General features: G+C 36.7%; 2 protein-coding genes across 2 annotated transcripts; both read left to right on the forward strand.

The window, feature by feature from the left end:
- Positions 1-3,486: 3,486 nt before the first annotated feature.
- On the forward strand, positions 3,487-20,077 carry LOC139115974 (uncharacterized). Its single transcript, XM_070678457.1, has 3 exons — positions 3,487-3,901; positions 15,824-15,962; positions 16,812-20,077. The coding sequence occupies exons 1-3, from the start codon at positions 3,674-3,676 to the stop codon at positions 17,345-17,347; spliced, it is 903 nt and encodes a 300-aa protein (XP_070534558.1). The 5' UTR covers positions 3,487-3,673; the 3' UTR covers positions 17,348-20,077.
- A 9,086-nt stretch (positions 20,078-29,163) lies between these two features.
- On the forward strand, positions 29,164-42,755 carry LOC139147340 (uncharacterized). Its single transcript, XM_070718401.1, has 4 exons — positions 29,164-29,406; positions 40,004-40,223; positions 40,670-40,839; positions 41,325-42,755. The coding sequence occupies exons 1-4, from the start codon at positions 29,287-29,289 to the stop codon at positions 41,451-41,453; spliced, it is 639 nt and encodes a 212-aa protein (XP_070574502.1). The 5' UTR covers positions 29,164-29,286; the 3' UTR covers positions 41,454-42,755.
- The last annotated feature ends 29,334 nt before the right edge of the window (positions 42,756-72,089 follow it).

Raw genomic sequence — 72,089 nt, forward strand, 5'->3', positions numbered from 1 at the left:
TCAGTCTACATTAAAATATACCAAAGCAATAAATAATTGTCTTCAATGATATCATATCATCTTTTATCATCACACTGATAACGCGCTCACAGTTAATAAGGTTATCTATTAAAAGACATCAATTTTCAAATGTCAACTCTTGAGATACATATGCGATAAGGACTTGTCTAAACTTTTACCGACAAACACACACACAAGCTGTAGATGAAGTTGTACAAAGAAACTAATTCCTATACAGAGTGTACTATGATAAGAAGATCGATTAAAATACAATCTGTAATCTAGCCAAAGATATCGTGCAGTTTTGCGCTGGTACATCCAAAAGGCTTCACCAAAAACAGGTACTATCAAGCTAAGCTAATCAATTCCGCGTTGTGAAATGAATCCAAGAGAAATCTTATATCTATATTGATATCATGTCATCTACTTATCCCATACAGATAAAGTGCCCACACCATGTTTGCTATTTGAAAACATGTGCGTCGATGACTGTAAAAATGTCGATAGTAGAGATACCAATACAGTAACGACGTGTCTAACCTTTCACCGACAAAACATACTCAACAGGTGTACGTGCAGTTTTACATAGAAGGATGCCAAAAGACAACGACAGAAAAGAAAAGAGTGCTACAAACTGAACAGCCGTCACCCGACGACAGATAAATGTACTGTCTTCTTAGGAATCTGAATATTAATTATTTTATACTCACCTTAGGCGAGGAGGGGGATATTTTAAGTTATATAAACAGGTTTGATCAATGACAAAATGTCATTAATGTGAATGACATACAGGACTCCAACTAATGACTTCTAAAATACACTCCTGAATACTATTTAATAGTTGGTACTTCCAGCATTTAGTTCACTGGTTATAGTTGCACTTGGTCTAAGATAAAATTCTCCTGTTTTATCATTTAGCATTGAATAAAATGATGGTTCATATTCAGGTTTGAAGAGCTCTATCCTTATAGATGATGTGTTTTCGTCACTGATAGGGAAAACAACAAACCCTGATATATGCTAGACTAATTTCAATTTGTTAACATGCTACATATTGAAAAACATGTATGTCAAAAGACTTGAACTACCCGGTACGGTACCATTCAGCAAATGGTACTCCAAGCATGAGTAAATTATTTATCTCTGCACTCGGTCCACCCTTGTTTGTTTACTGTCTTTACAGTTGGCGTGATAAAAAGGTTAAGCTTTAGTACAGGTTATCGACTCAAGGAGCAAGATTTATGTGTGAAACCAACCCTATTACATGCAAAAATATTTGTTTAAGAACAGTGATAAGTTATATTGCCTGGTACGGTTCATGTGAACTTAGCACACATATAACAGGTGGCATACTTGAGGACAACACTCCCTCTCGAGTCCTAAGTCCCGAACGTGGCAGGTTGGATCGTCAATGACACTGGCATTGAGTTAACCTTCTATTGCTTCAAAGAAAATCGGCGACGCCCATGCTGACTTTAGTGTCCTGATTTTTAAATAATCTCGTTGTTTGGTATCAGTAAATATATTGAATGGAATAGGGGACAAGATCGATGCCTTTGCAAGGACCGATATGGAAACGTAATATTAGTACGCTATTTCTTGACTGAGCTTTCAACAAGTATTCACCTCATCAGGGGACATTGGTAAACACCAGAGATCATTGAAAAGTTAACTATTATGGAAGCAAAATGTCCACACTTAACAGATAGAAATTGAAAATAGTCGATATTCCTACTTGAATCTGATTAAGAAAATTAAATTTTCAGCTTAAAACTTAATTTACTTCGCAAAAAGTGCACACAAGGAGCAGAAAGGCAAATTCTTGAAGAAATATCAGAAATCAAATATTTCAACTTGAGGGACATGCCACCTTGGGAATGCATAGGTCTCGGAATGACTGCTAAAATTAAGAGATAAGGGCAGATTCATTTCTAGAACGTCGCCAGATATTATTTAAAAAGAAATGCTGTATCATGACTCAACAGAATAAGAATTCATTTTATATGCATTATATGTATGATATATCTTCGTTTGAAACACGTGTCACAATTATGCAAAAATACAAGCACTTTTTATTCATTGCTTTACATCGAACATTAAGGGGTGAATTCAACGGCAAACTTCTACAAATCAACCTCCAATTGTTCATGACTCAAGCACTTTCACCGTGAATACTTCGAATTAAAACGCCTCCCTTGTGTTATAGGGGAAAACAAAGTAGACTTAAAGGTTTCTGGCTACTGTTGTCAACCTTGTTTCACAATGAATTTCAGCCAGATACTGAAAATCAAAACTGTCCATCTCTAGACCTTTATACTGAGTAGAAATGTAAGAGTGAAGATGACGTCGGGAAAAAAAGCAATAATACATTCAAAGGTGATTAACTCTATCAAAAAATAACACAAAATCTTTGAAAATAACGCACATCACAAGAAGTTTGATTTGTCAAAGAACGAATCTTGAGATTATTTCAAACTACTTCAAAGTGGTGTTAAAGTAGTCCATGCTTTTCTCGATAAATATATTCATGTTATAATCACGAATGACCACAAGCACTGTAAGAAAAAAGAGATTAAAAACAAGCGATTAAAAGATTGGCCACAATGAGGGCGCCACACACAAAAAATTTGGTTAACGCTGTTCCTTGAAATGTCGCAGTTTTTAACATAGAAGTTTATAAGTAAAATGAGAATATCTGAATGCTGCAGTAGACCACTTCGGACACAATTTTATACTCACTGTTATATACCTGATGATATTTTTAAAATGTGTGAAAAGATCAGGTTCACTGAGATTGCGATGTTTTGTTGCACATGCTGTCAAAACACCTATAACAATATTATTCATAACATCTCTGGATATGTTCATTTTTATGGGAATTGTTATTACTGTCCACAATAGTATGTCATCTAGCTAACTCTATGGGGCAATATAGGTATTTCTTTGAGTACCTATTCGAAGGAAATAAGTTATTCAAATTCAAAGCGATATCGATTTCATATAAATTTGTCTACACGAAACTGTCATGGGCGGCATGGATACTAGGGATGTGTTCATACATCATCGCTGCAGTAAATACAGTAACGCCAAAAAAGGTATGAACTTTTTCATCGTACATTTACTCCATATTTTGGCCTCTTTACCAGTGTGCAGACAAATTTTACACAACAATACCTTTATGTTATTATTATGTGAATGATTTTAGATAGATGTCATAGAGGAGACTAGTAGTTAGACTTGTGAATGTCACAGCTTGTCACTTAAAGGGGCCCTTTATTTATGAATACTTATTACAACACATATATAAAGGTGAAAACAAATTGTTATAATTGTCTTTTCTAACAAACTGCCAAGCAAAATATGCGTTTCCTTCTATATTTATTGTTTTCTAAATTGTATAAAAATAGACAATATAGCGGGCGCAGCCATTGTGTATGTGTCGCGTGATCAAAACGTCATCAGTGCTGCTTGCCTTCAGCGGTGGCGCGCTTCTTCGAAAATGGCGACAGCAGAGCAGACAGCAGAGACTGAATGTTCGATGGGGTGAACATCAAACCAGCGATCATGCCGTATTGTATTGCAAAATTCTGTACTGTCTCAGACAGAAGGAACCCTAGAAATGCACATTTTTTCAATTTACCATCAAACCTCTTCGTAACCAGTGGTTGGCGAAATGTGGTCGTCCGGAGGGAAAGATCGTCAAGCTCGTGTCTGCAGTGAGCATTTCCGCCCCGACGACTTTTCGAACATGCTGCAATACCAATGCGGATTTGCTCATCGTCTGCTACTGAAGGATAATGCTGTGCCAAGCCTGTTTGGGAGCCCTGAGTCTGAGGAACCAGTATCTCGAGAATGCCCAACTGAGCGGGATAGTCGTATGGCCAAGCGAGAAAGGAAAGAAGTGAGTATCATTGCGTTGTGTATGAATCAATGTCAGTCCCGATCCCGTTTGCCATGGCATGGGACTCGAGCTGCAAATCCTGCAAATCGATGTATCGTACTTGCGCAAAATTTGGTGAATAAAATCGACAGTTGTTTATATACTTAAAGCGCAGTGGTCGTCGCGCTGCGCGTGCGCCATTTTTTTTGTTGACAAACATGAATTTTTATAAACATAAGTCTTCTCAACTTCAATCTGAGTGAGATGGGAGCGGTCCCACTTTGTTAACGCCTTTGTAAGACTCAACATTATGCAATAGTGAAATATTAAGATCGGAAACGAACTTCAGTGGTGTATTTCTATTTAAAAACTCATGGAAGGCTACGAACATTGATACACTACGCTCGGCACATTATGTCGCTGAGTTTACTGCACGCAGTCATAGTGAAAAATTAATGGCTTTGATCGCGCGCGGTCACGCTGGTTGTACACAATGCTATGTACAGTACATCACTAAAATACACATACATCACTAAGGGTGGACCATTTGATATCCTGGGGGGGGCTTGGAAGATTGGTGGAGAGCCATTATTTTTTTCCCACGTGCTTCACCATGAATTATTTTTTTTCTACAGGGCATATGCTGGCAACTTTTTTTTCACTTTCCTTCTTCGAGATATATATTTTTTTTACCAATTTCGGTGCAATGTTTGTTTGCTTGGTTTTTCACACCCAGTAACAAGATGCTGTTCTAACGCACACAGACTATATTCAAGAAACTAAATGAAGTTATGTAAATACATGTACATTTTTTGATTCACTTTACAAAAACATATTTGTAAAATCATGTACATTTATGGCATTTACTTGTTATTGTTGTCCTTACATTGAAAGTAGCCGGGTAATTTAAGAAAGTAGACGGGTGGACTGCGAGGGAGCGAAGCGACTGAGTCGCTAGTGAGAATAGCAAACGAGGGGGGAGAGCGTGAGATGGGGATGTCCCCCCTCTCGCAAGGCGAAAAATGAAATTTTGGAGTGGAAATGGTTTTCTCTGGTGGCATCTGAGGTGACATTTACTGACTGAAACAGTACTTTTGTTGTGTGTCTTAGACGTGGCTCACATACAACAAAACAAACAAACATGATTTTGTTTTGTTTGTATTATTTATGACACACTTATGTTTTATTTGCAGTGAAGATGTAACATTTAATCTTAAATCACCTGCTGTCTGCTCATTTCATTGCCCATTTCCCATTCTTCATTACCACATAGTAGTTTCCCCAAAACCATCAAACTCATTCAATTCTAATCAAAACACACTCGCTTTTGTTAAGAAAAACATTGGTAAGATAATTCACTATAACAGTGTTCGCATTTACGAATAAACATGCGTATATAGAAAACTCATAACAATGAAAAATGTGTAGAGAGTCGATCCAATGCGTAATAATATTACGCATTGGATTGAGTCTCTACGCATTTTTCATTGTTATGAGTTTTCTATGCGCAAACGATAATAGTAAAATGTTTGCAGGCTGTCTCTCTTCTTGTGGTATTTTGACAAAATCCTTACATTCAGATTTACACATTTCTGGAAAACACTGGTGAGCAATTTCAATTTCAGCATACTTCCTCTAATCAGAAGGTCATGTATACTGTACAATTGTTCATATTCAGTTATTGTTCCTCAAGCTTGAAACGGTTTATGCTTTATAAAACTCTAGAGCTACTGCTTGATTTTTATTGATGCTGCAGTGTGCATCGAACAATTGCCAAGATTTTTTTTTCCGAGTCGCAATGGTCCATAATTTTTTTTCCATCAGCCACCTAAAGCCAGATTTTTTTTTTTCGAGCAACTCCACCTGGCATCTTTTTTTTCCCCCAAATCTTCCAAGCCCCCCCCCCAGGATATCAAATGGTCCACCCCTAACTGCTAAATGGTCAACGTTGTATATATATATATATATATATATATATTATATATATATATATATATATATATATATATATATATATATATATATATATATATATATATATATATATATATGTAGACTAGCAACAAGCACAACGCCTAACACAAAAATTACACTCAAGAGCATGATCGGCAAGCCAGAGCAGGGCACGGGAGATGCTGTTGCTTCGATAAGGGAGACGGTCACCGCGTTGACGTACACGGATATAAGAGAATCCAGTCCCACAACCTACCGGCCCCGCGACGACTTGGTCCACGACCAACTGTTGATAACCATTTCTAACTTCTTCTAGTAATACGTGGCAAGAATAGTCAAATGACAGGACACAATAGACAAAACGAGAAGGTTTTCGCGGCATTTTGCAGGAAAATTGCACAGCTACACATAGGGACTTATCGAGAGATCCTGTGCATGGCCATGGCAGTGAGCCAACGGCTAGCTAGTGTTGGCCTACCGGTGCTACGGAAACTTCGTTGTTGTATCTCCTGATTGCCGGGTGGGTCTGAATCCCCTTTCAAATGAGATAACCCCCATATAGCTAGAAGACCTATGAAAGGTCCTTCGCTTGACTTGATACCTGTGCTCGGAATTCTCGTTTGCATCCCCCAAAGGGGTAAACTTCGTAGAAGAGTTGGATTCTCCACAGGCGATGTGTGTAGCGCGCCATTTACCCGGTTCTCTTGACACGGACGTTCATGCAGACCACGGAATATGGCGCGTAATGCATGCCAAAATTAACATCCGTTTCTTACACCACTGACCGAATTTTTCCACTAGTCATCCACATTCGGCTTGCCGATTTCTGAACCCACTCACTGAATTATTCAAGTGGTTAGCGATTTCTGAACCCACTTACTGCATCCTTCACGTGGTCAGCGTTTCTGAACCCACTCACTTACATTCAAGTGGTTAGCGATTTCTGAACCCACTCGCTGAATTCTTCATGTGGTCAGCGTTTTCTGAACCCACTCACTGAATTCTTCATGTGGTCAGCGTTTTCTGAACCCACTCACTGAATTCTTCATGTGGTCAGCGTTTTCTGAACCCACTCACTGAATCCTTCAACTGGTTAGCGATTTCTGAACCCACTCACTGAATTCTTCATGTGGTCAGCGTTTTCTGAACCCACTCGCTGAATCCTTTAACTAGTTAGCGATTTCTGAACCCACTGACCGAATCCTTCAAGTGGTCAGCGATTGCTGAACCAACTCACCGAATCCTTTGACTACTTGCCTACATTCCGCTAGGCACCCCAGCAGACTTGATATTTTTTCTATCATAATCCGGTCACTCAAAAAGAGACCCGTCAAATTCACTCACGGATTCTGAAGGTGGCTGACCATTACGCTAGGGGGTCTTTATCAAAGCTTGTAAGATGTGACCCGGAAATGAATCTTTACTGAGTAAGTAGCCTAATAGATACTGAATCGCGTGGTTCGCATGCCCAGCCCGCCTCACAAAACGTGTACAATGAACAGTAAAAGGAGTGAAAAATGACTTCTTGTCCGGACCAGAAGTCAGGCTTTCTTGACACACAAGACGAAACGTAATGACACCACCGTCAATCTACCCAAGCACAGTCCCTCTATGGATAGAGGGACTGTGACGCAAGTTTTGTTTTACTGTGGCGTCCATAGAAACCTATGCTCTTCGAAAAGGTCTGGTCAATCGAAACTGGAGACTCAGCCAAAGACGCGCAAAAGTTCGGCGAAATACTGGAAAGATATAAATATGTAACAGATTTTCCGACTATAATGAGCCGTGCAAACAAACGTTTTGAACAGCTAAAGTAACGTTGGAGGCAGTCGATTGTAAGCTTCATGCAAGGCATTGCACGTTGTGACCGACGGTACGGAGATCAAGTTTGCTGAATGAATTGAGAGAGAAAAACATATATAAATAAAAATTCAATATTTCACCATCGTAATCATTGAACTAGTCGTTTCTTCCATTATGCAGTATTATGAAAATTTCGTTGAAAATAAATGACGGGACTGCTTCTGCTCTGTCTACTCAAACGAAGTTGGTGTACGGCCGGCGGGCTACGCTGTATGTACAGGATAGGCAATACATGTAGGCCTACAGCCCATCAACTTCGCATATCGTTGCCGTAATTGAAATTGCATAGAAAGGAACAAATTATATCTTAAATACAGTATAAAAGTCTTACTTAGTAAATTTAAAAGTATTTCCAAATAATATCAAACGTAACGGGTATCTAATCCTCATAAGGACTACCGTAGTACAATTACAAGCTAGATGCGAGCACAACATTAATGGCGCTCCAGGCATGGTAGAAGTTCGAACACAAGAGAGATCCCGGCCGGCCTCACTGCAAAGTCGTCCCCGTGCACACCCGGCCCAACAGCAAACTAACCTCTTGGTTTGATTCTGTTGTTTACTTATTTTTTAAAGAATTCATGACACATATATCTGCACAATTTGCTTAGGCTGACATGTAGTCTAGAGACGTTCGGAGTGAGCTATGGCATACCGCTAAGCATGAACGTAGCCTAATATTCGGTCCATGCGTAAGGCAGGCCCCAAATAACGTTCTGGCTATCGACACGATGATCGTGTTGGTAAGCAAGAAAAAGCACCGTGACCTTATCGACACAATCATGATAACTTGCCATTAAATGCAAATTGTACACTTATGTCACCATTTTGCTGTATCAAGTGGTCTCAAATGTATGGCTTTCGTGTTGAAAGAGTTTCCACGTGTGACTAAAGTGTGTTCTCCATAATTAGCCTTAGACCCACGTGTTCAATTGACAATTGAATTGCTGACATAGCTTGCTAAAATCCTATCGCTGTTTCATAATAAACAACCAATGAAATCGTGTTCGCGATCTCAATTTTCACGTTTTCGAGACTCAAAGTGCCCCCCTAAAATGAATTCGAGAACATATACAAACAAAATTGCAGCTTCAAACAAACAACAACATGAGGTGTGTGGATTAATGCTTCCCCCCCCCTCCAGCAAGTGTGTTCGAATCCCACTCCGGATGAACAATTTTTTTCTTTTTTTCTTTCATTCTTTCCATTATTTTGTAATTTTTCTCTTCTCTCACCCTTTTTTTCCGATTTTTTCTCCTTTCTCGTTACAGTCATTGAATTTTGACAATGTCCGCTGATCTTTGATGGAGATTCAGAACTTTAAATTTACAAAGTATCATGCCTTTAGCTATAGGGAAGACAAGTGCGCGGATACACATTAAAGTAAATTTACTTGCCCAAAGTTCTGTATCCTTTGAAACACAGTAACAGTACGTTTTTGAAAAGAGGAGAACAAAATAAAATCATTCGCAGGTCATTCAGCCAGCGACCGTGGACATTTGCCCGGGCAGGGCGCGGCATGGCCCTAGGAATTTTTTGGGACTGTTGGCTGATGAGAGCCTCTTATTATACGACACTTAACTATTCTAAGGTCTTAAAATACGTTAAGAACATTTCCTTTTATCGTTTCCTAGGAACGTTCCTTGTTTTAACTTAGTTATACCACTCTCCGCCTCGTGCCCATTGTTCTAACCATGCTTTCTAATTTCCATAACCGAATATTTTATTATTACCACCTGGCTTTCTTTTGTTTAAAAAATGTCCGATTTACAAGTTCTTTTGTTTAAAAGTGTCCGATTTGCTAATAAATCGGACAGTTCTTTTGTTAAAAACTGCGGCTGACTCGCAGCGTGTTTGCAAGGTTATATCTGATTGGTCGATTGTCACTATTCACAGCAACTTAGGGAGTTCATTTGTATTGTTTTAATTATATTGGTAAGATTCAGCCAACCAATAGGATAACAGCTTCGAAATCGCTGCAAGTCGCCCCAAAATCGGACACTTTTAAACAAAAGAACTTGTAAAATGGACACTTTTTCAACAAAAGAAAGTCACGTGGCGACGAGTTAAAAAAAAACAAATGCGAGACATTATACCAGAAGAAATTTATTTCACCATCAAGTACAGAGTAAAGACACTTTAAAAGAATCACCGGACTGAATTAATTTTGCACGACTGTACATCTCAAAATCAATTACAGGTCACCGTGAAATAACGGTATTGATTGCAAATATCACTTCTGTGTTAAGGCTATTGTCATCACGATCATTCGAAGCTGAAATTTAAGACTTCAAAGTCAGTTATCAACACTGAATGTAAAGGTTTCTGTCGCCTTTGGTAAAGTTAAATCTAGCTACAGGCAGTTAAATTACGATATTCAATTACCATATTGTCGTTTTTCTGAAACCGTACGATGACGAGAGCTGTACTTCCATGCGAGCGATCACTCGTGCGAGGCATGCTGCAAGACGTATACATGTGCGTGTCAACAAACCCGCGCGGCAATCCAACTCGATCGGGCAGTATTTAGCGTTTGTATGTCACTATATACAGAAGCACAAATTTGGCTTATTTCTTCACTGAACAAGATTTCAAGATGGATGAAAGGGAATAACATGTAATTTCGAACAAAAAAGGATAAAAGTTAAAAAATAATGGGGCTTTAAGGCCTGGAAGAAAAAATAAAATAAAAATAATCCACTGACAGAGTGTGTTAGTTGACGTAAACGCACTTGTTGTCGACGTAAAACTCAGAGGTCAAAGTAAATTTCGACCCCTTAGCATTCTAGTAAAAATTGACACCACAATTTTTGTGACGACATTTGACGTAGGCATGACGCTGTGTGACGTAGGGGTCTTGTTTCGTGTCATAAGTAGAAACTAATGAAGTTGAGCTTAGGGAGTTCAGTACTTGAAGAATTCAGTGACTTGGTTCAGAAATCGCTAACCAGTTGAAGGATTCAGTGAGTGGGTTCAGAAATCGCTGACCACATGAAGAATTCAGTGAGTGGGTTCAGAAAACGCTGACCACATGAAGAATTCAGTGAGTGGGTTCAGAAATCGCTAACCACTTGAATGTAAGTGAGTGGGTTCAGAAATCGCTGACCACGTGAAGGATGCAGTAAGTGGGTTCAGAAATCGCTAACCACTTGAATAATTCAGTGAGTGGGTTCAGAAATCGGCAAGCCGAATGTGGATGACTAGTGGAAAAATTCGGTCAGTGGTGTAAGAAAACGGATGTTAATTTTGGCATGCATTACGCGCCATACACGGAACATATGCTTCTTGCTGTAGCGGGCATTGCTCCGACAGCTGTAGATTTCTGTAGCTTGCGTATCGTCAATTGTACTCCTGTTGGGCCTCTTGAAATAAAAGCTCTCGTTCTTGCTAGCGATGTCGTAGACTACAGCCCGGTCATTGATAGTCTGTTTGCATATACACGTGTACAGGTAAGTGTTTAGCTCCCGGATGCGCTATTTTGCGGGTTGCGGGCTGCGGGTTGCGGGCATGAAAAAATGTGTTTTTGGTATCATTTTCGCTAGTAGTTAGAATAAATGCTAAAATAGTATCTAGATGTATTTGTTTATGGAATAAAAGCCGTGAACTTCTTGAATAATGCCGTTATTTTAGCTTACATCTGGTAAAGCGCCACCAACGTCAGAATAGTCCATTTCCCATCCAAGCGCATTCGCCGTTGCACAGCGCATGCCGATCGAAGCTTTCGAAATGATATGACAGAACACGGATGAGTAATAGACAAGACAGATTTTACAACAACGCGCTATATTAACTTTTTATATTATGATTAGGATGGATAGTTTAAAAGTAAGTTTCGGATCGTTGACAGCACAGATGAACTGGGAGATGAACTTCAGTTCATTGAAACTCGACATGCGAATAATTTGTTACTTGTTCATAGAATGCCATGCATGCCCTTCTCACACTTCAGATTAGTTCAACCGCGGAGAAAAGCACAATTTTCAAAATCGTTTTCAATGCCGTTTAAAATAGTTTTATTGTGGTGAACACGATTATAGTCCTAGGAAACTTTTCAAAGTCACGCTGGATCAAATGCATGGAGGGGGCATGGAGCGACTATCATACTGCAGGTGCAAGTCATAGAATACGTTCATGATATTAGGAGATACATTATTGAGAGCTGCAGAACACAAACTCATCCAAAAATATTCCTATTAGATCGATTCCTGAAAATAAGTCAACGCACCGGCGTGTTTTTCCCACTGAAATTCTCGCGTAAAATGTTAGCAGAATGTCGTTCTCTGAGGTCGCGACCTCGCTTGAACCGAAACGGCAAAGTAAACTAAGTCCTTTGTTGTACGTCTTTTTCTTTTTAAAGATTTCATGAAAAATACACGGCATTTAAATACACATCACTTCTACGCTTTTTAAAGTCAAATCTTTCCTTACGCATTGCATTTAAGTAGGCATTGTTTAATTTTCTGTATGTGTTGCCCTGGAACCGAATTGTGAATGGATGCATTACAAAGAATTTACTTCCTATGGCCTACTACTGGAAATGTAACAATTTTCATTCCGCGATAAGTGGCGACATTTCCGAGGCGCGAATTTTTTTTGTCAGTCTGGTATTATGTATATTTCTCACTCACATCCATGGCAAGAAAGAAAAGTGATTTCAGATCCTAATTATTTGTGATGGCCAGGCAGCTCGGAATAAATAAATTGGTCCTCGGAATCGCCGCTTTTTAGTTTAGCAGATTTTGATTTTTTTTCAGAAATATGACGTATTTTCACCCATTTGGTTTGGTCTGTTATAGCATCTTTAGTCCAAAAAATCAAGTTTACATCATTGATGTTTTCAACAGCCTTCAAATATACTGTATTACACCATATAGTAGTGTTTCATTAATTTTAACCATCTTGACCTGATGGTGAAATATGGACTTGGCAGGAAAAGGGATACTGTACGATAGACCTGATCATGATTATTGATAATAGACACCTTCTAAAGATTTAATTTCTTATATACTAAATGCCATATTACATATATCAGAAATCTAGGCATAATTCTAAAAACCCGCAGCCCGCAACCCGCAGCCCGCACCCGCAGCCCGCACTTAAGCAGATACCTTTAGCTCCATGGCTCGACCGATAACAGTAGCCGAGCCCCATTCAACTGATTCAAGAAATCATGATCAAATGTGATCTCAATCCAGCGTGTAATTACTATATTTGGTAAGTTGGTATGTTTGTGACAGATCAGCCGCCATTTTAACAAGCGACATGCAATATCGCAAACATTAAAAATCAACCCATAACGTATAGTGCGGCATTCTAGGGTATGTTGACAACAGGGGGGACCCCCTCAGGAGCATGCGCAGCGCGACGACCACTGCGCTTTAATTCACTATGTCATGCATAGTTTCCTATCTGAACGGCCAGGTATGCCAATAGGTGACGTTTGCAACGCGAATGGTAGCCCTGAGTGTTATGTTCCCACGGCGTTCCAGTGTTGTTGGGTTATGCACATACACAGCATCAAACGCAGGGCATCGTAAATGTATGCCCTTGCGTTTATGTGAATATGGTCACAGATTATGTCTAAAATGTTCTGTATTATGTTGTATGTACATATATACTCACTGGGTGAGTGACTAAGAATGCGTATGTCCATTTCGTATATTTACAAGACTGAAAGTACATGTAATAACCAGACATTGTTTTAAAACTTGCATCGTCGTAAACCACGCCCTCTTCGGCGAGTCTTATCACCCAACGCCGAAAAGGCCGTGGTATCACTGGCCACGTTTAGCGTTCACGCATTGCTGCAAGGCTCTATGATAGTCGAGGAAAAACCTACGAGCCAATCAGATTGCCCGTTACAGAGCTGATCTTGGTGCTTACCACCACAGCGTTCACTGTCGACGAAGAGCGCGCAATGTGTAAATGTTTAATGTTTTTGGACTCAACCGCTCTATTCACACCAAAAAGACGCCATTGATAATTATTTTACAAGGAAAAGATGGGTTTCTTTGCACAAGGACCAGCGGTGGCAAGTCTGTATGCTACCAGGCATGGCCTGGCAGGCCGTCCGGCCCATCGTGTTTCACGGGCGTTATATCGAAGGGTATCGCATAACTGGAGCAGCTGGCCCCACGCCTCGCTATGCACAGTGTCCGACCAGACGTAGAACAACACCGCTGTGTAAAACCCGTTGGTCAAAACTATTGATCATAAATTTACTTTACCACAAGTTATGTATAAACGTTATGTATCGATCTCTTCATTAAGGTTCACACTGAAAGCTTTCTTATCGTGCTGTGGGTATACATGGAGCTAGAAACGTATGAATGGTATATTGGGCCCTTTCATTCGAGCTGGTGCTCCGCGATACAAATCACAAATGTACGCTAGGCTCCCGATCGTCTCAACACTGCCGAAATCACAGATCTCGGGAAATTGCGTAGTTGTTCAAGTCCGATTATGTTTCATTAATTCATCACAAAAGTTACGCTTACAACGGAATCAAATCAAGAGAGGTTTAGTCTGTTCCATGGGTTTGCAGTTCAGCGGGGTACGAACACGTATAAGCTTATGCGTACACTCGCTCAGTGTGACCTGGTGACAATTTTCGGACAGGGTATGGTGAATTTCGCCCAAAGCCGTTTCACAAATAACGAGCAGTACGAAATCTTATTACCATACCCTTCGAAACTTTATTGTGTTTATCCTAAAACTGTTAACAGGACGGAAGTGGTATTTGGGGGGTCAAAGTTGCCAAATTGTTGACTCCATAGTGAGTGCGTAGTAATCGGACGTCGTATTTGGAATGTGATTATAGGGGCTAAATATTGATATTTTGAAACTTCAAACCCTCGTTTTTCAATTTCGATGTGTTGAGAAAACTGTTTGTAAAGATTTTGTGATAAATTAGTTACGTTCAACCCATGGACGACGCAAATATATTTCGACGTGTATGGTGCTTACATCGGATATGGGCTGTCTCTGTGTGTTGCTTTAGATCGTACGGTGTGTTAACTTCGCGAAGTTTATAGCCCGAAATAGCTTCTACCGAAAAAAACTAACTATTCAAAACGGACAGCAGCGTCACCTGACTTAATATGCGGTATCATGAATTGTAAAACGCTATCAATACGGAGCAAAGTGAGTACAACGAACAGCATGTCTTTGAATGTCCGAACCGAGATCGTCCGAAAATAGTCACACTGAGTGTACGGGGACGACCTTGCAGTGGGACCGGGTAGGGTTCGTTGATGGCCGTAGTCTGTGTACCTATCGAAGCCATAGTATTCACATGGTGTCGCCGTTGCTCTCGATCATGACAGAAAAACAGTCAAAATTTTGAAAGCTGTCGGATTTAATGCAACATATATCGGAAGAGGTGCAACAGAACCAGAGGATCTCAGGCCCTGAAAGCTCGATTGTGTACACACAGACAATGAGGAGCTTACGACCCGACATGACTTTGTAAAACGTATTCGTGATTGGCTAATTCTGATGATATGTTCTCATGAATAATTAATTAACCCCCCATTCATACTTCCGCAGTTTCCCGGCGTTATATGCCAGAGCTTGATTTTTGCGAAGGTCACCGGAGCGGAAATTATCGCTCTGGCCTGCGAGAATGAAAACTTGCAACTGTTGTGTTTCCGGTATTAGACTTCAGAATATTTAAAATGCTGGCCAGTAATGCCATAACACAGATTACAGAGGTTGTAGTGGATTTATCTTTTGGACATTTCCATCTTGAACAGTGATTGGGGTGATTGTCACGATACTACTGCAGCTGTTACTATTACATGTACTGCTATTAATTTATTATTTGCAAAGGTGCTTTTTCTACTTGTAAACATGCTTCCCAACACTACAGGTATATGCGCACAGAGGGTTTGAATAAGCATCAAAATATTTTAATGTGAGACTAGACCTGGCAAACATTGTCTACACTATGGACATAGACTACATGTATGCCCGATAGATCTGTGAAAATACAGACTCCATGATGATATATGTGAGGGGACTCCATCTTTGAGGTCTTGGCTGTCACTGCTCAACCTCACAGACCCAAACATACACACCACTTTATTATTTGTACTTGTAACATGAATTTTTAAATTTTATCTCCAGCTGTTAAGAGAAATCCTGTTGCCTAGGGACACCAACCCACAAGAGCAAAAAGAAAACATAGAGATTTCCACACTTCCCCATGATGTTACTTCTCATCAGTGTTGTCACTGCAGTGGTACAGTGGTGCCTTCTGTCTCTGGTGTGTATATTTAATTTTTTTCACCTTTAAAGCCTTAGTAACTGTATCTTATCAGTGTCCTGACTGTTTTCTTGCAGAATGATTATTAATTTGCATAATTATATTGTCATTATGCAGGAACAATAAATTGTTTAATCGAGACATTGACTTGTACACAGAACAGCTCATGACATGCTCTAACGGAGAACAAATTATGTCTTCGTTGATTAATCTACAGGGTGTATGGTTCGTGTTTCCATGTTGTATGTCCATAAATTCATAAAATAATCTTTTAATACGTACTAAAACACAAGCATGTATCCAAGCGTTTCAGGTATATGATAAACCTTATGGCCCTCATTACTGCCGCCCTTGGTTGTATGGCAGGTGAGCCCTCCCTGTAATTGGGACCAATCCGCTGTACAATCTCAGGAGCCAAAATACTTATCAGGGCCATAAAGATTATACTTTTCTGTGGACTCAGTTTGTCCACATGCTAATGCTGTTTAACCCTTCCCCCTCCCCTCCCATTCCCTGTGTAGAGGGCCAACTCTACCATAGAAAACAATGGATTTTGGACAAACCATGGTGGTGAAAGGGTTAAAGAAATTAGCTTAAGTAAAAAAAGAACTAGTTATCGCAAAAAATTGCCAACTTAAGGAAGAAAATAAATTGGGCAAAAAATCAAGCAAACTTTGAAACATTCCTGGGGAAATGTGTCCACGCTCTATTTACAATCACCTTTTAAATTTGATCTCATCTGTATCAAAGGTTTCCCCATATACTTTTGTGCTATTGTTTTCTGGTTTGATGGCATCAAAACTCAATGTATTAATACTTTGTTTTTTTTTGTTTGTTTTTTTTTACCAGATGCCACAACACAAACTGATTTAGACGGCATAATTGTTGCAGTGTCTAAAGACCATGGTTATGCTACAAATCTACCAGTGACAGCTGATAGACTGAGAGGTAATTCATCTGATGGTACAACATCACAGGGTACTACTACAGATAGTGGAGGTGAAAGTCAAATGGACACAGAAGGTGATGCGCTGGACAATCATACGTGTGACACTTTTGATGATTCTGATTCTGATGCTTCAGATGAGGACATGTCAGAGGACCCAGACTTCATTCCGTATACATCATCATCTGAGACTGATTCAGAGTATAGTGACACAGAGCCAGATATTATCATTGATGATCCTGTTTCTAGTGATCCAGCAGAGCAAATGAAATTTTTAGTTTTTGAATCTTCACTAATTGAATTGTTTACAAAGTGCCAGAGAAAAGATTGTCCTGCACAAGTTATTTCCATGCAGAAATTATTATCTGGTTCAAGATTGATAATCAAAACAACATGCTCTGCTGGGTGTCACTACAGTTGGTCCTCTCAACCAACTTAAATAAATGGGAGCTGGAAATTTGTTGCTGTCTGCAGCAATTTTATTTTCAGGTAACACTTACACTAGGCTCTACGATATTGCTCATTGCCTTCACTTGCCCATTGTTGGTGAAACTCAGTTTTACAACATCCAGAAAAAGTATTTGTTTCCTGTTGTGAATGAGACATGGCTATCGATGCAGAATTTAATCATAAATGATCTTCGTGGCAGAGATAATGTTTTATGTGGTGATGGCCGTTGTGATAGTCCTGGGCATTGTGCTAAATATTGTACATATACTTTGATGGATGAGGAAACAGGGTACATTGTTGACTTCTGTGTAAACAGTGTTGCTGATCCGTCAGTTAAAAATTCAAATGCCATGGAGCCAATGGGCCTCAGGGAGTGTCTTGATTTCCTGAAGAAAATGGATGTACCTGTTTCAGTTCTTGCAAGTGACAGGCATATTACAATCAGGAAAATAATGAGATTAGAATATCCTGAGATTGAACACCAGTTTGATATTTGGCATTTGTAAAAAGTGTAATAAAAAGACTCTGCTGTTGGCAAGGTAAAGGGTAACAGTGCTCTGTTGGAATGGATCCAGTCTATCAGTAATCATTTCTGGTGGTGTGCAGAGTCATGTAGGGGTGATGTTAATGTTCTGCGAGAGAAATGGCAATCTGTGGTGTACCATACAGTTGACATTCACTCTTGGGATGACAAGGAATATTTCCATGCATGTGAGCATGAGCCCATTAGTGAAGGTAATAGGAAGGAGATATCTTGGCTTCGTGTAGGTTCCCCTCCACATGATGCACTGAGGAAGGTTGTCAATGACAAAAAACTGTTGAAGGATCTTGAACATATTACTCTGTTTTGTCACACAGGCGAATTGGAGGTTTACCATTCACTCTTGCTGAAATATACTCCAAAGCGACAGCATTTTTCACACGAGGGAATGGTGTGTCGCACACAGCTTGCAGTGATTGACCATAACTACCATGTTGCTAGGGAACAGGCTACTACTAAGTCAGGGTCACTGTGTTTCAAAGTTGTATACCCCAAGTCTCATAGTTATAACAAGAAATGGATTGCAAAGATCAGAAAGGAGCGCAAGACTTATCCATATCGTGAGAGTATGATGAAGGAAGTTGTTGCTATGCGCGTTAAGAATCAGTCTAAATTACATGCTGATATTCCAAATCTCAAGTCCAATATAGCTCCAATTGATAAGCCATGCAAACATGATGTCATAGAGAGGACTTTCCAATTCACTCGGTTTGCCTCTGAGAACTGTGAAATTGGACAGAGTGATTTTGTGTGTGCTTCAGAGGCTAGGCAAACATAATCTGAGGTTGTATTGTAAATATGGCAAAGTGTGCTCTTGGACATTCCATTTGTAGCTCTGTTGTCAGCAACACAGTTTTCAGAGTTGTGGTTAAATATGCTCATTTGTCTTTTGGGGCAATTTTTCCTGTTTTTGGTCAAAAATGATTTCTCTTAAATTGGTGGCCTAGTTTCCTTTGAAATCTGGTGTGCATATCTCTAGGAATGATATTAGTAACAAATAACCAAATTGTGCTGATATATGCAAGATTGTATTTGGGAGCAATTTGTGCAATTTTGTAATGTGTTCATTGGGTTGGAAATAATAGTTTCTATTTAAAAGGAAGGTCAGCTGTGAACTTTACATACAGTTCCTCCACTGCGTGAGTTATGCAAAATAGATAAGTGATTCATTTTAAATTAATCATTTCAAGCCTGACAACGTATCATATATATCAATAATTTTTAGCTATGATCCCAGAAAGTCAAAGATGACTTTAATATTACATGTAGGTTTATTTCCATGTCAGACTCAATTTTACTGCACATCAATCTAGCCATGAACAAAATAAGACCCCTGGCTGAAATCTGTACAAACCTCTGGCACTGTCTTGGTATCCTGGCTTGGTCAGCTCTGCCTGTTACAGACATGTAAGTTAATTGCAGAGATTTCAGTCAGGGTCAAATGAACTGACAGACACCCAGGCAGAAATAGACCCAATATTTGTTGGTCTGCTTGTACCTGTTAGTCTGAGATTCAATCTATTATGCTATGTTTTGTACAGGAAATAGTCTGACACAAGGCCTAAAACCTTCATGCAATGTTAAATCCTTTGCATGACTCTGACAGCATGACTAAAATTTACCAATCTTAAAGAAGTTAAAGTTCAATGAAATTCAAGCCTGAAAGGATTAAGGAAATCTTAATATACTTGTTTTATTGCTATATGTAGCAGCTGTGTTCTCCCAGGAATTTCTGTAACATATAGGCAGATTTGCATAATAATAACTCAATATGATAATTAGTTTCAGTTGCTTTCCTAAAAATAAAAGTTAGGGACTGATACTGTTTTAGGTATAAGAAGAATACTATTTGAAAGTATATGAAATAGAAACTGTAGTTTATTGAAATGCAGTCATTGGAGGACACAGCTCAACTAACACCAAGCACATTTACTTAACTTAGGCATATTTTACATGTATATCTTTTAAAGTACTGACAAGCACTGTCAGTATCTTGATTGCGTGTCTCCAATAAGTTTTAAATGTACAGATACATTCTGAAACAGTGTGAGCGACAGTGTGTCATTGGCGGTATTTTTATTTGTCAAACAATACATAATGTCAGAGCCCTATCAGCTGCAAGGTCACTTGTCATTGGAGATGAAGGGGGTCAACTTTTACTTCAATTTGGTGAACATTACAGCCATGACAACTGACAACTAAGCCTCAGCAAGCGGAGATGTAAAATACGAATATGGGGCCAGACAAGGGTCAAAGCTCTGTTGGAACGGACTTCGCGAGAAAGACTGTGTGGATAACAACCGATAGAGGTCGCTGTAATGTCGCTATCCGTATTCTTCTGCACTATTGCATTTCACACGCACGGTATTCAACCGTCAAGACAAGTGTACAAATGAAATTTTGAAAAGAAAAATACGATTTGTAATGTTTAATTGTAAAATAAAGTTTAAACATTACAATGGAAATCAGTTTCGTTGAATAGTGAAATACAAAGAAAGTGATTGTTTGTCATATGGTTGGTGAATATTTCCCATTTTATGTACCGATGCAAGCTGCCTGAATTGTTGAATTCTTGTTAATTAATCATAGTGTAAAGACCCACAATACAGTTGTTAACAATCGATATCACAGATATGATTTTTATATTATCTTATATCTCGAATTACTTTACGATGCCAAACTTCAGTGAAAGAAAAACATATGATGAACAGAACAAAAAGTTATAAAATAAAGAAGTTACTTCATTTAATGGCCACGATCATACCCTTCAGATCTCCCCCTCCCCCCTTCTTGGCCAAAGAATCATAGTATATCTGATGCAGACTAAAATAAAAATGTTTCAGAAAGTAACTTTGACGGATTTTTTTCCTTTTACCTAAGTGCGTCATCTGTTTTTCTCAAGTTTCTTTGGCTGATTATTTTTATTGAAATTTGTGGGGAATTTTTTTTTCGAAAATTTTCCACTCCCCAATGGTCCACCCCTTGCCGGCTAAAGGCCTCCCACCACAGCCTTGCTGACCGCCATAGGCAAAACCAACCACTGGTTGCAACGCGCAGTTTCTCCACCGAAAACAATCAGTTTTTTTTCACCCAAAATCGTGATCGATCTCCTATTTTGAGCACGCTCAACTTGTCTAGATGCACGATGAGCTAAGCTGTGCTTTTGAACTTAGACAAAGCCTATTTTCATCTCTCTATGCGATGGGACCATATCCGTATCAGATGCGCCATATAGTAAATCTCGGTCTTTCACGATAAGCCTCCCACGCACGGTGCACAATAGACAAAACTGCTGATTGCAGTCGCGCAGTTTCTTTTCCAAAAACAGCCAATTTTTAATTTATAATCGTGATCGATCCTAGTTTTCGAGCACGCTCATTTTGTTTAGATACACAATGTACAGTCCGGGTCAGCTCCAAAATTGGAGACGCTATACCATAATATTTACCCCCTCTCATTAGCCAATCAGCGGCCAGCGCGCCATCAGTAAAAATTGTATTTCCTGGCAACCTCCACATGCGTCCTTCGTTACGTACGCCATACTGTGTCGAACTCCCGCGCCGTATTCTGTCATAATGTCGAACAGTTGTGTGGCCACTCTGTCAAAACACAATTTCAAAATCGCGTACCAGTTTTATTCTGGCTAAGACAACCAAACCCCATATATCGCTGTGATTCCTAGACTCTGGCTTGAAGTCCTGCGAAATATAAATCGTGTACCTACACAGATCGTTCAGAATACCCCATTTGTATCGGAGATGGCAGTGATACAAATTCTACCGTATGGGGAACAGTTGTGTGGCCACTCTGTCAACACATTTTCAAAATCGCGTACCATTTTTAGTCTGCGTTTGACAACTACAAAACAGGTATCATTTTAAAGCTCTGACATTGCTCTTCTTTTTTGCAAAATGTTATACGCGTACCTACACAAATAACCTTTATAACAGTATTTCTAATAGAGATGACGAACATCCACAAAATGATTCTCGGTACTTGAGCGAAATCGATAAACTGGGGGTAGAAATGAATCGTCAATATTTCGAATATTTGTTCACTAATCGGACTCCTTCTTGGACAAGACCTTCTGCAGAACATGTGGATTATGTTGACTGTCGAAATTCGTCGAAATTCACAAGACAGGGGCTTAATAAGCGGCCCAAAACTGCCGATCACACTTGGTGGGTAATTTGTGACCCAGCGTGACCTGTACTTTATTAATGATGTAATCTGGTCGATGATTGGCTGAATGCCGGAATACATTATCATAATGAGTCTCCAATTTTGGAGCTGACCCGGACTGATGTACTAAGCTGCGTTTTTAGACTTGTGCAAAGTTCGCATTTCTCTCTCTGTGCGAGGGGACCATTTCGCGTCCGCCATTTTGAATCTTGTTCGATAGCCAGTAACACTGCCCTGCTCCGCAGAGCTAGCTTTAGAATGGGATGTTGAGTTGTAAAATAGGATTTGGAAGTCCATGATGTGTTGTCAAATGAAATTGGGAAGAGCATGTTGAGTTGTAAAATAGGATTTGGAAGTGCATGATGTGTTGTCAAATAGCATGTTGAGTTGTGAAATAGCATGTTGAATTGTCAAATGAAATTGGGAAGAGCATGTTGAGTTGTAAAATAGGATTGGAAGTCCATGATGTGTTGTCAAATGAAATTGGGAAGAGCATGTTGAGTTGTAAAATAGGATTTGGAAGTCCATGATGTGTTGTCAAATGAAATTGGGAAGAGCATGTTGAGTTGTAAAATAGGATTTGGAAGTGCATGATGTGTTGTCAAATAGCATGTTGAGTTGTGAAATAGCATGTTGAATTGTCAAATGAAATTGGGAAGAGCATGTTGAGTTGTAAAATAGGATTTGGAAGTCCATGATGTGTTGTCAAATGAAATTGGGAAGAGCATGTTGAGTTGTAAAATAGGATTTGAAAGTGCATGATGTGTTGTCAAATAGCATGTTGAGTTGTGAAATAGCATGTTGTGTTGTAAAATCAAAGTAGTAATTTTGGCATGGATTGGACACCATACCCGCTCGACCGGCAAAATCAATTTCCGTATTGAAGGGATCGTCTGATTCCTCCTCATCGCTGGTATCCCCATGGCCGATTGGCTTCCTTGGTTCGAACCTATACGGTTGAACTCCTTTACATGGAAGGCTAAATGTTTGCTCAAATTCTTCATCGCTAGAAACATCAACAGCGGCGGGAACAGTAGCCATGTTGATTCGCCTTGGTTTGTATACCAGATAGATGGATTACCCAACATGCTGGAGCACTTATGACGTAACCGCCATCACGTGACCACAAAGATGGCTACACGCGAGACGGGATCTGTAGTGTACTCGGCAAAATTGCCCAAAATACACGAAGGTGCATGTAAAATTGATATTTTTGCGATGATAATATAACCACGGGCATTCTGTTGTTCTTAAATGATGGTGTATAAGTGTGTAAACATGATTTCGTATTTTAGTTTCCGTTTGCCGCTGGAGAACTTACATCGTGATTTTAAAAAAACAAAAGCCTAAAAAATGAGGTATTATTGATACAAAAGAAACAGTCGCATTCTGCTTGTTCACCTAACTGATTATTCTTTCTCACTCCCCGTCTCTCTGCGCCGCGGCATGCACGGCAGAGTTCTTACCCGTGCGTATTTACCGCAATCATGAAGCGCGTAGAATGACGACGGTACGTTGCTATGACTGCCGTGTACATGAGCGCGGTGACTGGAACGTGCACGCGACGACGACAGCTATGCACGCGAGCGCCTCTGAACTGTCGTCTGCTGTCCCGGCCTCAGAGATGTATATACACAAGGGCAATCTCCACAGCAGAGTTCTTATCGGCGTGTCTTACCCACAATTCCTTGCACTGTCGCCGATAATGACTCTGCCACAGGTGTCTTGTTTACGTGGTAAATCACCACATACCGATCCGCAAACCGGAAGTAAGCTCGAAACCATGAAAGGACGGGAATTTGTTCAGAATAAAGGTGAATTAGTTTAACTAGTCATATTTAATGTGAAAGTATTGATTTTTTTTCTGAAAAAGTAAATACAGCTTAGGAATTACTTCTCTATAGCGTACTTATTCAGTAAGAAACGTGGTTTTGAACTTTGCCCTGACCCTTGACCTCAAAGCTATGGCTTCCAGTGAATCGTCTGACAACATTTCTCTTCGATAACCAGATTACAGCATCGTTTTTATTGTCATTTTTGTAGACATTTTGTCCAAGCGTGTTTCTAACAGTCAGTTAATAGTGAAGATGAAAATGCTAAGCGGTGTAGAACAGGCTTGGGTGTCGCGAGAAACTTATTTGATTTACCACTACCAGTCAGCCCTTTCACCACCACAAAACCTATTGAGTCGTTCCTACCTAATACACCTAAAATTACTGATGCCCAAGTTTAAACTTCATCCAGCCCTTGAGCACCACAACTATCATATACATGATATACCAGAATATCAGAGAGAGATGCCCGAAGACGATCTAGGGGATACGCCGTTACCCTTTCTCAAGGAAAGAGGCACATGGAATGTTGCGTATTATAAACTTGGGTCAATCAGTTCCAGTGAAGTAAATCTACTTAAAACGGCTGCTGAGACAGGTGACGTTGAGAAAATCATCAACATGTGTATGCTTGTACCTAAAGTACTGACTGGTCTGAAACGCAAAATTCTTGAAGAAATTCAATGTGCTTGCACTGATCTTGCCTCATTGAGGAGGCCATCAGTGTTGCGCAGCATGCGCCCAATTGATGCCCTAAAAGAAGGTAATCTGCCATATGAGTGTATAGAAGAAATGGATAAGAGGTATGTTAATTCTAGATCGCTTGTTTCAAACTTTAACCCTTTTCCTGTCAAGTTCATATTTCACCATCAGGTCAAGATAGAAACACAACATATTCCATATGGTGTAGTTTTAATATAATACTGTACATTTGAAAGCTGTTGAAAACATAAATACTGTAAACTTGATTTTTTTTGGACAAAAGATGCTATAGACCAAGCCAAGTGGGTGAAAATACGTAATGTTTTGGCTCAATACCGCTTTTTTGCTCACGTGTTCACACACGTGAGCATATGGTTTAGCGATGTCTGTGTGTGTCTGTGTGTCCGTGTGTCTGTATCCCCATTATCTCAAAAACGGCTGAACGTATTTCAGTCAAATTTGGTAGACATCTTCAGAATTCAAATGGCTAGAACTGAAAAGGTTTTGGTGGGCGTGGCTTGCATATTAATGAAGTTATCACAGTTTTAATTTTTCTGATACATGGTAGTCTATGGGAAGCCGGTATCTGTGGTTTGAGGGCGCTATCCCCACGTTACACTCTGGCTAGATGATGCTGAAATTAGACTCGGTTTCGGATTCAGTTTCGGATTCGGTTTCGGATTCGAGAGACTGAAAGAAATTTTATATTTTCAGCCAATTGTTACACTGTGGAATACTGGATTTTCCTTACTTTCCCTGGACCCTTTTTTGAGCTAAAATAATATCTAATCACACTAAATAAGTATATAGGGATAACTTAGCAATACAAATTTTTTGACGAAATGTCATGTGATCTCGATGACCTTTGACCTTAAATATGAGTATATGTCCATAACTCAGTAACCACAAGTGCTACACCCTTCATGTTTGGTATGATGGGAGACCTTATGGCATCACATCCTGTACCTCATTAATTATGCGCATATCTAATTCTGAGCCAGCCAATAGAGCTAGAGGTCTGATTTTTGGTATATAGAGATAACTTAGCAATACCATTTTTTTGACAAAATGTCATGCGACCTTGATGACCTTTGACCTCAAATATACATATATGGCCATAACTAAGTAACCACAAGTGCTACACCCTTCTTATTTGATATGATGGGAGACCTTATGACATCACATCCTGTACCTTATTAATTATGTGCATATCTAATTCTGAGCCAGCCAATAGAGCTAGAGGTCTGATTTTTGGTATATAGGGATAACTTAGCAATACAATTTTTTTGACAAAATGTCATGTGACCCCGATGACCTTTGACCTCAAATATACATATGTGGCCATAACTAAGTAACCCCAAGTGCTACACCCTTCATATTTGGTATGATGGGAGACCTTATGACACCACATCCTGTACCTCATTAATTATGCGCATATCTAATTCTGAGCCAGCCAATAGAGCTAGAGGTCTGATTTTGGTAAATAGAGATAATTTAGCAATACCATTTTTTTGACAAAATGTCATGTGACCTTGATGACCTTTGACCTCAATATACATATATGGCCATAACTAACCACAAGTGCTACACCCTTCATATTTGGTATGATGGGAGACCTTATGGCATCACATCCTGTACCTCATTAATTATGCGCATATCTAATTCTGAGCCAGCCAATAGAGCTAGAGGTCTGATTTTTGGTATATAGAGATAATTTAGCAATACCATTTTTTGACAAAATGTCATGCGACCTTGATGACCTTTGACCTCAAATATACATATATGGCCATAACTAAGTAACCCCAAGTGCTACACCCTTCATATTTGGTATGATGGGAGACCTTATGACACCACATCCTGTACCTCATTAATTATGTGCATATCTAATTCTGAGCCAGCCAATAGAGCTAGAGGTCTGATTTTTGGTATATAGAGATAACTTAGCAATACAATTTTTTTTGACAAAACGTCATGTGACCTTGATGACCTTTGACCTCAAATATACATATATGGCCATAACTAACCACAAGTGCTACACCCTTCATATAGTATGATGGGAGATCTTATGACATCACATCCTGTACCTAATTAATTATGCACATATCTAATTCTGAGCCAGCCAATAGAGCTAGAGGTCTGATTTTTGGTATATAGGGATAACTTAGCAATACAATTTTTTTGACAAAATGTCATGTGACCCCGATGACCTTTGACCTCAAATATACATATATGGCCATAACTAAGTAACCACAAGTGCTACACCCTTCATATTTGGTATGATGGGAGACCTTATGACATCACATCCTGTACCTCATTAATTATGCACATATCTAATTCTGAGCCAGCCAATAGAGCTAGAGGTCTGATTTTTGGTATATAGGGATAACTTAGCAACACAATTTAACTTGATTTAGTCATTGAAACTTGCTATATACATCAAAGATACTGTGATATAACATTATTGAAAGTCAAAAGACATTTTTACTTCAGCCAATTCCTCATTTGCATATTAAATGAATTTCATACTTAGGGATATTCATCTGAATTGACTTGATCAAAATTGATGTAACTTGCTATGTACATTTCAGACACTGTAATACAATATTACTGAAAGTCATTAAACATTTTCTCTTCAGCAAATTCCTAATTTGCATGTTTAATGAACTTTCCTAATTAAAGATATATATCTGAATTGACTTGACCAAAGTTGACAAAACTTGCTACATATATTGCAGATACCATGATACAACATTATTGAGCATTTTTACTTAAGTCAATTCCTAATTTACATATTTAATGAACTTTGCTTTTTAGGGATATATACTGGGATTTACTTGATCAAAGTTGGCAAAACATGACAACATTGATGATTATACCTGGTTAAAACAATATCGAAAGTCATTTCACATTTTCATGTCAGCTAATTTACAATTTGCATATCTAATGAGCTTTCACAGCTCGGCATATATGGCTTGAAGGACTTGGCCAACGGTAATTACACTTGCTATATAAAATGGTGATACAATGACAGCAGTCAAAGAACTTTAATATTTTTATTTCAGCTAATTACATATTTGTATACTTCATGACCTTTGAGAATTAATCGGCGGTGATTATTGTTCATTATGTTGATCATAATACTTTCAATGAAGTTGCAAACATGTGGCAAAGGTTCAAATTTACACATAACTGTATGAAACACGTGAGCATTTTCAGTTCATATCTGGTTACTGACTTGGCTGATGGGGAAGTGATACTGTCTGGCAGGAAAAGGGTTAAAGACATACTATCCTTGGTTGCTGATTGAAGATATAAATGATATTACACATTCTTCTACCAGATCATTTTGTAATATCTGTAATATGTCTATATGCTGTTTTGCTTTTATGTTCCTATTATGATGTTTACCAGTACCATATATCCAGCTGTAGCAGCCCTTTGATCTGATTTGGGTATATTGTCAGTCTGTGCATGTATTTCTCTTAATACCAGTATGAATATGACTCAATGAGCTGAAGCATGACTAGAAAATCATATTCCAATCTTGCGTTGTGAATATTTTTATAGTTGTCCCGATATATATGTATGTACTAAAAATATATACAAAATCTCTCCCTGTCTCTGTCTCTCTGTCTCTCTCTGTCTCTCTCTGTCTCTCTGTCTCTCTGTCTCTCTCTCTCTCTCTCTCTTTCTCGCTCAGATGTCATTTCCTTCTAGATTTGCTTCTCACAGTAGCTACCCCTCAGTTTCAGAGGACTACAGAGCGTCATATTGGCCCTATTTCATTGGTGTATGCCATCTTGATGCATTGCGGAACCAGCAGCTTTCAGCCTACCAACGTACTCTCACTCTTGTAATGACGAAAGGATCTATCAATGACCATGTAAGTGATTTTCACACAATGGAATTGTTAAATCTCTCTTTTAAATTTTATTTTATGAAGTTTGGCTGTGTTTTAATGCATCTAAATATGTCTTAATTGAAGTTTTGTCACGAGCTGTGTTGGTGAAGACATGATAAACAGGGCTCAAGTATTGATGGAGACATACCAGTGCCATTTGTACAGCACTCACGTATAATTGTATTTTCCTAAATTAACAAAATGCAGTACACTGCATGATCACTATATATCTTAAAAACATTTGTATGAATTTCATTAGGTATGAATAAGCTTTTTTGCATGAATTGGTCAAGTTTTATACTGATCGTAATTTTGGTTGTATCCAAAGTTTTTTTTTCGTGCATTCAAAATGTTTTCTTATACAAGAAGCACATATACATCACACAGTATCACAGCAATCATTATGATTTAGTCTGAAATCATGAAAAGTCATTAGCTTTACCTCTATTTGTTCAGTGTTTTTCTCTGATGTTTCAATCTATTACTGTGCAGTGCTGAAGACAATAATTCTCTTCCTTGTTCAAATATCATTATTAGTGTTTAGTAACCTGCAACAAGCTTGCTTTGACATTGTCACCAACATCGAAGATAAATCTATTGGACGAGTGTGGTAAGCAGACAATATCCAAAGCTGAAGAATTCTGAAGTCCTGTTGTATCTGCAGTCTAGTTGGTGACAACTGTGATATTCAAATCAAGCCACATGTCCAGACAAGTAATCACAGGGTGCAAGATTGTCATTATTTTGCCATTCTATTGGTGTTTGCTCGTATGTCGACTCAAATCCAACAGGTGAGTGCTATCCCTCCTTTGTTAGTGTCTCAGGATATTGACATTGGTCACTTCACTATCAGTACCACTGAAAGGGTGAAGTTATTGGAGTCTTACAAGGTATGAACATTTTCATGTTTTATATCTTATATCCATCTATCTATCTATCTCTATATCTATAGATAGATAGATAGATAGATATAGATATATATATATTTTTTCATATGATTGATCATCATTACCAAAAAACCGATTCCTAAGTTGGTGACTTGTGTGCGAGGCCCTGTTAGAATCCCGTGGGATCCTTAGGCTGAAAGGTTAGGTGATGAGTTTAGCTGTCTTATTCACCTTCCATGCTCAACAGAATAAAAAGCCCGAACTAAGAGACAGTACCGCCCATATTGTGCCAACTGATCCATTAGCTCAGTTGGTAGAGTATCTGTAATGTATATGGGGCAAGTGTGGTTCGAGTCGAGTCCCACAGAAAAAATTTGAAAAACTGCATAACAGTAGTTTAAATATATCATTGCGCCGTTCAATGATCAAAATTGTTCCATCGTTAACATATTTTTGTCTATGATTTAAAGATCAATTAGCTGTAATTTTGGTCATTTTTTTATTTTGTTTGTTCTGTGTATCATCTGCAGTTTCTGGTTTGAATCCCAGAACCATGGAGAAATTCCTAATATTTATCTCAAAAATATACCGTATATGAGTATGGTCTGCATTGTTATTGTTTAAATTTTGTATTTAGGTCCGGACTAGAAGATATTTATCGACAATAACAATGGTCGTTCCTCATACATACGCTGTGTTGGCAAGCAAGACACTGGGCATTGATCATGAATCGATGATCGGATTATAGTGAAATTCTGTAGTTTATATATTGAAACATAGTAGTGAAAAATTACTCAAAAGTTACAGCTAATGTCCCTTTAAATAAAGCATTTGATTATCATTTTCCAAAGAAAACATATTATTTTGCATGAAAACTGTGGAAGAGAGGCATGTAATAAAGACAGCCCAAACAAGGGACTATATACCCTCTGGGCTGGAGACCATTCGCCCTCCTTACGCCCTCTGGAACTTAGTCCCATGTTTGGGCAAGTGCTTGATGCTGAAGCAGAGCGTTAAAAATAATAATACAACTCACTTCCAGTACAAAGTAATAATATGTTACTTAAGTTTCATGTATCCTGCAATCATTGGACAGATGAATTGTAAACTTCATCTGTCTAATGATTGTAAGATGCATGAAACTTAAGTAACATATATTATTATACATCTGCGTCTGTAACCTATGGAGTTTCGTCGTACAGTAAGTTTCGGTATCAGGAGACGTTGAGTCCAGTAACTCTGACGCGGAGTACAATAACTTTAGGTGTTATTGGATGCTATTTGACCTTTGACCTCATCATACCTTTACTTCAACATGGGGAGAAGGTAGAAAATGTTTTACATTTTTTACAAGAATATTAAATCATTAAATCATGCATGGTTAGTCCAAGACCTGTGAATTCGGCTGAAATTCTGCTGCTCACATACAATTTCTACCATGAGCACTGCACAGCACGGGTTGAAATTTTGTTCTGTGAGCTAAGAGGACGCGTGTACTGCGGCATTTTGTAATACTGACGCATTTTGTAATAACTTACGCAAAATGTAATAAGGGGTATCAGCATTTTGTAATAACTGACGCATTTTGTAATAACGTCTGCAGTATTTTGTAATAAACCAGTCTACGCGTTTTGTAACAAGGGTATCAGCATTTTGTAATAAAAAATTGTCTACGCAAAATGTAACAAGGGTATCAGCATTTTGTAATAATTCGCACTTTGTAATAACAGTTAACGCATTTTGTAATAATTTTAAAAACTTTTCCCAGTTTTAAAGCATTAACAGATATTTTATTGACTTTGGAATGGTATTACAAAGTGTGTGTTTACTCGTTAAGTAAGTACAAAAATTGATCGCTCCCTGACTTCCATTTCAAATTAGAATGACTTAATTTTAGATAGCTGTCAATCAGTATTTTTACCAACTGATCATCTGAGGCAGGTAACTACTAGATTTTGACTAGTTTATTATCATATAAATGAGAGAATAATTGGTATACACAGTCAGTTGATTTATTAAATAGAGGATAACAACATTCTTTCTGATGTACATGTATTGCAGACAACCAGCAATCAACAGGTAGATACTCAGATAAAATAAAATATAATAACATAAAATAAATTACTATACATCTGCCTTCGCAAACAGTAGAATCGAGCTTCCGTAAAAACGGGCACGTAACGGGCATGCAGTAACCCCTTTACTTTCATATTTGATAATAAACATTGCATCATTGAATGGCTCCATACTGAAACTCCATACTGTACTTTGAAAATAACTTCTGATAAAAGAAACAGAAGTAAATGTATTACGACTGTTTGCAGGTGAAAAATATTATGAGGTAATACGACAGTTCACCAAGACGGCACTGTACAAATCTGGCACGACATCGCTGCTCGCTCGTACATCCGATGTTGAATGACCGCGCGATGTAAACAAAGATGGCGCTTACCCTTAACCCGCTCGCAGAATATGCTTTTAAAGTGTATGGAATAATGCATCGGAAACGACGGGTGCATATATTCTTGATAAAAAAGGAGATGTATGATATAGAAATACCGGGCAACGCGCTGACCATTAACGTTTGTTTGTGGGCAAGGGCGAGAGGAAAGCCAAAAATTAACGGGTGAGGCTTGCCGAGCCCGTTAATTTGGCTTTCCTCGAGTCAACGCCCACAAATAAACATTAATGGTCAGATCGGAGTCTGTTATTTCCATTATATTACCATCGAACGCAAGGAAACCGTCAAAATTTCCAAAAATTTTAGGAGCGAACGACAACTGGGCCCCAGAAACTGAGCAATACGCGACGCACTGTCACGCGCGCTGTCAAAAATTGGCAAAGCCGGAGATGTTTTCAGAAAAAAGTATTTTAACTTGACCTACAAGTGCTCCATTTTATTTTGTGATTGATTATGAATTACGTTTAAGCTGTATAATTACGATACTTTGAGTCGTTAATCTTATTATTCATATTCACGGGCATGTAATCAAACCATTACTGTGTATTTTTGGTCAGTCACGTGGTTTAGCTCGACCAATCAAAATGCGACGGGCAGGGCATGGTAATATAATAATAACTATTACGAAAATACCGCAAAGTAAGCATTCAGACATTAGTGCAACGCATCGCCGGACGCGCTAAACGCGCGCTAATGACTAAATCTATGTGTCGTTATACATTCTTTGCGTTATTTTCATAATAACCTTAACTATACTGAAGTAATCTAAAGTAAACAAAATTAAAACTAAACTCAACTCAACTCAACTCAATTAAACTAAACTAAATAGTCAGAATAATCTGATGTTTTAATGATTTGACTTGTTAGTCCTCGCGGACGAAGTCCGGCGGGGACTCACAGATTGGGTCCCGTCCATCTTTGCGTCCGTGCGTCCGTGCGTCCGTTCGTCCGCAGCCGTTTCTCAGACACTGCTGAACAAATTTTGTTCAAACTTGGCACAAAGGCATAGTACTATGACCTACAGATGCACACCGATTTATTTTTCGATACGATTCAATATGGCCGCAAGGTGGCCATATTTTTGCGATTTTTCATGTCTTTGAGCCATAACTCAAACATCCTTGAACCGATTCTGTTCAAACTTGGCACAAAGGCATAACACTATAGCCTACATATGCATGTAGAATTATATTGCGATACGATCCAATATGGGCGTGAGGCGGCTATTTTGTTGCGATTTTTTCATGTCTTCGAACCATAACTCACACATCCTTGAACCGAATTTGTTCAAACATTGCACATAAGCAAAGCACTATGGCATACATATGCATGTATCAATTAACCTTGCGATAGGAGCCAATATGGCTGCAGAACTGCCATTTTGTTGGAATTTTGCATGTCTTTGAAGCTTAATTCAAAGGTAATTAGCCATTTCTGATCATATAATGAAACAAATTAATGTGCACAAGAATGCAGCCATATCACGTTTAAACAAAATCAGTCCATCGAAGGACAGTGACCTATGTTTATGTTTTAAAGACATAAAAATCACACCAAAATTGAAATCAAATGGCTGTCTATTGACTATATGGATCATAGCACAAAATTAGTAGACATGCATATGTATGCCATAGTACTTTATCTTTGTACCAAGTCTCAACAACATTGGATAAGGAATATTTGCATATGATTAAGCCTCAAAGACATGAAGAAATCCAAAAATGACCATCTAGCAGCGATATTAGGGAAAAAATGACAATCTTTCAACCATATTGGAATATGTCACGAAGTACATTGACATGTACATGTATGCCATAGTGCATGATCTTTGTGCCAAGTTTGGACAAAATCGGTGTAATGACAACAGCATACCCGATCCCATACCATTTCTAAAATTCCACCAAAACATGTGTATAGTATGTGCCATCATGACACTAGAGGCAGTGAGGGCATCGTTATGTGTGATATAATCAAAAGTTCCTTCAATGGTCATTACCGGCAGAGAGGGGTCAATTTTATTGAACGTTCCTCAGATTACTTTATTATGCAAGTCAGAGGCCTGATGCATCCCGCATCAATATCATTCCACAGCTACGTAGACCACAGCTACCTAGACACCAAAGAGTATGTATGTATGTATGTATGTATGTATGTATGTATGTATGTATGTATGTATGTATGTATGTATGTATGTATGTATGTATGTATGTATGTATGTATGTATGTATGTATGTATGTATGTATGTATGTATGTATGTATCTATGTATCTATGTATCTATGTATCTATGTATGTATGTATGCATTCATCTTCGTGGGTAGGGAGGGAGGAAGGGAGGAAGAGAGGAAAGAGTGCCTGAGTCTGCCTGTCTATCTATGTATCTACCTATCTGTCTGTCTGTCTGTCTGTCTGTCTGTCTGTCTGTCTGTCTGTCTGTCTGTCTGTCTGTCTATCTTTCTATGGCTGTTATCATTTAATGATAATGGCAGATGGCAGGTATAACCAGTAGGATAGCGAATCAAATTTAGCTTAATCTTAGTATCGCAGGGCAGCTTATCCTAGCTCGTTGGCTAGACAAATTTTACCATAGGGCGATAGCATAGATTCAAAGGATGAAGACAACGGGAAAGAAATAGATCTATGAAAACAAAACCATGGCTCAGTAGATATGAATTGTCACCTTTTACATACAAGGAGAAGTGGCTGGTCTGTCGAGAGAGCTGTATTTTGTACTTGTTTATGGGATGATTACAATAAATGATCATTCAGTATTTTAATTGACTGCTTCACGTCAGTGTTTATTTCAGTATATTTTGAAAAATATCAGCTGTCAGCATTGATATATTAACGTGCCCCTCCAATCTTATTACCGTAAATTATCGACAATCAACTTTAGAGAGTCACATATCATACGTATAGAAGTTGCTTAGAATACTGCAATCTTTCGTACGTCATTTTCCACTTTAACCTTTGCACAACAAGGCCCTGTGGTGGAGTTGACATTTGGAAGTACCATCTAGCATGACGTCTGACTTCTTAAATTAACAAAGACTGTCCACCATACCAGTATAATTTTGAATCATCAAAAAATACTTTTCCAAAATATATGCAAATTATGGTCACGTGACCTAATTAAGTATTCAAAATGGCCGCCAATATATAAAATATTGTATTTTTTAAATATATTTCTTTATTTTCATAGGAATTCCTCATTTATTCATCATTTTTCATCACGAAACCTGTTTTCTATCACGTTAGCATGGACTGATATGAAATTGTGACAAAAATTTTGAAAAAAACACTGATATTTTGTATCATTTTGACCTACTAAGTGTAATGTAAACAAAGGCTCTGTATATTAAGTGTTAGGTCGGTCAAAGCATAACGTAACATAACATCCAGCAACTAATATTATGAAATATTTCCCACAGTAAGTATGTATACTTTGAATGACAATGACACACTTGTCCCAAAATATGCTACTAATGGTCATGTGACCTGATTAAGTATTCAAAATGGCCGCCAACAATATAAAGTTATCATTATTTTTACATGTTTTCCAATTTTCCAGTAAAAGATAATCGATATTGTATCATATCCCAATGCTTAATCACTATTTATAGTGCCATGACCATGGACTTTGATGTAAACTTTATATATTATGAAAAACTTTACACAGATTTGATAAAACTTACACAAATTTTCTTGTCTTCACTCATAAGTGAAGAATTACACACAGCGCCCTTGAATATGGGAACAGACAGGTCAAGGTATCCTATTTTATAACATCTGACTATTGAATTTATCAAACTTTGTCCACAATTACAAGATATTTTTGGAATTGTAGTATTACAATTGCCCCCAAAATATGCAAATACTGGTCACATGACCTCATTAAATATTCAAAATAGCCCCTAATATTCTAAATTTACAATGATTTTCACATATTGCTTCTCTTTCTGACGACATTCTAAAGAATTTATCCCTTCCTATTTCTCAATAATGTCTAAATGTATATTAGATTCCGTTGTCTACAACTGATGGTTCCAGGAAAATGTTTGTACACCGTCCCTCCACCCTACAGCGATTTTGCTGAATAAACTTGTCGATATTGTAACACAAACGTTTCGATATTGAGGTGGGAGCCTCAAGGTTCTTTCACATTTTTATACATAAAATTCATTTCTTTTCAAAGCTTTTGCGTACTCTTTTGGCCTCCAAAACAGATTGAGCTTGCATGGAATCGCCGCTAGACAACTGTACGCGACCGTACCTCTAAGTCTTAAAACGGATAAACAAAGACACAAACAAAATCACTAGTCCCAAAAATCATCGTTTCGGACGAAAAAACATCAAAATAAGTGTCTCACCATTCGTAAAATATCGTATATTTAATGTTCAAAGACTGAAATATGCTGACTTGATTTAGATTCAAACATGGAAGGGAGGAAAAAAACTTCGTGACCGAAGAACCAACGTGCGCGATCAAAGTTTCAAAATGGCGTCGCGACAAACTCAACAGCATTCCGAAACATCGAAAGCATAAATTTCGAGTATGTTAGAATGAAAATCGATTCTAGAAAATAAACTTTTAGGAAGGTATACACCTCGCAAGTCAAAATTTACGGGGAATTTTACGGGTTGATTGGCAATTTTCGTTGTTCAAAAAACGCGTGGCCGACGTATGGTGGCCGCCATCTTGATTTTTAACAACAAATGCATCGTCGAAAACTCGGGCGTTTTCTGCAACAGAACAGAGTAAACGACAAAAAAACGCATACTACCAATTTTAAAATCCCCATCGCTGATTGATCACGCCAAATTCGTTTCGATTTATTCTTATTTCTACAAGTAAAAGGGGGGAAAACTTTCGTACTATAAGGTGCCTCTTCCTACCTAGCGAGGTCAAATTTGTTGGGCGAAAATTCGACGGAAAAACACGGAAAATCATAGAAGAAAATCTAAAAAGAAATTACTCTCAATAAACACAGTTTCTCAGTTGTAGCAGAAATCCTGGCTATGGTAACAAAGTTACCTGAGGAGCAAAGACATGACAATAAATAAAAATACTCCGCACCGCAAGATGTTGCCAAACGCTACTGATGGCGTCCCAAAGCAAGCATTTACATCCGTAACGCGCTTCGTACCAACGGTAGAGCACCTTTAAACAATAGCGCACGTGTCGCGTTTCCAGACCGGTGGGTGGAGGGACGGTGGTTTGTAACATCATTTTTATGAACCCAATAAAAGCTTCGTTCAAATCACTGTGTACACTAATATTACAATCATTTTGCAAAACTCAGAATTTGATTATTCGAGTTTTGCAAACTTCATCCAATATACAAGCAAAAACATAAGATACACAATTTTATTGTAACCAAAAAGCAATATTTATTGTTTTTCTTTTGTAAAAAAAATAAAAATAATGTAGCAACGCCCTAAAAATCAGACCGAAACCCTCAAAATGTCACAAGGGAACCATTTCTGGATAAGGTTGGTGTTGTTGCATGTACATCATTAGTATAATAAAATTAGGTCGTAGTATACAACACTGTCAATGTTGATGATGTCCCTATCTTTTATCATATTCTGAGCTCTGCATGTCATCTTCAAGCCTTCCTCTTTCCATTCACCAACAGTAATATTGAATAAAAAATGTAGAAAGGTCTGCAGTATATTGTCTTTTCAAAGTACTGTACTGTATGTAAAACCAACAAAAACTTTCTCAGTTTGTTTTCTCAATTATAAATCGCATAATCTCATTCTGTCTTCAATTGCATTTTAAATGTCAACTCAGACCCCCTTATATGGCGTTATATGATAACCTAGCACCGGTAGTGAGATATAATCTCGATATCATTATATGCTATCACATTTTACGTATTCAGAAACCACAAAGCATTTTAAAATACATACAATATCAGCGGATGTTATAATTATTACAAAATGCGTTAACTAATGTTACAAAACGCGTTTTATTACAAAACGCTGATACCCTTATTACAAATCGCGTAAACAATAATTTATTACAAAATGCTGATACCCTTATTACAAAATGCGTAGACCATTTTATTACAAAATGCTGATACCCTTATTACATTTTGCGTAAGTTGTTACAAAATGCGTCGTATTACAAAATGCCACAGTACAACGCGCTAAACGTGTTCCCAGTCTGTTCGCGATCGCTCAGTACAGTGCGTGACGGGTATCCAAAAGAGGCCTCAATTTCGACTTTTTTCTTTTAAAGTTGGACTAAAAAGGTGTATAATAATAAGGTTATTCCCGAAATACTGGGGTTTATGTCCTCATACATCGTACGCTTTGGTATTGTCCTGAGATGCTATGCGTCTGGGACAATACCTTTGCTACAAGATGTACTCAGACATAAATCCTGGGATTTGGGAATAACCTTATATTATTACTTTTAACTTTAACCCTTTCACCCCCAGTTCCCTGTATACAGGTCCAACTTTACCATAGAAAACAATGGATTTGGGACAAACCATGGTGGTGAAAGGGTTATACTTCATTTGTCTGATGATTGCAGGATGCACAGAACTTAAAGGGGAAGTTCACCAAGGATGATTTTTACATATGTGCTAGCTTTGTGGTCACTTACCCCGGAAAAGCTATTTTCGCCATTTATAACTTGCACGATTTTTACAAAAACCGATAGAAATAGTACAGGAAGTTGCCCATGTAATTTGAATCATGGGAAAAAAGCCCCAAGCTTGGAGCTTGCATCATGTGATATGGAAGGCACCATTTTCCCATGGGTATGGCATTGTCCACTCACCCATGCTTAAACCAGGCTGTGCATATTTACATAACTTTTGTTTATACTGAGTATCCGTGCATAAACGGTGAATCACTTATAATAACCTGTCCACTGTCAGATTTTGTGTTGCTGTTTACTACTGTATTACTGTGAGTGGACAATGTGGGGGCCATACCCATCCGAAGATGGTCCCTTCCATATCACATGATGCAAGCTCCAAGCTTGGGGCTTTTTTCCCATGATTCAAATTACATGGGCATTTTCTTGTACTATTTTTATCATTTTCGTAGAAAATCGGGCGGGTTATAAATGGTGAAAATAGCTTTTCTGTGGTAATGACCACAGTGCTACCACATATATAAAAATCATCCTTGGTGAACTTCCCCTTTAAGTAACAGATATTATTACTTTGTACTTGATGTATTTTGTATTATTATATATATATATATATATATATATATATATATATATATATATATATATATATATATATATATATATCTATATCTGATACATATATATATATATATATATATATATATATATATATATATATATATATATATATGTATGTATGTATGTATGTATGTATGTATGTATGTATGTATGTATGTATGTATGTATGTATTTATATTTATATATATATAACAGATATTACTTTGTACTTGATGTATTTTGTTTATTATATATATATATATATATATATATATATATCTGATACATATATATATATATATATATGTATGTATGTATGTATGTATGTATGTATGTATGTATGTATGTATGTATGTATGTATGTATGTATGTATGTATTTATATTTATATATATAACACACACATACACAAACACTCAGAACGGTTGTATGCCGCTCTACTACTAGTATTTGGCATGCGCGTGTTTGTGTGTGTTTATAGGATTACATAAACTAGTATATCTAACGGTCATGCTTTTCTACATGGGAAAGAGTGAGATAGCTCAATACAAAATCGTAGTGTTCTGACATTTAGGATAGTTTCAAATAGAAAAAAAGATTGCTGCTGTAAATCCAGTGATTATCAATATAATGCATCTTCTTAGATGACTTAATTTGATTCAATTGTAACTGAGTCCATTTCTGAAATGACCAAAGGATAAATTGAGCCTCATACCATATTATTACAAAATTGTTACTTGATTTTCTTGTCAATTTCTTTGCTGTTAGGAAATAGTATGTTTCTCTGTTATTCACTGTTATACAGGGTAATAAATGGCTCATGGCCAGGCAGTACATGTACAATGATACATAACAAATACAACTAATTAAACATTTGGTCTGCCTTGACAAAATATTTATTGTATCTGTTTCATGTTTTTATGTTAAGGTCATGTTAGGGCGAATGATGATGCAGAATTTCAAAGCGTTTAAATGGTTGGAAACCATTTTGCCAAGACATATACCCCATCCATACTCAGATACTGCGCAGAAGAAATCCACCATCATACCACTTCAAATCATACTGAAAAATGAGGCTAAATACGAAGACTGTGTGACAATACTTGAGGAGTCTGTTGACATGATTCAAGCTCTTTATCATGGTGCAGGTTAGTAAATAGTGTAGGACTTGCTTATTTAAATAACCACGGTGTGAACCCTTGTAATTTGTGGTAAAAATTGAAGTCATTCAAATTTCTGCCCTAATATTGTTTAGTGGTCTATGGCTACACACACATATTACTCCATAGTTTGTTTGAAAGGCTCAAATTCATAATGACAATAACATTGGATGACTAATAATCAGTACTATAGAAGTACCTAGTAGTGTTAACAGTGTAAAGCAAGATTGTTCAAATTCCTGAGGTACTTTTCTTTTGTGTCTGATTTCTAAATATTACACTCAAGCATCCAAATTGTTAACTACCGGTATACATGGAAACAACTCATCATCAAACGCCAATGCAGTTTAGGAATTTCTCAGAACAAATGAAGTTCACGATCCATGGATGAATTCTTTGATAAAACCCCGTGTTATGGACTTTTATACCCACAGGTATTAGTAAAGATACAGGCTCAGTGCCCTTTTATGGAGACCAGCTTACACATGTGAGACTCCAAGGTGCTAAAACGTTACGTGGTTTGTCTCCGACACGACGTGGCCGATTCGATGATGTCGGCCCATTCCTGTGTACACTGTGGCACATGAAGCAAGACTTTGTGCATGTGAGTATATTCGTGTCTATGAAGTTATTACAAAAGTATGGCAAAGCATGCATGAACACATCAGCATATCATATTTTTTAGTACAATATGATGTCCTTATGTCTGAATGCATGCTTCGCTGTATTTTTCTAATAACCTTGTTATACAGCTTTGGTCACAAATTTTCATGTAGTTTTACAAGATTTTCTGTTGATTTTAGGATCGGCACTTTCTCTCAGGCTTCAAGCTGAATTTGTTTAGGGACTGATCAGTTTCTTCAAATCAAAATCTTGATCCTTTTCTGTTTTCTCTATGTGAGTTCAGTATAAGAAAGCAACATGCATCAAAATTTCACAATACATTGATACCGTGACATATTGTAGAAGGAGGAAAATGACCAATGTTTTTTCATTCTCATAGATGTAAATATTTCCTTCCTATCACAAGTCTTCAAATAAGAGGTGTTTTTTGGTAAATATTTCTTATTCATATTTCTCAAATTATAGAAAGCCTACAAGCAGTTATGGAAGGGAGGCACTACACGAGACCAAGGAACGTTAAATTATTTGAAGACAATCCTCAGACTATCAGATGTCAATGGTAATGTAAAGTCCAATTATGAGGCGCATGCGTAACTACTACTACTTGTTGGAGAGTATTTTATGATGGAGCAAGCCATGAGTTACCTTGATATGGATGGCTATGACTCATGGCCTCTATGTCTCCCTCAAAACATCAACCATTTGAACAAGTCAACTAAGATGTCATATGCAAATAACATCTTACTTGGTATACTGAAGCATTATAATTATGCAAAGCTTCCCTTTGATGCCACTGTTTCTATCAATGATCAGCAAGATGTTCAAGTAGATGAGGTGCTGAATCATGCTTCCAATTTGTGTGCCTGGGCCATGCATTTGTCGCACATGAATGACATGGCTAAAGAGGGCGACATTGACCGAGCTGTTCTTTCCTGTAAATGTAATGTACCATACTTCTATGCACATTCAAAGTTAAGCAAATATTTTGTAGAGTGTATCGACTTTCTCTTAAAAACACAGCATATTTGTTCCCCGCAAACACGCCTCCATCTACTTGACACATGCTTCATTAACAGTCATGGTGGCCCGGGAAAAAATATTGAAATTGATCTGGTGATGGAGCACTCAATCAGAAACAAGAAAGATTTAATAAGGAATCTTGGGGCAAATAAAACAGAGAGCGCCATAAAACGGGTCACTCTTGCTGCAGATACTGTAGCAACAATAACACATAAACTTGATAACACAATCGGGGTGGCACTAAGATCTGGAAGGCACTCAAAACTTATTCAAGAAGATGACAGGAACAAAATCAAGACCACACTAAGGCAACTGAAACCATTTGAATTCTGTCCTGGTAGAAAATATAGATCTATGCCTAATGTTCCATCATCACCAATTTCACAAGTTAATGAGGAGGAGTTTTATATGTCACTTAAGCGTGTCATTACCAGGCTTTGTAGAGGACAGATTGTTCATGTTGATGATGCAGATAACCTGAGTGTTGAGCAGGGAGGCCTACCAAATTTGACGCAATAGATTGCTTCTGTGTCCAATAAAATATTCATTAGCCATATTTTTACACTGCAAAGGTGTGATGTTCATCATGGACACAGCAAAGCAGGTAGGACAGAAAACTGACATATACCTTTAAAGATGATGTAAAACTAATCAAGTTGGTAGAAGTATTGTCATTTCTTTTAACTGTGGATTTTTGGATTATCCTTTGTAACCATTACCAAAATCTGATTTAAATATAGCTTATTGTAGTAGTATAGCTTTTGAATTATAGGCCAAGAGTGGAAAAGGTGCTAAGTAAGCATTTCTTGTTTTTTAAATGATCAAAATCATTGAAAGAAATTTATCCAAAAATGTAGCACAGTGACCAAACTTTTATGTGATCATTGAATTTACTTTTTTTCCTTTTGTTTAGCTATATATGCAAAAATATCATGAAATGACAATAATAGAGCTTAGTTTTCTTGCAATTCTTTTTGTAATCTTATGGAAAAAGACAAATTTTACTGATCATACTCCTGCCATAATCCCTGTATAGTCCTTTAATCTTCTTTGACTTCAACGTATTTGACAAGGTGAAAATTTAATTGCTAAAATCATTTAGGCAACCAGATTTGTCATTCATTTTTCATGGCCAAGTCTGTGTTACAAGGAAATTGATGAGCTTGTCTTGATGCTTGAGACTAAATTGACAGAAATATTTTTGGTACATATGATAATATTTTGTAGAATCCAAAGATTTTTAATGACACTGTATAGAAAGTAGTGTTATGTGTGAAAATGAAGGGATTAGTTCACCAAAGTTCCAATAAAGGTTGCAAATAGAGAGCTCTTCCATTCCTTGTGAATTAGCTACAGTTCTCACTCACTATCACTCCAGGGTCTATATTCTCATCGAAGTCACTGACATAAAAAAAGAAAAAAATTGTGTAAATTACTGCTCTCTATTGCTTCTACAGCATCAAACAGTATAATACTGGATTCAACTGCCACATCTGAAAATTAACGTGTGTATATATATACACCCTAAACACAGACTGCAATGTCACTGCAGTTTAAAGTAGATGCCACCATAGGATGTAAAGAATAACATTTAAATTTTACCTTTGATTGTTATACAGCACATTTTACTGTCTTCTAATCATTACTACACATGAAGGTGATTATCATTGACACTTTTGACTCATCACTGTTGAGACAAGATGTATTTCAGACAGTTTCAATTTCTGATATATAAACTACCGTTAAAGTCATTTTATAAGACGCGTCTTTTATTATGATGTTGCAAATTTTGAACCCGAATTATTTCTCAAGAGATGAGGTGCGACTTATAATATGTACTTTTTGCATTTTTAAAGGGGCGTGCTACTAATAACATGGAAATTCTCAGATTATTTTTTTTTGAGGAGTTGGGGGAGCCTACTGATAGAAGTTCGCCTTTATTGAATAAATAACTTTAAAAGATAATTAAAAGAAGAGTTTGCTTATGGTAGTTCTCTTTTGGAGGATGTGGTTGCCCATGGTTGAGAAACATATGAATTGATACAATTTTATTTAACCCCAATGAACAACAAAGTTTCAACTTTTGATGAATAAAGCCGACCTCAATGGTGGCTGGTAGTGTGACAGCTGGACTGGAAAAGGGGTGCGACTTATAATGCATATGTTTTCCATTTTTGATAATTTAAGGATTTCATCCTACTCAAGTCAATCAAAGGAGGGTGCGACTTATAGTGCAGATGCGTCTTATAAAATGACTTTAACGGTATATTGGTTTATCAGCTCTCACTAGGTACTAGGTATACCAAAGACAGCTTATCGTATAAGAAGAATTTATTTCCATTGCATCTCATTTACATGTCTGTATGTATGTATGTATGTATGTATGTATGTATGTATGTATGTATGTATGTATGTATGTATGTATGTATGTATGTATGTATGTATGTATGTATGTATGTATGTATGTATGTATGTATGTATGTATGTATGTATGTATGTATGTATGTATGTATGTATCATACATACATACATACATACATACATACATACATACATACATACATACATACATACATACATACATACATACATACATACATACATACATACATACATACATACATACATACATACATACATTAATACATACATACATACATACATACATACATACATACATACATACATACATACATACATACATACATACATACATACATACATACATACATACATACATACATACATACATACATACATACATACAGTGTTCCCCCTAAGGCTTATTTGCGCGCTAATTGCGCAGTGTCTCCGACTGCTCTCGCAGTGAAATTTCATGCTTTGCGCAACTTTAGTCTCAGTCATTTCAATCGGTATTAGTTTTGAAAATGATAACTCAGGGCGAAATGTGCGATCTCAGCGTAGATTTTACTTCCGCGTTTCGAGTTTAGCGCCCGTTGGCGGCGCAGTTGCCACCAACGTTCATTGTACGTTGTGACATACCTCAATAAATTAGCATATACATGAACGGACCCAGCTGTGAGGCAATCAGGCGTATCTCAAGTTGCGCACCCTCTCGAAACCTTAGAGGGAACACTGGTATGTATGTATGTATGTATGTATGTATGTATGTATGTATGTATGTATGTATGTATGTATGTATGTATGTATGTATGTATGTATGTATGTATGTATGTATGTATGTATGTATGTATGTATGTATGTATGTATGTATGTATGTATGTATGTATGTATGTCAGATCAACAACTCCTAAACCGCAGCAGCTACCATCTTAGTATTTGGTGTACAGGTGCACCAAGGGGTGGAGATGTGACTTTCTTCAAATGAACATGTCAGTGTCAAAACATACAAATGAGGTAAAAAAGGAAAAATCCTGCAAATTTCTAAATCTCAGTCAGATTTGCTTGAAATTTTGAATGGAGGCTCCTTTCGGTATTCTACATTAGGTGTATTTAACTGTGGATGAAATTTGAATGTTTTATATTTGGGGATATTTTTTTTCAGTTTTTATTTAAAAAATCTTCTCTGAAAGGAGGGGGTAGAGTCTAGAAGATTGATGAGGTAGCATTACTTTTTTACCAAAGCCTTTGTACATTTTTTCCCCACTCTCCCACTTTTTCTTTACGTGAAACCTTCTCTGGCAATTTTTTGTTGTTGACATTTGGTTATGTATTTAGGATCTGCTTGTCCCATTGCTATAGAAGTTGATATGCATTTTCTTAAAGATGACCTCCAGTACCTAAGTTGCAGACCTTATTTGCTTTTGTCATTCTCGTTTTTCTTGTTTAAATATTTCTTGAATGGACCAATTCAAACCGAATGTGAGCACATAGTGTTCTTGATAGTATTTCTGGCATTTGTAGTCAAAAAAAAATTGTTTCAAAAAATCTGCACCTGGTAACTAGTGCTATTGTGTGAACCTCTTTTAGACCATTCACGTCATTCAATTGTCACTATTTTTTTTTATTTGATCACCACAAACAAAAATCAAATCTTTAGCTTGACATTTAGGATAAGCCACAATGCCATTGGAATATTACTGTTCTAATCCTTGGTGATAGGGTAGGTCAATTTAATTCATGCATTTAGCTTGACATTTAGGATAAACCTTTATGCCTTTGGAATATTACTGTTCTAATCCTTGGTGATAGAGTAGGTCAATTTAATTCATGCATTTTTTTTACTAAGACTTCATCCTGTCTTGAAAAGGTGACATACAAGGTTTTTTTCATATGATTAATACAGATCTCAGTCTGGTTGAATTCATCATAGTGTGTATTTGTCTCATATGTTTCCCACCCTCTAATTCTACCATTCTTATTTGGATAACAGAATTTTTTCGGTGTCACTGGGTATTGGCAGTACTTTCAGTACTGTATTGTTTCAACTTACTTTGATGACAATTATATCCAGCTTTCACAGTTCTCTTCAGATTTACCACTTGTAGGGGTTCATTTTAAAGCTCTTTTAATAAGAAAACTTTTCACCAGCTTAGTTTTTGAAAATTATTTTTTTTTGATAATTTTGTTATTCCACATAGAGTTAACATAAGGATGGCGGCCATGATGAATTTTAAATATCAGTAAATTTTGGCTGGTTTGTTTCTCTTGCACCAAAAATTACATGGTGACTCCTAAACTTTATTCTTGAATGGTGAGACAATGGTTGAAAGTTTACTTGAGGAAAGTTTGAGCAAAAGATTAAATCCTTCACTTCAAGGTGTATACTGCCTTGTAGACTGAAAGATTCCGTCGCGTGCGGGTGCTCCGGCGCACTGCGACCTATGACCCTTACCACGTGGTAAGGGTCGTAGGTCGCAGTGCGCGCTGAAGCCAGAGAGAAAAACAATTATTCATCAAATTTTGTTTGGTCAAGCTTTGGTCAGCGAGCAAATATTTTATTTTATTTTCACGCCAGCAAAATAAACCACTAGTTTCACTGGTACTGACAACCCTGTCACAATTTTACAACTATCCTCAATAAGAGAGTGAATTTTATACAGGGGTGAAACAGGATAAACATGTGTTCAACACAAAAATGGCAAATACAAACAATTACTTACACAGATCCACCAGACGGCGGGCATCTACCGAACCAATATTCAAAAAAACAAAACATTTCCAAATCTGCAAAAGTAGACACAATTCTTATGAACGATTTATTTTGTCTTCCTGACTCAAGGAATTTTTTATGTAAAAATTGCCTCACTACATAGTAGCTATCTTCATGCAAAGTTCAAGGCACATATTTCTCAATGTTCATGTAAAACATTTAGAATAGTTCTGTTTATTTTCACAAATATTCATCATTTCCTTTTTAAATTGGGAATATCTCAAATTTCAAACTATAGAAAAGCAGCAACCGATTTCCTTAACGAGTGTAACAGGAACCTTAAGTTGACACTAAAACGGTGGAGGCAATGTCATAGTTACTACACATTTGAATTTGCTTTTGATAAACATAATAAACAATTACATCTAACAGAACAATTACAGCAACACTGGCAAGGCACAACATCCTCTAAAGGCTTCCCAAAGCCAAACACTTTCAACAAGGTCTGTCGCAAGCACTTTGTGGTTGTACAGTATTCACCATTTCATCTGTCATGCCATCAATATTTTTTGCAATATCACTGTTGTTAAAATGGAGTATTGCTTCAGATTTTTGGCCATTCCGTCCACCCCTTCCAATTTGCTGAACATAATCAATAAGATTGCGAGGTGGCTTTGCATGTACTATTCTCGTAATTGATGGAGAATCAAACCCCATTCCTACACATGAAGTACAAAATACAAGCCTTATCTTAGGCTCTTCCCTTTTAAGTTCATTTGTTATATAATTGATCACATACATATCTTGTGTAGAAAAAATACAACCAAAGAAACTATTTTCCAGTGTCGGGTTAGCAAAAAGATCCATTGCATATGTTTGTGCTTCTGCCATCCAAGAAATTGGCATGTATATTAGGTGACAGGATAGCTTCTCTTAGCATGGAACAGATGATTTAATTCTGGTTCAAATACCGAACCTGCACATGCATAAACATCAATATTGGACTGTTTCCTGCGTCGACCAAGGAACATATTCGGTTTGTCTGGATTCTCCTTGATAATGTAGGGTCGACCATCCCTAGGAGCTTTGGTATCAAACCCAAGGCATTCACTGTTATTGTTGCACTGAGGGCAATCACTGGACAGCGAGAAGATGGGTAAAGTATGAAGTAGAGCAAAAGCCCGCCGGAAGTCTTTGGCCCTGAAAAAAATTGAATACTAACTTCATTATCATGCCAGTATATGTACCGGTTATAGCATTTCTTTCCTCTCATATTACAATGAAATCAGTCTGTATGAGACCATTTGCAGCCATTTCGCTATATCAATAAATGCTTGCTGAAGTGTAAATTTTCGTACACTCATGAGGCCAAACTCAAAGTAATTAATTTCTTTATTTTGCGTCCACTCAAAATGGAGAAAGGTTTGAAGTTAAACAGCTAAAAAAGGAAAATTGAACATGTGTAATTTGATTTTTTCAAATAAAATATTATGAAATTTTGAACTTGGAAAAGCTTTGCGCATATGTTCAAAAATTCAACATTTCAATACACTCTGTGTGTTTTTACTAAAAACCCAAGTGGACGGGGATACAAAACAAAGAATTTAATTACTTTGGCCTAACCGACAGCACTACAAAAACTACTCTGTATCTACTTGGTATAAATTATCAACGATATTCTTTTAAGAAATGTCTTGCCAACATATTTAGTTTCAAAAGAAACATCCTGATGAATTATAATGTAAGGGAATTTACATGAAGGCCAATGTTAAGGTTAAATGGCTTTAATAATATTTTTGACATGTTCCTTTTTTTGTAGTGTGATCCCAGGTAGACAAATATAAATTCCTGGCAAATATTTTTGACATGCACTCGCTCAAACCACACAGTCATGTAACATGGTGACTGTCATGCTGAAATTTTCATTCAATGAGAAATATGTGACATAAAAATAAAATAAACATTTCAATACAATTGAATTATAGTTTATGTTTATATGTCAAGCCCAGTCAAAATTTTGTCTGACAATCTGGGCAATATTTTGCCAAAAAAAGAGGCAAGAGATTTGCAGGTAATGAGCCCTTGAAACTTACTTACCATAGTTCCACAGTATGGCACTCATCAATTACAACAGCCTGAACGTTCTGTTGGAACTGAACATTATCCAATAAGGAATGTCCTCTCTTTGTATTCAGGATTGCTTCCGGGTGACAAAATACTATATCAAAATTTCCTTTGATGATGTCATCAAGTTCTACATCAGTTGTCAATTGAAATTGGTAGTCATCGTCTTCACAAGTCAGTACTCCAGCAGCCATGTTGCATCCAATATCCAATTTACAAGCCTTAATATGAAGCTGTGCAATGGATTACATTCAAAGGGCTCACAACAAGCACAGAAGCAGTGCTTTTGTTGAATTTTCGTCTCAATATTTCAGGGAGTACCTAAAAACAAAATGAGGAAAAACAACTCTACAGCAAAATATGAAATATGAAACACTGAAATGAACTATTTATAAACAGTCTATTGATAAATATTTGATGTGATTTAGTACATATCAAACCCTGATAAGATACAGTTGTCAATATCATGGTGCACATTATTATTATTATTATTATTATTATTATTATTATTATTATTATTATTATTATTATTATTATTATTGGTATTGCTGGTGTCAGCCAGTTTACATCAATGTAAACTATTAGATACTATTACCCTCTAGGATATATAAATATATATTATAGGACTATATAGTATGGATTTAGGAATAAGACATGATTATAACTCCATGGTAAAAGTAACAAACACGAAATAAAAAATATAGCCTGCATTTTTTTGCATTTGTAACTGCAATAAAGTATCGACTATAACCTTGTCACAACTAAAACAACTGTATGAAAACAGCAGCACTGCACATTGACAGTTACCAAACCTCTACTATAATAGTCAGTCATACAGAACCCATGGAGTCATCATTGATACGATTTGTTCGACAGGCCTAGATTCTGTCAAATTATTGATTAATAATTTAGTGTATTTACAACCGAGTCTTCGCCTCCCACCACACAGCTTATGCAGACAATGATCCAAGAGCATATCGAGGATATATCATACGGATCTATACCTACTTGGTATATGAGACTTTTTCCATATACCGTCGGCAAAACTGCCACCAGATCGGTATATCGGGTTACAATGTGTTCCAGGCATTCCCTCTGTTTGTCTTTGAGCTTAATTCCTGGGAACAACTCACCAACAACCTCATCAATATCAACCATCGTTTCCTGATACAGAGCATGAACTTCACAGCAAATGACTAACTCGTTCAATGAAAGATGACTTTGACGCAAGACCACTGATACATAGACAGAAATACTGACGGCAATACTCAAAATTTCTCTCGCATTGTTTTATTTTTAATAACGATAACCAACTTGAAAGGTATAGATGGTTTTCATACCAAAATTTCGAATTCTAAGACAGAACTTTACTCAATATCAGGAAAAATGCTGGTTGTAGACGATACAAACTTTGGAACGGCAGTCACTTCCGTAAACATCACCATGGTACCCAGAGCGCCCTCGTTCGAAAGTAGTGCGAATGACCTCGGGGTCACATGAATATTAATCTGCCTGTGCCAGAGATACTTATTAGCGTACGCGCGATAAGAACTCTGGTTCCGAGAGTGACACAAGGGTATGCTCATATGAACATGGAACCTGACGATGTGCGTTACAAAAAAGGGGGGACAGGGGGGACAGATACTATTACCCTCTAAAACGTCCGCAAAAGGTAAACAAATTTTTTATTTTTAAAATGTAACTCACTGACGATAGAAAGTAAAATACAGCGTGAAAACAAAGAAAAAAATGTGAAAATGTAACCCTTGACCTCCCAGGCTTGTTCACGTTCCGTTCGACCCAAACAGACTGAGTGAAAAGAAATGCACATTTGAAATAATCTTTCGGGTTCTATCGAAAGGCTTTCATTAAAACTGAAAAAAATTAAATGTTCTTCTTTGGAATATTATATTGGAAGGTTTTTACTACGAAGAGAAATAAAAAATATGTCCTTTCTTCTGCGCATGACGAAACCACAGAACGGCATTTGCTAATTAGCGTATTTTGCGACGTTCGAACATCCAAAGTCGCTACCGGATAACGGCAATTTGTAACGCACATAGTCAGGATTAGCGATGCATTTATTCTCGGTCATATTTCGAATATCTACAATATGTCTATCATTTTCATAACTTGATGTGTGCTACGATGCCATTTCAAATTTCATACATCGTTTTCGCGACGGAATTCGACTCGTTTCATCGGTAAATAATATCGTCCAGAAATGATTTGCATACCCTTGTGTATATATATCATTATGTGAAACGACACAGTGCAGGTCGCGCGCGTACCTATAGTACGCGTATATATGCGAGCGTCGTTCCGCCGCGACGTTTAGCATCGAAAGAATGGTTCTACTCCGGAATAAAAAGGACGCGATGCGTACGCCGTTCTACATACTCAGTACGCCCAAATAATCACGTGATGCCGGTACAAACAACCCACATGTGTGTACTGAACGCGTATGGAAATACACGTACGTCTGTGCGCGTTTGCGCACATAGCTTTGTTTGTACCGTGGTCGATTCGAATTCCGGGTTTGGCCTATTCTCGACCGCGGAGTGACGTCAGTAGGTGAAAAAACATACGAGCGCGGTGAATGAGAGATCAGACGATACAGAAGAGCGAATGATACAGAAATTGTGTGGAGAAAAAAGCAGAACTAAAAGTTATGTCATTTATGTGTATTGACACTTTGAATATTGGTTTGGTGGTTGAAATATTCGAACTTCACCACGGCGCCGTGACGCAAAAATGACGTAAAAAACCGCAAGTACCCGGATGACCCGCGGTCGAGAATACGGTCGATGTGGTCGCTTGTGACGTTCCCATAGACACGTCCGACCTTGATCTGGTTTTGTAGCTATAAGTAGGCATTTCAATCTGAACGGCATTCTGTTATAAATTTCGTACACAGTTATCATCAAAGTTCGCTTAGTTTATTCAGACTATCAATTCAGAACAACAGAGTGCCCGTGATATAACTAGGTACATGTATTATTGACTGATATGACTCAGGAAAGCAAGCTTTATGAGTAAAGGTCCCCTTTAATAAACCCTTAGTTCCAGGGAGAAAGCTAAACTTCTCTCAAAAGAAATAATAATGATTAAAAAACAAAGCGCGTGGAAGTATTTGTTGCTAATTTATATGATTAAAATAATCTAAATAGGTAAAAGCAAGAGCTGCAACTTCAGTAACGATAAATTTAGTTTTTCTTGCCATAGAAAAATCGACAATGCCGGTAATGATATACGTGGGAACTTTACACCAAGAAGTAAAAATAACGTTTAAAAGATGATATCTGGAAATTGCTGTGTCAATGAAGAGCACAGATTGGTGACTGGCAATTTCAAACTCTTAAAAAGTATCAGCGTATTTATATTCCTGTTAAAATTCCTGTAGATAGGGTAACAATGCTATCAAGGATAGGATTACATATGCATTACTGAGTGTGTGAAATTGTGAGTCGTGGATTGTGTCATTACTTATATCAGCAGAGACGTAGACTCTATCATTATTTTTGTTTCCTTAACTAAAACACATAGTGAATGTCTGTAACACAGGTATACTCAGATCACGTCAACTCATTTTGCACTTTCTACCGATTGTCTACCCTTTATATGGGGTGTAAACATTACGATTTATCTTGAAGAGGAAAGCTGAAGAATATAAATCAGAGCTAAGTTCATATAGATAGATTAGTTGTAACAATATATAGATTAAATGAAACGCATGTATGATACAAAGGAAAACACAAAATATGATACTCTGTACGATGTATTGAGTTTGGCGGAATGATATGGGAGGTTTTCTATTATTGTAATATGGCTCCACATACCATTATGTAATCAAAGTCTTATTGGCTGGTTTGTACATCCCGGGATCGGATTGTGTGAAAGTGTCGTGTCGTATTCCCTGTTGAAGGGTCACGGCTAACTTGTCCTACTCAGGGGGAAACGTTTAGTACAGAACACGCTACATACTCATAGGATCGATCGGCAGGGTCTTGAAAGCGTAGAGAACAAGTATAAATATATACAACCAAAAATAATGTGAAATTATTAGCGGGAATGAGCTTGAACCTGACGGAACCTAGCATAGTGGAAGGAAAGCGTAAATTGAATTCCGAAATAAAACTATTCTAAAGCGAAGTAGTTAGCCTGCAGACGACAATATTTACTTTGTTTACAAAATACTTGTTTCTACGAACAAAAGTACTTCCGGTTACAAAATAGTCACTGGCGTCAGGTTATGGTATAATGTTTTGTTATTTGAATGCAGTACATGTGTTAGTGATGTAAGTACGCCGTTGATTGAAAGGGTTTATTATGTCTTTCTCCCATTCCTATGCAACCTCTCTTACGGATAAAAGAGTTTGATTGTGTGGCAGTATCGCGTTAATCAGAAAGTATGCAGGAAAACTTCGAATTTGTCCGGGCAAAACTTGTCATTACGGCTGAAGAATCTAACTGTCTTTAACAGAAGGTGACAAGCGCTTCGTATGACTTAACTATTTGCTGGCAGACCATTACTGAACAATACGGTGGCGTATAACTTGGACAAATATACTGATATTGTACAAATTTGGCACACTTGATAATTTTTGATGACGTGACGCCAGCATAAATAATTATGAGTCCAAGTCACTCTGGTACTTTTAGCTGATGTACGTGAGAACTTTGACCCCCGCAAAACGCCTGAAGCTTTAATTTATCATGCACTCTTAAGTTAATGTAAAGTCTCAGTCTACATCGTTTGTATTAAAGGAAGTCGTTGATGTCTCCTTGGTTATGCTACTAGAAGACTATTGTCATTATTAAAATGACCTACTGGATTTATTTCGACATTTCTTGCAAGTGAAAGGTAAAAATAAATAAATAAATAATAGTCAAATTCAATAAAGTCAAATTTACAATATTTGTTTCTGCCACGTTTTCCTTCATTCAGTAGTCCGTGGGCTAGAGGGGGTCTACGTGCCCCCCCCCCCCCCGGGCCACAGGATAACAAACCTGTATTTTTCAGAGCCCTTGGGATCCCTAGAATACGAAATGGAATTTTAACAGAAAAAATATAGGGACGCAATAGCTGTTATGGTCATGTTTTGAAGGGTACCGCAAAATCACGATTTTCCAAGCCAAATGCATTTTCGTCAAATCTGTCTTCTTGTAAGTCATGTGCTGAGCTCATTTTTTAACATAACCTCACTTGTTTGGTATCATTAGAAAGGGAATTTATTCTTCTTTAAGATGATATATCTTCTACAGTTTTTGTCAAATATAAACAAAACTTACCCCTTATCCCAAAATTTAACATTACAAATTACAGAAAATCTCAAATTCTACCAATTTTTTAGCTAGGCAAAATAAAAAATGCAATGCTTTGTCTTAAATCTGTTTTATTTGATACAGGGATATGTCAGAAATATGAAATAGACTTTTAACAGAAAAAATATTGGGAATCTACAGCTGTAACAGTCATATTTTGAAGGGTACCGCAAAATAAAAGTGTTGTAGATTTGCATGCATTTTTGTTAAATCTGTCTTCTTATAAGTCATCTGCTGAGCTTGTTTTTGAATATAACCTGGTCGTGTTAGGTATCATTAGAAAGATAATTTACTAATCTTAAGAATGACATATTGTAACATGCAATATCTACTATAGTTTTCATGATATATAACCAAAACTTACCCCATACCCCAAAGTTTACATTGAAAATTTCAGTCATAGCTGAAACCAAATTCTACCATTTTTTTACCTAGACATATACAATCTGGCCGTTTTTGCTATTATATCTATTTTATTTGGTACAGAGACATGTCAGAATTATGAATAGACTTTTAACAGAAAAAAATAGTAGGAATCTACAGCTGTAACAGTCATATTTTGAAGGGTACCGCAAAATCACAGTGCAGCAGATTTGCATGCATTTTGTTAAAACTGTCTTCTTTTAAAGTTATCTGCTGAGCTTGTTTTTGAATATAACCTGGCTTGTAAGGTATCATTAGAAAGATAATCTTTAGAATGACATATTGTAACATGCAATATCTACTATAGTTTTCATGATATATAACCAAAACTTACCCCATACCCCAAAGTTTACATTGAAAATTTCAGTCATAGCTAAAACCAAATTCTACCATTTTTTTACCTAGACATATAAAATCTGGCCGTTTTTGCTATTAAATCTATTTTATTTGGTACAGGAACATGTAAGAAATATGAAATAGACTTTTAACAGAAAGAATATTGGGATTCTATGGCTGTAACAGGCACATTCTGTGGAGTAATGCAAAATCACAGCAGTGCAGACTCATATGTGTTTTTGTTAACTTTGTCTCATTGTAGGTCATCTGCTTCGCTTATTTTATTACTAAACCATGTTTATTTGACACCATTTAAAAGCTAATTTACTACTTTTTAAAATTACATATTGTTATATGCCATATCTTATATAGTTTTCATGGAATATGACGAAAACTTACCCCATACCACAAAGTTTATATCGAAAATTACTTTCGTAGCTATCGTCAAATTCTACCAATTTTATAGCTAGACATAACAAATAAGCTAATGCTTTATATAAAATCTTTTTATTTGGTACTGGGAAATGTCAGAAATATGAAATAGACTTTTAACAGAAAATATATGGAACTCTATAGCTGTAACAGTCATATTTTGAAGGGTCTCGCAAAATCACAGTATTGCCAACTCGCTTGTTTTTTTGTTAAATCTGTCTTCTTAAAAGTCATCTGCTGAGCTTGATTTTTGACATAACCTGGCTTGTTAGGTATCTATAGAAAGGTAATTTACTAGTCTTTAAAATGACATATTGTAATATGCAATGTCTTGTTTAGGTTTCATGAAATAGGACCAAAGCTTACCCCATACCCCAAGGTTTACACAGCAAATTACTGCAAATCTGAAACTCTACCATTTTTTACAATTTATTAACTTTATATACCAAAGGCAATGCTTGTATGCAATCTATGAAATATGTGTTTTTGTTAAAAAAGTATGTTAAAAATATGAAATTAACTTTTAACAGGAACATAATATGATTTTGTAGCCTTTGGATCATATTTGGAAGGGTACCCAGGTATCAGGGCAAATTTGCCGAAACACATACATTTGCAATATATGGTTCCCCTCCAAACATGATCCAAATGGCTACTAAATTATATCACCTTCCCGTTAAAAGTTAATTTTATACTTGTGACATACTTTTGTAACAAATAAATCAGATTTTAAACAAGAATTGCCTTTTGTATTATGTGCATCAAAAAATGTAGAATTTAAGATAAGCTGTAATTTGCGATTTGAACTTTTTGGGTATGGGGTTATGGGTAAAGTTTGACCATATTCCAGGAAAACTATGAATGACATTGTATATTACAATATGTCATCTTAAGAAGAATAAATTTACCTACTAATGATACCTCACAAGCCAGGTTGCGTCACAAATAAGTTCAGCAGATGACTTACAAGAAGAAGAATTTAACAAAAAGGTGCCAGTTTGCGGTACTGCGATTTTGCATTTCCCTTCAAAATATGGCTGTTACAACTATACAGTCCAAATATTTTTTCTGTTAAAGTCCATTTCACATTTCTGACATGACCCAGTACCATATACAACAGATTTAATACCGAAACAGAGCTATTTTTATCATGTCTAGCTAAAAATTCACGGAATTTGATCACGTTATCTATGACAGTACTTTCAATATAAACCTTGGGGTATGGGGTACATTTTGGTCATATTCCATGAAAACTATACAAGATATTGCCTGTTACAATATGTTAGTGTAAAGACTATTTAATTACCTTTTCAATGATACTAAACAAACCCGGTTATAATCAATAACAAGCTCATTAGACGACTTATAAGATGACAGATTTAACAAAAACGCATACGAATCAGAAATACTGAGATTTTGCGGAACCCTTCAAAATACAGCTGTTACAGCTATAGAATCAGAATATTTTTTCTGTTAAAAGTTCATTTCATATTTCTGATATGGGCAAGTACAAAATAAAACAGATTTCATACAAAAAATTGCCTAATTTTTTATGTCTGCGTAAAAAAATTGCTTGAATTTGACATTAGCTATGACAGTAGTTTTCGATGTAAATTTTGGGATATGGGGTACGTTTTCGTCATATTTCATAAAAATCTGTACAAGATATTTAGACTAGTAAATAATCTTACTAATGATACCTAACAAATTACATTATATTCTATAAGAAGCTCAGCAGATGACTTAAAACACGATAGATTCAACAAAAATGCACGCAAGTCAGGAATACTGAGATTTTGCTGTACCCTTCAAAATCTGACTGTTACAACTACAGAATTCCAATTTTTTTTCTGTTAAAAGTCTATTTTATATTTTTGACATGACCCATTACAGAATGAAATAGATTTCATACAAATAAATGCCGGAATTTATATGTCTAGGTAAAGAAAATGGTAGAATTTGATTTTAGCTATGACTGATATTTTCAATGTAAATTTTGGGGTATGGGGTAAGTATTGGTCATATTTCATGAAAACTATACAAAAATTTGCATGTTACAATATGTCATTTTAAAGACTAGTAAATTATCATTCTAATGATACCTAACAAGCCAGGTTATATTCAAAAACAAGCTCAGCAGATAACTTTTAAGAAGACAGTTTTAACAAAAATGCATGCAAATCTGCAACACTGATATTTTGCAGTACCCTTCAAAATATGACCGCTACAGCTGTAGAGTCCTAATATTTTTTCTGTTAAAAGTCTATTTCATATTTCTGACATGTCCCTGTACCAAATAAAATAGATTTAATAGCAAAAACGGCCAGATTTTTTGTTTCTAGCTAAAAAATTGGTAGAATTTGGTTTTAGCTATGACTGAAATTTTCAATGTAAACTTTGGGGTATGGGGTAAGTTTTGGTTATATATCATGAAAACTATAGTAGATATTGCATGTTGCAATATGTCATTCTAAAGATTAGTAAATTATCTTTCTAATGATACCTAACAAGCCAGGTTATATTCAAAAACAAGCTCAGCAGATAACTGATAAGAAGACAAGTTTAACAAAAATGCATGCAAATCTGCTACACTGTGATTTTGCGGTACCCTTCAAAATATGACTGTTACAGCTGTAGATTCCTAATATTTTTTCTGTTAAAAGTCTATTTCATATTTCTGACATGTCTCTGTACCAAATAAAAGAGATTTAATAGCAAAAACGGCCAGATTTTATATGTCTAGGTAAAAAATGGTACAATTCGGTCTTAGCTATGACTGAAATTTTTAATGTAAATTTTGGGGTATGGGGTAAGTTTAGGTTTTATATCATGAAAACTATAGAAGATATTGCATGTTACAATATGTCATTCTAATGATCAGTAAATTATCATTCTAATGATACCTAACAAGTCAGGTTATATTCAAAAACAGGCTCAGCAGATAACTTATAGGAAGACAGTTTTAACAAAAATGCATGCAAATCTGCAACACTATTATTTTGCTGTACCCTCAAAATATGAGTGTTACAGCTGTAGATTCCCAATATTTTTTCTATTAAAAGTCTATTTCATATTTCTGACATATTCCTGTATCAAATAAAACAGATTCAAGACAAAGCATTGCATTTTTTATTATGCCTAGCTAAAAAATTGGTAGAATTTGAGATTTTCTGTAATTTGTAATGTTAAATTTTGGGGTAAGGGGTAAGTTTTGGTTATATTTGACAAAAACTGTAGAAGATATTGCATAATGCAATATGTCATCTTAAAGAAGAATAAATTCCCTTTCTAATGATACCAAACAAGTGAGGTTATGTTAAAAAATGAGCTCAGCACATGACTTACAAGAAGACAGATTTGACGAAAATGCATTTGGCTTGGAAAATCGTGATTTTGCGGTACCCTTCAAAACATGACCATAACAGCTATTGCGTCCCTATATTTTTTCTGTTAAAATTCCATTTCGTATTCTAGGAATCCCAAGGGTTCTGAAAAATACAGGTTTGTTATCCTGTGGGGGGGTTGCACGTAGACCCCCTCTAGCCCACGGACTACAGTACATTAATTTTCCTTCTGCACGGCATAACGTTTCATTAAATACCGAAGAATGCTTTCGTAAGTTAATGCTGGGATACACTAATTTATAAAATCTCCCATAAACCTACCACCTGTATCGATTCCATGAAATGACAAACATTTGAGAATTAGTAAATCTAACTTTTGCCGTATAATTGGGAATATGATACAAATTTAATATTGTCGATTGAAAATGACTCACAAAAACCATATATTCACAAAAAACACTTTACTTAGGCAGTTCTGTCGACTGGAATTCACGTAGATTATCAAAGCCAGAAAACATCCACAGCGAGACCCACTTATCACCTTAATGTTGTTGACATGGGTGCTCGTCATCTTCGAAACTTGCCGCCGAATGTTAGTACGTCCTCTAAGATTTGCTGTAAAGTTAATCCAGTTCATACATCTGTCTTGAACACATAGCTTAACTATTTCGCTCACAGATTATTACCGGTATGCGAACTTGATAGTTTTGAGGTTACACGTACGCGTGATCACATGGCCCTGTATCTACTGTCGTACAACTTTAAGTTAGGTAAAATGAAATATATTACGTTGCGCAATAGCAGTTGTACTTGTAAATTTGTTTGATATATCAACATACATCTTGCCTGAGACACAGCATGCATACTCTCAGCAGGAAAACTCAAAAACATTGATTTTTAGACGTCATCAAAGGAATGAAATAACCGTTCTGAATATATTCTGAATATGTTGGCATGTATGTTATTTTCCCCACCACTCATCATGACCTGAGTTTAATTAGTGTAGATCATTCTCAAGGTCACTGCCCCTAACGACTTCACAACCTTGCATTCAATTAGTCATGTTTGGAATGTCCTGGAACTTGAATTAGTTGTGTAAGAGAGATAATTGTAGAACAGTAATTAGCGTGTCAGTAAAAGTTCTAGATTGTTCTTATATGCTCTCATATAACCACATGAGTATAAATAGGGACTGGCACATCTTGCAGTCAAACTTTTGGGATCGTGACTCTTGAGTGTTACTTCAAGTCTTTGGAAACGCCAGCAGTATTAATTTCAGGTTTTTTCAAGACATTCACTGCCATGTTGGATTTATACTGTGGACTTTGTGCAACTTCAAGCCTGCAAGCCAAAGGACTTTTCATTCATCCGACTGACGGTTACAAGTCTGAAACTGGAGCTTTGCTGTCCCACCTGAGATAAGTAGTCTGTACACTTTTAAGTTTGTATTCTTTCCCTTGACCTAGCAATTACTTTTATTTTCGTAATAAATTACGTTTTACACGGAAACTGCTGAGTTTACCTTTCGTTCGTTTTCCGTCACGTAACAATGTTACTGACCATAGTGATATTACAATACACATGATTAGATGAACAAATATACAACATAACAAATATAATAGTACAGAAGCAAATAGTTGGCCTTCCTGTGTAAAATCGAAATGTTCATGAGCATGCAGCTAAGTATATCAGCAAAGTTATTTGAATCGGATCGTATTTACGCTAGACGTTGATGCCACTTTGTTATAGTACCATTCAACGAAAGGTACCCCAAGCATGAGTAAACTTAATTCTCTGCACTGGGTCCACCCTTGTCCACCTTTGCTCTTTGTATTTACAAGTGGCATGGATTAAAAGCTTAAGCATTTGCACAGGTGGCGAGATCTCTTTATTTATTAAGGTGTATGATTGATGTGACAAACTCACGCCATTACGTGCAGAATATTGTTTTATAACAATGATAAGTTACCTTGGCTGGAAAGGTTCATCAAGATTGTAAAAACCGACATATCAGGTGAGTACGGAGGAAAACACTCGCTTTGGAGTCCATCCAAGTCCCACACGCGGCAAGTGTGATCATTACTGACACTGTAAATCTGTTGACCCTTTTTTGCTTCAAAGACAAAATGCGACTATCATGGTGATATTGGTGTACTGATTGTTCAACAGTCTTTTCGTTAGTAAAGAAACATAGTTCAAATTTGGCTGGTAGTCTTGATATACTTTCGACTGACCTTTCGGGGTTCCAAGCTATTATTGTCACCCTTGTTCCACAATGAAAATTTCTCAGATGTTGAAACCTAAAATTATCTGTCTCTAGGCTTAACTCCTGTGTAGGGCGTTGAAGAAAATGTAGGACACCAATCTAAGTCTATTGACTCTATACAAAATGACAAATTTTTGAAAATTATGTGCGCCACAAGAAATTTGATTTGTTAAATTTAAAAACTATTCAAACAACTTGTCAGCACTTGACTGTAGTGCAAAAGCAGTTTCTTCTCTGATTTTAATTTCGACAAATATATTCATATTAAAATCGCGAATGACTACAAGCAAAGTAAGAAAATAGGGGAATAAACACGAACGCATAAAAGATTGACCACATTGAGGGCGCCGCAAAACCGATGTGATTTACGTTGTTATTGAAATATAGATTTCGCAATAACGTTCAGAACAGAAAGAGAATAACTGAAAGATACACAGGAAAATCTTCGGACACAATTTTTATACTAATGACGGTGGTGTAAAATAATTTCATCTATCATTTTAATTTCGTCAAATATATTCATGTTACAATCACGAATGACCACAAGCAAAGTAAGAAAATAGGAGAATAAACACGAACGATTAAAAGAATGACCATATACAGGGCGCCGCACAATCGATGTGATTTATGTTGTTATTGAAATATAGATTTCGCAATTACGTTAAAAAGAGACAGAATATAACTGAAAGATACACGGGAAAACTTCTGACACATTTTTTATACTAATGGCTAGATGCCTATGAGTACACTCATCTGCAAAATTCATGAAGCTTACATGTTGTAGTGTTGAGTTAGATTTGCCTATCTGAAGGACATTGAAATTTCACATATTAGCGAAATATATGAAGCGAAGAAGCCAGAGTCAAATGACACTGTTAAAACACAAGAGAGTATCATGCGACAAATGATACAGATAAGACACAAAGCTCACTGCCCACTTTTGAAGATGGAAGACGGCAGGGGTTCTTACTGATTGACTCAGAGAACGGGAATGGTTTTATGAATTGGGGTACATGTCGTAAATAAACAGGAATCAGTTTGAATGTAACATTCAGTGCCTATTAGAAGAGAAAACTCATTAAAATTCTAAGAAATATATTATCTTATTATTTTGTTTACAAGAAACTGTCAGGGGAGAGCAGGAATACCAGTGATGTGTTCAACACCATCGCAGTGGTGGTTACCGTAACCTAGTGAAATGTTAGAATTTTGTCATTTTACATTTACTCCATAGTTTGGCCTCTTTACCAGTGTGCAGACAAGCTTTACAAAACGATCTGTTGATATTGTTACTTGATCTGAGTGATTTCAGATAGTTGTAATAAAGGAGAATGTAGTAAGACGTCTCCATTTTACTCATGAAAGTCACAACTTGTCGAAAAAGTAAACCTTTCGTAAATAACCGTTTTCAGAAATAATGAGAACAAAGCGCGTGGCAGTATTTGTGGCTATTTCATGTGATTGAAAATATCTTAATAAACGAAATCACAGGAACAATTTTGGTCACCTTGCCTTTGAAATGGGGCAAAACAGGTAATGGCACATCACGTAGCAATTATATACAACAAAGTCCCAAACTTGAAATTGTTTGTACATAATTATTGGAAGTCGCTATATTGGTGCAGAGAAAAGCAATGAAGAATGACAATTTCAAAGCTCTCTTCAGGTTTCAAAGTGTTTATCCTCATTTGGAAACGTTAACAGTGCGCCACTTACGGCAGAGAAAGTAACCATTCTATCAAAGATAGGATCACATAGACATTACTTAGTATGTGAAATTCAGATTTGTGAATTTGACCTGAAAGTTATCTAGTAAAAGAACGTTACATTGAGACACTAATTTTTAAGCTTTTCGTTTGTTCTATTATTGCCATGATAATAACGTCTATGAATAGAGGTGTAAATTCTATCAGCGTTTTAGTTTCCGAAACTAAAATATATATTGTCTGTAATAGAGCTATACTCAGACACCGCATAAGGTTGACATATTTGGCATATTTTGTCGATATCTATATCCTTAATATGGTGTGTTTACATTATACTTTAATCTAAAAGAGAAAAGCTAAAGCATAGAAATAATATTCAAGTACATATAGATGTATCTGTTGTAACAATTTATGGTTAACACGATACGCAATGTAATTACATTTAGCTTTCAAATCGAATTTCGTATTCATGCAGCAACTAATGTACGTTACTGAATGGCAGTGACCGACTGACAGATCTGGGATGATAGTTTTGTTTTCAATACCTTGGAAAGACAAATTGTTATGTGAACGGGAGAATACTAATTTTCAGTACAGCACAATATGTGGGTTAGATTTCGTAATATGTGTTTAAATACATTTTAATACGTAAAAATCGATGTGATCGATGTGACGGTAGGTCTCAATAAGACAGACATTCTTGTCTTCAGAAGGCCCCCGATGACCGGCATCATCAACAAAACATAAATAATGTAATCAATCAAATCACATGGAGTCATCTCCTCAACTCTGGAAATCAAAAACAATGTGTTAATCATTGAAGCGTGCACTTCAATACCATGTGCAAACATCCAGACGATGGATTACTTCAGTCTTCAATGTTATGTCTTTTAGCACGATATTAAATATTATTAATCTTTGTAAAAGTCTTACTTTGTAATACATAATTTTTTCATCCACCTAAAAAATTGTTGGAATTATCAAATACATCACGCTCTCATTTAATTAACCAGAGCAACAAACAACTTATTCTGCTGGGTTTTTCTCCCTGCATGCCACCGCGCCCTCTACAGGTCAATTTTGTGATGGAAAGGGGCAGCATTCTCAAATTCGATTAAAAGCATAGTGGATGTTGGTGTAAATCAATCTATAAGTCTATCATGTTTTAGTTGTGCTACTCTGGGCTTGCTAATGGTGGAAATTAGAATGTCCTGCGAGCATTCTCGTTCATCAGCCAGAAAGACCGTCAATCGAAATAGAATTATGATAAGTATTTAATGACAACATTGGAAAAACGATAAGCAATCAATAAAGGCATCTCCTCAAAGGAATATGGCAAATCGATTATATGGAATGCATACCTATGTTTCGTAATCTATTAGCTCTTGCTCAGTCTCTATATTCAGGATGGTACGGCATATTTTCAGGCATGCGCATGTATTTCATATTCTAGGGCTAACATAAAATAAATGTCTTCCCTATTCTTGTTTCATAAGAGAGTGGAAAATAGAGTACCATAATTATTATCTTGTAAGACTGACCAACCGGGCGTATGTTCAGCATTTTACAATAACCACTATCGACACAAGTATATGTAAGCAAATGTACGATTTGTTTACGTTACAAGAAGGTGGTTTATTTTTTTTTATCAAAAAAAAATGTATTCTATTTCCTGTAAACGAAATACTCACAGAAAAGGAAGACTCGAAAAAATGTTTTGCCAGAGATTACGGACTTTCTTGCTGCAAGAATTTCCCTTGTTGTCTAAAGTACCCGGGCTTCTCATGGATTAAACATTAGAAGATAGATTTGCATGCAGGCTTTATTTAGTGTAATCGCAATCACAAGACATAAGTTCGCCAAAAGCTCCAGAAGCTTACCAAATGACTGACATGGTAAGTAGGATCTTGTATGATGGGTTTAAAAATTCCTCCTGCATTTCTGTTACCACCGTATTTTCTGGAAGTTTTATAGACGCATCCAAAAATATCATATTTTGCTTACTCTTGTTGAGTTAGCAAATTTCAAATCATCTGAACTAAAAGGTAAGCGTAAATTAATATCATCTTAATATAAACACTGATCAGCAAAGTAACTTAAGATTATTGCATTTATGTAGATCAAATCTAGTCAATGACCAAAAAAGTTCGTCAAGTTTGTAATGGTTTGTCTGACTTATTACCTCTAGAATAAATGCATCAGGCGCAATAAGTGTATACATTAGAAAAAAGACATATTAACACGATTGGAACTAACTTGGGATGGTTGGATGGTGAAGTAATGTCGATTTCATCTACGAATGTAATCTCATCTGCTTTTCTTTTAATGTTACACACTTGTTTTTTATGAGTAATTTGCAATATTGCAACATTCAGCTATACGGCACCTAACACTTTTGAGAAATTTGAAAAATATGAAAATCAAATTATTCCAATTAGTTCCAATCGTGTATATTCTATGTGAATTTCACGTTTTATCAAAGTTGTTTTTCTTGAATGGCTAAATCGAGTATTCCATTCTTATAGATTATTACATCCATGACGGATTGTCAAGGCCTATTACGAAATGCTGATTTGTATGGACGGTGAACTTGTTACTTTAGCTCAAAGCACCCAAATAACATGATTATTAGATATGAAACGATGACATATAAACGTCAGTTGACATTTTAAAAGCATTAAAGCATGTCCACATAGTCAAAGAATTGATGTGTAAAACCTTAAATGCAGTGTTGTATTCTACAAGTTTCCCAACTGCTTGGACAACGGGCATCAGTGCTCCAATACATAAGAAAGGTATTAACAATCATGTCGGTAACTTTAGAGGAATGCCATTGCTTCCGGTAATGTGTAAAATATTCTGCGGCATTCCTGATTGTAAACTCCGTAAATGGCTTGAAGAAAACTATCCTATTGTTGATGAACAGCCTGGATTTCATAAATCCTATTGTAGCGCTAACTATGCCCTTTTATACTTTATACCATTGCTAGTAACTATTAAGTATATTAACAATGGAGAGTGTACATTGCTTTTATTGATTTGAAAAAAATATTTTTGAGAGCATTGACCATTGCTGTATTTTTAAATAAATTACTTAAATGCGGAGTCAGAAATAAAGTTTAAAATATAATTTTCTAAATGTATCAAAATGTTAAAGCCTGTGTTTGAACGTCGAAAAGTATCACCTACTTCTTTGAATGTACTTTCGGAGTGCAACAAGGTTCTGTATTGTCGCCTCTTTAATTTTTCATTTTTAGCACGATTGGAACTTATTCGGGATAATTGGATTTTCATATTTTCACATTTCTCAAAAATGTTTGGTGTTCTATAGCTGAATGGTGCAATATTACAAATAACTCATAAAAGCAAATTTATAGCTTAAAAGGAAAAGTAGATGAGCTTACAATTGCAGAAAACAGTTGGCTGAATTCATTATCCAATTATCCAATATAAGGTCCAATAATTTTGTAAAAAACATCGAATTAAAATTACCAATTTTCTGGTATTCAAATAGGGATCAGAAAAATGTTGTACTTGATATTTGCAGATGACCTTACTCTGTTTGGCTGTTCAAAGGTAGGCTTACAGCGTCTACTAAGCCAATTATATGAATATTGCTGTAAGTGGAAACTGTCAGTAAATATAGATGAAACCAAACTAATTGCATTCAGGAGGGGTGGTTGCTTGAGAAAATATGGTATTGGTATTACAATGACTAGCAAGTATCAGTCACCTCATTCTATGGATATCGTGGTGTGCTTTTCTCTTTGACTGATCAATGTCTCAAGCCCAATCACTCGTGAACAAGCTAATAGAGCACATTTTTAAAGTCTGACAACCTGTTTGAAAAGTTTTGGTACATTACCAATCGATATTGTGTGAACAATTCCATTCTGCCGTAGACATATAAAAATTTACAACTAGATGATGCATTTTATTTAAAGTTATGCAACGATACTTCTGTAGCTGCCATTAGAGTTAAACTGGGTGTACAGTTACTCGACCCAGTTCACGTCTAATGACAGTTGCTGAAGTTTTTTTTATTTGATATAAAATCAGCATTCCTATGTCTTCCTAGCTGTGTGTTTACGAAAGCTAGACGTTGTTTTTTGACGGCGCACAATTATTCTGTTTGACATAAGCATACATAATGACTGAATGAATTATCCGATTCAGGAGTAGCATAATCCAACGCCTTGCAAAACGACATCGGCATTCTTGGGTTATTTTGAAAACAAACTGTCACATTTTTGCGACAGGTTTGGTCACCAACCAAGTAGCTGAAAAGAGCTTTTAATACAGGCCAATAAATCTCAAAAGTTTGACCCATAGGTACCTGGTCATATTATTGCCTTAGTTGAACAGTCATCTTCGAAATATTTGAGTCTGACATTTTGCACTCTGAAGTGGTGAACAATTGTATCACACAAGTATTAGCATCTTTCCTGGCTGATCTACTCAACACTGCGATCACAACTCGCATCGTTATGAACCACAAAATATTCATAGGAAATTTAATTTCAAAGTTATTATAGATGTAGTTCCTGCCGACAAAGCTTCAAACAAAATTATCTTTGGCTGTAGGAATTATTATATCCAGTGTATAATAAATTAATTAAACCTTCACTCAGATAAAGTATTACAACCTAAACTCTTTCTTCCTTCTGATGAAGACATTTTTTCAAACCATTTATCTGTGCTAAATGAATTTGGCATTTCTTTGAAAGAGAAGAACAAAAAAACTGTCTATGTTGTATTGGATATCAATGCTGCGCAAAAACCCTTACAAATAATGGTTTTTTTTTTGCTCGCAGGATCAAGCAAATGCACTACTGAACATCTCTCACCATTAGTTATTATAATTTTTAACAACCATCAAAATGGGCTTTTCGATATTGTGACAATGTGTATGATACGAGTGGGTTGAATCAAATGTGGAAAGTAAAAAAATTCCAGAAATTGTTGCTTGCAAGTTCAGGTCAATTCTAACATTAACTTTTCTGCATTATAAAACTTCCCCATGCTAAACTAAAAGCAACGCTGTCATCTCTTGTTAAACAAGCTTTCGTGCATAAACAATGATAGTACCAATACATTACCGTCAAACATAGGTCAAGTTCTTTTAGTAACAGAATCGATGCCAAGCACAAATACACATATGAAGAAATTATTAAAATGTTTAATTCTTACTCGACAGCATATTCATTAAGTTTTGCGGCATGACATTTCAACAATCCTATCGGCATACAAATCGGCACAAAGTGTGAATCCCTTCTTGCTGACTTATGTCTGTATTCATATGAAGCAGAGTTCCTATAATTCCTGTGCAAAGCAGGGTCTCAAAAACTTGCAAGGCGTTTTAACAACACGAACAGATATATTGATGATCTGATTAGTCTAGTTATACCACTCTCCGCCTCATGCCCATTGTTCTAACCATGCTTTCTAATTTCCATAACCGAATATTTTATCATATACCACCTGGCTTTCTTTTGTTTAAAAAGTGTCCAATTTACAGTAAATCGGACAGTTCTTTTGTTAAAAACTGTCCGGTTTACTAGTAAATCGGACACTTTTAAACAAAAGAACTTGTAAAATGGACACTTTAAACAAAATAAAGTCACGTGGCGACGAGTAAAAAAAACAATTGCGAGACATTATACCAGAAGAAATTTATTTCACCATTAAGTACAGAGTAAAGACACTTTAAAAGAATCACCGGATTGAATTAGTTTTGCACGACTGTACATCTCAAAATCAATTACAGGCAGGTCACCGTGAAATAAGGGTACTGATAGCAAATATCACTTCTGTGTTAAGGTTATTGTTATCACGATCATTCGAAGCTGAAATTTAAGACTTCAAAGTCAGTTATCAACACTGAATGTAGAGGTTTCAGTCGCCCTTGGTAAAGTTAAATCTAGCGACAGGCAAACACACACGCAGTACCACAGTCATTGTGGATCTACACGTATTTTTTGTACTTGCAGTTTCTGTTGCGCCTTTCTCTGACGTGGCTGTGTAGCTTGGTCTTCCAATTGTGGCCGTTAGCACTGGCGTGACAGGGGGACTTTTCTTTTCCATCGTTGGCTTTGGTAGTTGAAGTGCACCGGATACAGCTTTCATTTGTACTTCATCCGCCATATCGATATACGTAGAGCGACTCGGCAATTGCGTGTATGCTGCTCAAAGTTTTCGACCCAAATGAGCAAAGTGTGACTCTAACGTCGATCTGCAAACACCTTTTCACTTCATTCAACCAACCAATCAATCAAACACAATTCATACAATTCAAATCAAACCAGGTGCTCAACCACGTCATCGCACTACAATAGCAACACATGTCAACTTTGTTTTATCCAATCATGGGTTATTTTTTATACTTTCGTTCAACAAGGTATCAAAACGCGTCAATGTTTCCTGCCAAAGTTTCAACTTGCACTGCACTAAAATTACAAATAAAAACTTTCGGCGTGCAAACAAGGCTCTAAAACTCGGCAAATTCGTGGTATAACACGGTCAGCGAACTCGTAGTCGGCGGTTTACGGAATTTAACCGTACAGTTTGCCATAAAATACCTCGGCCCTGCGGGCCTCGGAGTTTTACTGGCAAACTGTACCGTTAAATTCCGTAAACCGCCTCCTACTCGTCCGCTTACCTATAGATAATCCAGACATATCAAATTAGTTACATCATATTTATCCCGATGAGTTTCAAATTAAAGAAACAGCGAGGGTAAGAACTCAGCTTCATATCTTCACCTGTTCCTACATGTGGTTACAGACTGGACACACACTATTCTGTATGACAAAAGGGATGATTTAGATTTTGAAAGTATAAATTATTCCCGCTCTCAAGTAATATTCCGTCTGCACCTGCTTATGGTGTGTATGTGTCTCAACTTCTGAGATATTGTAGGGCTTGTGAATCATACGCTGAATTGCAAATACGACTCAGCTCATTGGCATCGGAATGTAGACAATTTTGGGACAAATCCTCACGCGTGTAGCATGCTAGCAGGGTACGCGTACCCTTTCCGGACACCTGGTACCACCACTTACTATCAGTGGTTCAGGATGGTCCTACTTACATTTGTAAATCACAAATGTCCCATGGACCAGGTAATGAACTACCTTGAATGAAAATGATTACAGGACCAGTTGAACGTTATTTTACCTCAGAATATCACACAACCGGCGCATAGGAAGTGATTGGATAGGTTACAATGTAGTTTTACTTGACCATTGAATTTAAAAGATAATATATTGTGGAAGATTTATCTCAATAGAGACAGCTCTAATCATTTAGAATTCTGTATGCAACGGTCTTCAAATTTAATGTATGGAATCAAGCATATCAAAAAGCATATGGTTTTTGAAAAAGTATTTTATTAAGGTGGTGATTGTTGTGTTAATAAAATAATAATTAAATATAACTCTATATTCATTTTTATGGGCACGACATCAAACTTAAATATGAATAAATGCGCTAAATTGATACCTACGTATAGTAAGCATGAAAGAGATACTAAAATATCGTAATCAGCATTCCGTTGATGCATTATGTAGTTAATTTCAAGTAGCACATAATGATCAATTGCGTGATACCTTCCGCGCTTCTGTTTCTCAGACTGTGTGACGCAATTTAAATTCCACCTGTCTGTGGTACAGTATCAAAACATCAATTCTTTGGCTGTAAAATGATCTTAGTTCGCAAAAGTAATTTAAGCTATTGCAGATCAATCCTCTATAAGTTGTACAACTTTCTATCAGAAGAATGTCGGAAGATACGAAAGGTCTCTGCGGAAAGTATTGCCCGGTGATCAAGTGAAAACTCATGGCGTCAGAGGTTTTAGGTGGGCTACTGTTAACCCATGACCCGAGGCAAAATTGGATGGAAGTTGTCTATGGTCGACCATGTTTTAGACATATTTAAATAAATCGAACAACATCAGCAACTGCTCGATTGCAACAATGTTGGTGAAAAAAGGGTCAAAAGATAGCGATAATGTCCCTTTAACAAAGGTTCCCGGTTTACAAGTGCATTATAATAGAAAGGCTATACGAAAAATTCCTGCTGACGAGTTTTAGTATATAGGTGGTGAATTACATGGTTTTACAGCCATAAAAGAGCCACAAAATCCAACCGCACTGAAAGTTCTCGTGGCAGATAAGGCGCACTTATTATATTTCCGATTTTTACCCGCAGTGAGATTAACAGGACATGATCGTGTCTAGTGCGGGTTTCAGATACAATGTAAGATACTTAGGAAAGTCAAACTTTAGTTTAGGTTGTTAAAAGAACTTTACTTATATATAAGCAAGCCAGTAACGAAAGTTTACGAGCAGACGTTGTAAATACCTTAAAGTTTGAAATGTTTTATTTCGCACAGCAACAAAATCACGAACGAGTTACGACGATACAGCTTATAAAACATACAGTTTACTCACTTCACGTTTCCCTAATCCGCTCACAAATTCCTTTCTGAGACGGTATATTAGGCACACTTGACGTCTGAGGAAATGTATAGTTATTGGAGATAAAAAGAGCTGCTTGCTCTCACTGTATGCTCTCAGCTGTTCATACTCGATCGAGTTGAATTCGAACGCTGGAGTGGCGCGAGTATTTTGATCCCATTTAGGCGGGCCTCAAAACTTTCGCGAAGAGATGAGATTATGTTTTAAAACATGAAAACACACTAATTTTACAGACTCCAGCCTATATTTTACGTCCACCGCCACTTGACGATCTAAATAAATATCCTTCAAATTGTGAAAACCTGTGTCGACATTGTTTAAATTGTTTAAAAGAGTGCCATAAAACCTCTCTTGAAGTTGAATGGTCCAACAGTGGAATAATAGCAAGAAGCGATAGGGTCGTCATCATTCCTTAGCAACCAACTTTTTATTAGTACAGCGAGGAGCAAGCTAGGTCGATTTCAATTGATTTCGTCCCTAATTTCGGCGTCCGTGGGAAAACAGTCATAACCAAAGCATGCATGTATGATAAAGGGGATATTACACGAAGTTTGGGCGATACCGCGCCCTATTCTGGTGATCTGTCTGCATTTTGCTGCGCAACTCGTCAAAATACGGACACAACACTTGCATACGACGCGGTATCGTCCAAACTTCGTGTAATAACCCATAAAAATACACCATACAGCAAGGGAAATCGTTT

Source organism: Ptychodera flava, chromosome 2, assembly GCF_041260155.1.
Source record: "Ptychodera flava strain L36383 chromosome 2, AS_Pfla_20210202, whole genome shotgun sequence".
Lineage (NCBI taxonomy): Eukaryota > Metazoa > Hemichordata > Enteropneusta > Ptychoderidae > Ptychodera > Ptychodera flava.

Bases quoted from the DNA above. Each gene is read 5' to 3' on its own strand.
- LOC139115974 (XM_070678457.1), top strand. From the start codon at position 3,674: ATGTGGTCGTCCGGAGGGAAAGATCGTCAAGCTCGTGTCTGCAGTGAG. The intron at 3,902-15,823 runs GTGAGTATCATT...TTTTATCTCCAG, and splicing joins CCAAGCGAGAAAGGAAAGAA to CTGTTAAGAGAAATCCTGTT. The intron at 15,963-16,811 runs GTGTGTATATTT...TTTTTTTACCAG, and splicing joins AGTGGTGCCTTCTGTCTCTG to ATGCCACAACACAAACTGAT.
- LOC139147340 (XM_070718401.1), top strand. From the start codon at position 29,287: ATGTCGACTCAAATCCAACAGGTGAGTGCTATCCCTCCTTTGTTAGTG. The intron at 29,407-40,003 runs GTATGAACATTT...TTTTATGTTAAG, and splicing joins AGTTATTGGAGTCTTACAAG to GTCATGTTAGGGCGAATGAT. The intron at 40,224-40,669 runs GTTAGTAAATAG...TTATACCCACAG, and splicing joins AGCTCTTTATCATGGTGCAG to GTATTAGTAAAGATACAGGC.